The sequence below is a fragment of the Lolium perenne genome, chromosome 3, assembly GCF_019359855.2.
Source record: "Lolium perenne isolate Kyuss_39 chromosome 3, Kyuss_2.0, whole genome shotgun sequence".
NCBI classification, from domain to species: domain Eukaryota; kingdom Viridiplantae; phylum Streptophyta; class Magnoliopsida; order Poales; family Poaceae; genus Lolium; species Lolium perenne.
The window spans coordinates 277,876,103-277,948,191 of NC_067246.2; the positions used below are offsets into that span (position 1 = coordinate 277,876,103).

General features: G+C 43.8%; 2 protein-coding genes across 2 annotated transcripts; one reads left to right on the forward strand and one right to left on the reverse strand.

Annotated features, from left to right (window-relative positions):
- Positions 1 to 45,729: 45,729 nt before the first annotated feature.
- LOC127338694 (uncharacterized) lies at positions 45,730 to 46,430 on the forward strand. Its single transcript, XM_051364714.2, has one exon. The coding sequence runs from the start codon at positions 45,856 to 45,858 to the stop codon at positions 46,276 to 46,278; it is 423 nt and encodes a 140-aa protein (XP_051220674.1). The 5' UTR covers positions 45,730 to 45,855; the 3' UTR covers positions 46,279 to 46,430.
- A 19,877-nt stretch (positions 46,431 to 66,307) lies between these two features.
- Positions 66,308 to 67,434, reverse strand: LOC127338693 (WUSCHEL-related homeobox 9). The gene is made up of 2 exons (XM_051364713.2): positions 66,857 to 67,434; positions 66,308 to 66,767 (listed from the first exon to the last, which is right to left on the reverse strand). The coding sequence occupies exons 1-2, from the start codon at positions 67,248 to 67,250 to the stop codon at positions 66,541 to 66,543; spliced, it is 621 nt and encodes a 206-aa protein (XP_051220673.1). The 5' UTR covers positions 67,251 to 67,434; the 3' UTR covers positions 66,308 to 66,540.
- Positions 67,435 to 72,089: the final 4,655 nt, after the last annotated feature.

The following is a 72,089-nucleotide window of genomic DNA, read 5'->3' on the forward strand; positions in this document are numbered from 1 at the left end:
AAAAAGCGTTACCGTTCTACGCTTTAATAAAGCAGGGGGAGAAATTCCAGTGGAACGAAGAAGCCGATAGAGCTTTCGAGGATCTGAAACGCACAATCTCGACACCACCAATCTTGGTGGCGCCGAAGGAAAAGGAACCTCTCCTGCTGTACATTGCAGCCACACCCCAGGTGGTTAGCACGGTGCTAGTCGTCGAAAGAGAAGAAGAAGGAAAACTCCATGGAGTGCAAAGGCCGGTATATTTCATCAGTGAAGTTTTATCGCCTTCCAAACAGCGGTACCTGTAGTACCAAAAGCTAGCATATGGAGTGATTACAACGGCAAGAAAGTTGCGCCACTATTTTTCGGCACACCCGATAATAGTAGTCAACGAAGCACCTCTTTCAAATATACTGAACAATCCAGAAGCTACAGGACGTGTCTCCCTTTGGGAAATAGAACTTTCCCCTCGGGACATCACGTATGAAAAAAGAAAGGCAATCAAGTCGCAAGTTTCGCCAGATTTCATTGCAGAGTGGATGGAGCTGCAAAACACGGGACCCCCAGATTTGTCGAGAACTTGGACCATGAACTTTGATGGATCCAAGAGAGTAGAAGGAGCTGGCGCAGGAGTGATACTTATATCACCTGAAGGCGATAAATTAAAGTATGTCCTACGGATGACGTTCCCAAACGCATCCAACAATGAAGCTGAATACGAAGCCCTCATACACGGGATGAAGATGGCGAAAGCTTGCGGCGCAACTCGACTAAAAATCTTTGGCGACTCACAATTGGTGGCTCAGCAAGTTATGAACCAATGTGATGCAGTCAATGACAGCATGATAGCATACAAGGAGGTGTACAATGAGCTTGAGAAGCTGTTTGATGGATGCGAGGTAAATCACATCAGTAGGTTGAGCAATGATGAAGCCGACGTTCTCGCAAACATCGGGTCGCAGTGCCTTCCAATCCCGCCAGGTGTATTTTGGGAAGAAATAGCGGAGAGATCCACAAAGCCGAAGAAGGCGCAGAAAAAAGCAAAAGAGGAAAAAACTTCGGCGCCCCTCAGAGAAGCCGTGGATGTCGAAGAAGACCAAGAACTTGTGATGATGGTAGAAGTTCCTTGGATGCAAGCGTACATATCGTATATCCTTAGAAAAGAAATACCCGACGATCCAGTTGTGGCAAGGCGAATTATTCGACGATCCAAAGCTTTCACAGTGGTCAAAGGGGAGTTATACAAGCGAAGTATTTCAGGAGTCCTGCAAAGGTGCGTCACACCCGAAGAAGGAAGGATAATCCTAAAGGATGTGCACGAAGGAATATGTGGTCACCACGCGAGCAGTCGAGCTATTGCGGCCAAGGTTTTTCGGGCAGGATTTTACTGGTTGACAGCAATCGACGATGCAAAAGAGATAGTACGAACCTGCGACGCGTGCCAAAGATTCGCCGCAAAACCTCACTCTCCGGCGGCAGAGCTGATGCCAATACCATTGTCATGGCCCTTTGCCCAATGGGGACTTGATATGGTGGGCAAGTTGCACAAAGCTTCGCCAGGAGGGTATGAGTACCTGTTGGTTGCTGTCGATAAATTCACCAAGTGGGTAGAAGCGAAGCCAATAAACTCACCAGATGCAGCGTCGGCAATAAAGTTCGTGAAAGGCCTCGTTTTTCGGTTTGGAGTGCCGCATAGCATTATCACGGACAACGGCACTAATTTTACAGCTAAGGAGTTCAAGGCATACTGCGCAGAAGTAGGCATCAAATTGCACTTTGCGTCAGTTGGACACCCGCAAACCAATGGCCAAGTCGAAAAAGCCAATGGTATCATCTGCAACGGCATTAAAAAGCGCCTCCTAGGACCGCTTGAAAAGGCTCGACATACTTGGCCAGAAGAATTGCCAAGTGTTTTATGGAGCATCCGAACAACACCAAATACGGCGACACAAGAAACTCCGTTTTTTCTCGTCCACGGAGCCGAAGCAGTACTACCAATCGAAATAGAGCATGATTCTCCAAGAGTAATAGAGTATGACGAGGAAACATCACGAAAAGCTCGGGAGGACGATATGGATGCACTCGATGAAGCTCGAGATGAAGTACTATCACGAGTTACCAAGTACCAGCAGGACCTGAAAAACTACCACAGTCGACGATTGCGGCCCAGATCTTTCCAGGTCGGCGATTTGGTCTTACGGCTTAACCAGCAAAGTACTGAAAAGCTCGAGTCACCATGGTTGGGACCTTACGTCGTCACGGAAGTCATCGACGGAGGAGCATACAGGATCAAGGACAAGAAGACAGGGGTTCCCGAGAAAAACCCCTGGAACGTGGCGCAGCTCAGGCGGTTCTACGCTTAGAGTCGAAATATAGTCCTCCTTTGTAAAAATACAATGTACTGAAACGCTCGCGAGTTTTCAGACGCACTCTTTTCCTTTTCGGGGCACCGAGTGGGGCCGGAAAGGTTTTTAATGAGGCGGGCTCGCGGTGCTGCAATATAATAAAGATAGTGGAGATATACTTCTTATTCTTCGACACGCTCGGGGGCTCAATGCCTTCAAGTTACAAAATATACACAATATAGATAAACTAGACTCACCGAAATATTTTGCCTTGGTACAAGAATACCTCGCTAAATAGAACATCGGGAGCTAACAACTATAAATATAGTGTACTTATCAAAATCCTATTGCTTTGGTTGGAAAACCTCGCAACAAAAATATAGAACTTCGCCACCAAGACACTCGGGGGCTCGTAACCCATCGACAGAAAAAGAATATATCTTCTTGCGACAAGAGAAAAATCTTCGAGATAGCAAAACAGTATAAACTCCAGCCAAAGGCTCGGGGGCTTGATGATCAAAAATAGAAACAATATATATTTACAGAGTTGACAGCTTTACAATATAGATCATGTTTACAAATACACAAAGACGTATCAATGATGAAACTACAGCAAGAAAAAGGAAAAAACCCTCAGCGGATACCTAGCATATGGTCTATGGTTATTCGCTCATTGGAAGGACGAGTACTATGCTCGGCATAGCTACCCTTCACAAAGAACTCAGCATGCATCCGAAGAAGTTCATCCATCATATCTTCGGCTACAGGAGTCACAAGATCATCAATCTTGCCCATGTTTCTCTTCTTCTTTGACATCTTAGCCAGACATTTGGAAACAATTTGATTCATGGGCAATTTTGGATAGCAAATCTTTATCATCATCATAGCAAATCTTGCGCCAGCAGAGAGTTGAGCCCGCACAAAGCCATGGATTCGAGGAGCATCTCGAAATTTTTCCATTAAAGCAGGAAGAGTTTCTGGCATCTTGTTGCGAGGGAACATGGTTCCATAAACTAAAAACAAAGTCTTCGTACAGAAGTCAAGAAAGTCACGGACCTGAGCCGCGCGATCTTGGAATCTGACAATTTGGCGGGTACGCTCAGGAGTAACCCAAAAGTTAGAACCATGTTGTGCAGCCAGTCTGAGCAGAACATTGGCTCGAGCTTCAACACGTTGATCTTCGGCAGAAGTATCCAAAAATGAGCCTGGTACAGCAAATAAATTGTCAAGGAAGGGAAAATAGCAAGAACAACATCCAGCATGGTTATGAACAGGAAACATACCTGTCATGTCCAGGCTGGCGTCAGTCATTAGCTGAAGCATATAATTTTCTCGAGAAGAAGCTTCGGTAGCCTCAGCAACAGCAGCATCCTTTGCAGCAATGGCTTCTTTCGCCTGCTGAAGAGCGATTTTCTCTCTCTCAGATGATTGTCGAGATTGCTCCATCATTGCAAGAGTTTGTTTTTTCATGGATTGAAGTTGTTGGCGAAGTTCTTGCAAATCTGGCGACAAATGTTTACTTGAAAAATCTTCGATACGGGTTTTCTTCGAGAATGAAGAAGCAGGCAAAGTATCGGCATAACAAGGATTGGCGGAGTAGTTATCAAATATCAACTGGAAAAGAAAGTCTCAGGATCAATGATAGTGCAAGATAGAATTTCATTGATCTTCAGAAAATTTACATAGATATTACAGGAGAAGTTCTTCAGAAGGGCTATTGTGAATATTGTCGTCAAAGCTACTATGGCGACAACGGCAAAAGAAACAGGGAAATAAAAAAAAAGGAAAAGGAAGAGGCATTCAACTAGACCTCCGGCTTTGATGAGCTAGGAGTCGAAGATGGCTTGATTCCGAGATAGGCCAGGATTTTCTTCGTGTTGGGCTTTGCCGCCCTGATCAGCGATCGCCATTTTGTGGTCTCCATCTGTTCTGCGTCACCTACTTTCGCCCAGTCGATAGTTTGCTGGCTGTCAGCAACCAAGGCGACAGTACTTTCGACGGCAATCTTCATGTTTTCTTGGCGCATCTTCAGTCCAAGATCTTCTGGTGGATTGAAGTCCTTGGCAAGAGCAAGGAAAGTCTTGGGTTCCGTTTTCTTCGGGAAGAAGTAGGGGAACAGCCGTGACAATCCTGCGTCAGCCTGTTCAATGCCTTCACGAGCTTTGGTTCCATGAAACTCAAGGACAGAGAGTGCGTCGAGAAGAGGATCGTTGTCGGGATCTTCAAGCTCAAATTCTTGGTTTGTTTTACCTGTCACAAAAAATATATGTTGGTTGACAAACAAGTAAAGAAAAGCAAGTCTAAAAAAGATAGAATGGATCGATCAACTTACCGACAAAGCGTCGATTCTGCGAGTTCAAGCGCTTGATGATTGCCTTTTCACGAGTAGCCTGTGCGGCTTTATGCTCGTTCAACGAAGTTTCGGCATCATGAAGCCTTTTCTGCAGATCTTCGACACCAGCAGCTTCTGCCTTAGCCTTCTCAGCTTCTGCTTTCGCTTTGCCAGCATCAAGTTCGGCCTTCTTGCGAGCCGTCTCACTTTGCTCTAATTTCTGAGCAAGCGCTTCGGCAAGTTTGTTGGCCTCTGCAAGTTTTTCTGTCAAAATAGTCAAAAATAGTCAACATATCGATAATACAGGAGCAAGAAGCCATGAACAAAAGCAAGCAGGGAATCATCACCTTTGGTTTTGCTGGCGTATTCGCGATACCCAATGAATTGGGCACCAATGCGAATAAGTTCTTTGATCATGGGCTGTCAAGGAAGGAAAAAGGAAAAAAACATAGGTATGAGAAAAAAAACACGATGGCACAAAGGAGCAAATACAGAAAGGATAGACAATAACAAAAAAGAAATTACGGACTTACATCATCCAAAAGAGGACTCGAGGAGTTACCCAATTGCAGGGTAGGCTCCATGATCGTTTCAACCCTTGTCCTTTTTGGTGAATGGACAAGAGGACTTGCAGGAGGAGTGGGAGCGCCAACATTTTGTTGAGGAGGCGAGGATTCCTCTCCTTCGATTGGCGTCTCCGAAACAACTAGAGTATGTGACGTACTCGTTCGAGCAGCCACATCAAAAGCTGGTACTTCTTCCTCATCATCACTGCGATTAAATGTCGGTAGCATAAAAAGCAAGATAGACAAAAATCTTCGAGTACAAAAATAAAGGGAAATAAAAGATGACTTATGAGCTGATGAGGGCCTCAAGGTATGGATCATAAGCTGCCTTCTGACGTGAAGGAACAGCTTCTTCGGCTTTGGAGGTGCCGGAATCTTCGACATCATCCCTTTTCCTTTTGTTCCTTGGAGAAACAGCAGGAGGAGGAGATTGTGCCGATGCAGTGCCTTCGGAGGCAGCCTCCTTTTCAGAAGATCCCCCAGATTTTTGAGAATCTACGGGTTCATTCACAAAAGAGGGGGCATCTTGGTTGTCGTCGGTGACAACGGCCCTTTCATCGACTTCTCCACCTTCAGGAAGGGGAGGAAGCGAGACAAGATTTGGATGGTTCTATACAAAAAACAGGGGAAGATGTCAAAAAAGGAGTTACAAAAAAGATAGCAAGGCAATAACAAATCAATCGACAAAGGTTACCTTGGGAAGCGCATTGGTGGCGCTATATGGTTTTACACGGCAAGAAGAAGGGACAGGATCTTTTTTGCTGAGGGAGGAGATTTTTCGGACAAGCTTCTCTAAGTCCTTGACCTCTAAATCCGCCGACAACCGATCTGCGTCCTTGTCGCCAGCATACTTCCAGAGAGGGTATTTGCAAGCCTGAAGAGGCTGCACTCTGGTTCTAAGAAAATACGCCGTGATTTGAATACCTGACAGCTCTTTGCCACGAGTATTCTGCAACTCATGGATGCGAGTCATCAGGGCTTCTGTCGATATTTTTTCTTCCTCGGTAGCCTCTGCATCCCAGGAGCGGCGGCGAAGGATTTTCTCGGCACCATCGAAAGGAGGGATGTTGTCTTCAGCACATCCATGGTTCTCCTCCTGAATGTACAACCACTTCTTGCGCCACCCTTGAACTGAGTCAGGGAGTTTGACGTCGAAGTAATCGACTGTGGGGCGAACGGAAATAACAATGCCACCTATATTATAGGCGACATTGGGAGAGCCATTGCGGCGACAAAAGAAAATGCACTTCCATAGCGCCCAGTTAGGCTGGACGCCAAGAAAGGCCTCGCAGAGGGTGATGAAAATGGAAATATGGAGGATAGAATTGGGCGTGAGGTGGTGAAGTTGCAGACCATAAACAAAAAGCAATCCACGGAGGAAAGGATGAATGGGGGCGGAAAGACCGCGGATGAGATGGTCGACGAAACTTACCCGATACCCCATTGGAGGAGTTGGGTAGCTTTCTTCACTAGGGAAGCACAGCGCCTTGGGCTTCTTGCTGATCCCCAGCTTCTTCAAGAGGTTGATGTCCTGGGTGGAAATTTTGGACCTTTCCCACTCCGCGCTTCCCAGATCTACAGCAGCCATTGACGATTCCGGCGTGCTGTGTTTGATCAACCGACGCGGTGGCATTAACAACGGCGCAGGAATGCAGCTTGGAGAAGATGAGCTCAGGGAGTTGTGGGGCGTAGGAGGAAGTTTTGCAGAGTAGAGCAGGAGAACGGCGCGAGCGGAAGTGCTCGAGGAAGAAGAAGGGATCTTATATAGAGGTGCGGCGAAGCGGCGGACCGTTGGATGGAAAAAGTGTGCAGCAGATGATAACCACGGGGAAACAGGGGTAAAAAAGTATTTTAACCTTGGAGAAGTTACAGTACGTGCGCCAAGAAAAGCGGAGGACGTGTGTCCCCCACTTGCACGACGTGTCAAGATAATGGATAAATTGGGCCCGCAAGGCAGCGGGAGAAGACTTCTCGCGATTTTCGGACTCGCAATCATGGCTATCGTCAGCAATAACATCACCTTGGCAGAAGAAAAATTCGACTCGACAGCTTCATAAAAAGGCGACATGGAAAAATATTGGAGAGCCTTTGATCAAATACAAGTTTTTGATCAAATGCTCGGGGGCTACTTTGAAAAAATGAAAAGTTCAAGAAAGACAAAATAGAAATGGCGTGAGCCTATGATCAAATACAAATATTTGTTCATAGCCTCGGGGGCTACTCCCATCGGGAGCGCTGTTCGCGCACCCGAGAAATAATAAAACTTCGGGAGAGAAAGAAAATATAGCAGCATAAGGCGTGGAGCCTACACCCAAAGCACAAGTCCTTGGATGTAGCCTCGGGGGCTACTCCCATCGGGAACGCTGTTCGCGTGCCCGATGAAATTATAAAAAAGAAAGAAAGAACAAGAAGAAGAAAGATAGAAGAGCAAAAGAGTGTATTTTGAGTTATAAATAACTCTGCATATACTCCCATCGGGAGAGCAATATAAGTCATCCGTTGACTCAATAACCTTTCCTTTTTTCGTTAAGCTCAAGTCTGACGAGAGTAATATTCTACAACTAACAACTCATTTATTTTGAGACCGACCCACTTCCTATCTAGGATTTACGAATAAGCACTCGACAATATATTCTCAGAACGCCAAAGTTGCGATCAATTTCTGAATGCCGCAAAATTTTGCGAAGGTAAGACCCCAGATCCGTTCTGTGTGGCGTGGCGCCGTCTCTGACGTCGGTTTGCTACTTTTATCCGTATCAACAGATACGAAGAAAAATCCTAACGGACGCATTAGGTACCCGATAAATATGACTGGGACTCGACAGAATGGTAAGACCTTAAGCGGCACCTGTCGAAGTTTACACCAGTATCCCGAGATCATGTCCAGGGACGTGATCTTGAAGTAGGTTTTTGCGGATTGCCACTAGAGCAGTTAACTAGTACCTGATCCGTCAGATGAACTAGCCCCAACTACCATTATCCCTGTACAATATAGAAATTTATGTGGAGAAATATAGAAAAGTTTTAAGTTGTCAAGTAAAAATAAACAGTGGAGATTTTCCCTGACTCTACGATTCAAGCAAAATCTCGGGGGCTACTGACATAAGCATCCCCAATGGGCCTGCCGAAGATAGTACCCGGGGTTTACTGAAGGCCCACTACCCGAAGAATAAGAAGATTCGGAAGCCCAAGATATTGTTAAGGAAAGCTAGAGTTGTAATAGGAAGCATTATTTGTAATCTTGCGGGATGAGTTAGAAACCTTCCCGGACTCTATAACTTGTACAATACGAATCCCTCGACTCCGCCTCCTATATAAGGGGGAGTCGAGGGACAAAGAAAGCATCGAATCATTGTTTCTCAAACCCTAGTTTCATAATTGTCGAGTACTTTTCGGCTGAAACCTTCGAGATCTACTTGCCCTCTACTTCCAACTAAACCCTAGTCTACAACCCGTAGGCATTGACAAGTTAATACCTTGTCACAAGGTGAATCTGGAAATGCCCTCTGGAGGACATGCTAGAAGATCTCATGGCTGCAGCTAGAGGGAAAAACTAGAGAAAGATGACGGACGTGAGGCGGTAGACAGTTGAAAACTGCACAAATATGTCCCACGTTTGTCTGATGTATTAGAAAAAAGCTGACGCTGAAGTGCTTGGGGATAGTTGATCTTCTGTCATTTGTGCGAGCCAGCCGACGAATGTTCCTAGCACGGCGACATGGGAACCATACAGTATGAGTCCTAGCGATCACGGGGATAGGATGATTCTATCAAATTTAATAATCCCTCATGGTGTAAAGTTCGTTAACAGTGTCGTTGTGGGCTTAGCAGCATTCTGTTTCTGTTCAAGATGATCACTGAACGTGACCAGATGGATGGAAGTCTATGTGTGTCACAATAAATAAGTATGTTTTGTTGGGAATGAAGGTGATGGTGTTGTAGTGGATTCTTTGAAAATATGGACATATCTCAGGTTTGTCCTTTCATGTTTAGGTAGACAAACATTCAAAGCCTGATTATCTTGATGTACTATAGTCCAACAATGAAAATTAAGATATCAGAAGTTTATGGAGTTAACAATTCTTTGGGATGGTTTTTATTTCTTTGCAGTGGTACCACTTATATTCTACTCAAAAAACTTGAAACTGGAAAATGTCACCCATCTGGTTGATCCTAAATGATTGGCAACTTAAAACATACCGAGTGCACTTCTTGTCAGTTTTTGGCGGGAACATGGCAATGAGATGCTTGATCTCGCACCTGACACCATACCCACCGCCAACCAATGCATTGTGCCCAACATCTAGAGGGTGGCTCTTTGGCACGGTGGGACGAGGGGTGCATTTAGTTGGGTATGCAAGGAGAATAAATAGGGTGGCACATTTCATAGAAATCTCGGCTAAACATTTGGATGCATTTATGTTTACACGTGTGGCGTGTGGCATGCTGGATGATATTTTGTCTCCGGTGACTGTGGCAACGCACGGGCATTCACCTAGTAGACATAATATTTGAGTGGCTGTTTTAGAAACAGAAATTGACGGCAAGAGACAATCTGCAATATTTTAATTGATTGCACCCTCAGATGTTCAGATTCTGAATGTGTAACATACTGTTCTGAATGTGCATGATTCCACCTCAGTGAATTAAGCAATTAAGATTACATCCGATAACTTTGGAATATCATAATTATACTCCTCAATCATCGATAAAGGACACGGGGCCGGTGCCCAAAAAATATCTTATAATATTTAGTAATAAAAAAATTAAGTTTGCCTTACCAACTATAGTTCCTTCATCTTATTCTAACTTAAAAATCTACTTCTTTCAAAAAAAAATCCATTAGCAATTTGGTGAAAATGTTTCGTGTTATTTTCACCCTCTTGAACATGCTTTACTTTGGCGCGTTGATACCGACCTTCGCGTCTCAGCTTAGCAAGATATTCACCGGCCTCCCTCTTTGCAACCCTCTCGGCCACACTTAGATAAAATTGTTTCAGCTTCAATATCGAGCTTATCAATCAAAATGAGCAACTTCTCTTTTTCTTTTTGATAAACCCCACTTAATTTTTCCCCATCTTCGTGGAAATTTCCTAAAAGATGTCTAATCTTATGATGCCATCTTTTCACCGGGGTACTACCGGTATGTATAGAATCCGTTATTCTTATACCATGTCATAAAAACCATCACGACGGAAAAAAAGATAGTTCAAATGAAAATATGATTTATTCCCCGCATCAGCAAGATCCTTCGCATCGAGACATCACTCTGACTGTGATGAGTGGATACTTCTGTTCAAACTCAGCAATAGTGAGGATTCTATCCAGCTTCTCATAAGTCAGAGTATCTCTCCTACTTTCTCGGGTGAATTTATGTCCCGAAAGGACTGTCTCCTTCAAATCCGGACTCTCAATAATAGTGTTGAGCAAAAATGGTAATCGCGCATTGAAGTTCACTTTTTTTTATTGTCTACAACTGATATTGAAGTTTCAACCTGACAACATAGGCAAGGACACATGCTCACACATGCGGACCAAGGTCCGCTAAGAAATCCGGCTTTTGTGCATCTAGGATGCCCTATAGACCGCCACAAATGTCCACAGAAAACCATCCCTCTTTTTTTAACATGGAACTTTACACAAAGTCCCCCTTTCTCCACCTTCTTGAAAGTGTTGTCATCTTGATTCCAACAAGAGTTTCTCCCGCACGTCCGTGTGGATTAGACAATATCACAAGTAGTCAAAACCTATGGATAATGTTTAAGAAAAGGTGCATACAAATTCGACCTTCCGGTTTCTGACAGATGAAAAAGTCTAACTTATGCTCATTGACTACCTCATGAATGATGCAGTGCTTAAAAGAATCCCCTAAGCCGTCACTATTCCAAAACAAGTCTTCCATTATGAATTTTTATTTCAATTCTTAATAACTCTAGCACTATGCCAGATACTTAGCTGGTCTACAAATTTTTTGTTAATGACACATTTCCTCTTAGGACCATGGACCACGGAGTACTAAATCCACTTGATCATCATGAGTTGTGAAATCATCTTTTGATAGATAAAACCAAACTATTTTCATTCTCATCATGGTTGCTATTGAAGATTTTATTAAGGATAATAAGATTCTCAGAACTCTCTAAATCCTCAATTAAACAAACTTAACTAGCAACATGTGTTGCAAAATTTCCCAAAGACAGACCTAATGGCAGAGTTGTATCAAAAATCACATTATAAGGAATAGCTAAAATGGAATACTTGGATTGTAGATTAGTACCTGGCATAACGGTGTTGTGACAATGTGCCATATGCATTTCCCACTCCAGCTGCGGCACATCAGCATAAGGTTGTGACCGGGTGCGACTACTTTAATGAACCCCGTACGACTCCGAACACCTCCACCTCAATAGTGGGTGGCCTCACCACATGCCCCACTATAGGAGTTGCCAGAGAACCGTGTCCACAAGACACATTGCACATTGTCGAGGTCCGAACTCAGACATCAGGGAACCGTGACCAGCGAACTCCACGATGAACATGAAAGCACACAAGAACGCACAAGGATTTTAGCCAGGTTCATACCGCCCGAAGACTAACATCTCTAATCGTGCATGTCTGATTGGTATTCGTCTAATTGTGGAAGAACATGGGATTACGACAAAGGAGAAGATCTTGCCGGGATTCCTGGCAAGGATGACCTTCTCCAAAACCTTTGACTATACTATCCTACATCTCTTTTTCTATCTTCTTCCCTGAATCCTCCTATTTTGTTCATCAATTGAGCTAATCTCTTGGATCTCACTCATGCCTTTTCCACCACCTATCCTTCTAGGCCATGGTCCTCCTTTCATAGCACAATGTGATACCATAGTGGCCTATGATGCTCTTCCTTGCCTCTACCTATTAGGATCATCTATTTGGCATAAGAAGCATGCCCATGACTAATTCTCTCTTGATCTCTTGTCGTCCTTTGGTCTTGACTCGCCCTCTATTCTCCACCGGGTTTTGTCTGCACCCTCATATTGGTAGTACCACGCGGTCCCTCTTTGCTACACACGGCGACACGAGACCAGTGTTGAAGACCAAGAAGATGAGATCCTCCTCCAGAGGGAGGAGATGGTATGATGCGAGATTACAAGGAATCTACCGGAGGGGTTGATCTGCATCCTTGCATCTGTCGGTGTCGAAAGGGAAAAATGACGATTTTTTGTGGAGGTTAATGAAGGAGGTAACCGAACGTGGAAGGTGACCCCAAACTTTCCTGCGCAACGCCACCAAGATTTATCCTTCTCTCACAATCTCGCGCCGAGCTCCCGCGTGCACGAAGTTCTTGGTTTTCATCGCGCCGAGCTCCCACACGCATGATTGTTACATTTCTTCCCTGACTCCTAGCACGTCTACATCGTCTACCATGGCAGAGGTAAACAAAATTCTTCTACTCTACTATCTGGCCTAGTGGTAATCTATTTACGTACAACTGTGTAGGGTCGATTTGGACGTTCCTAATGGTAGATCGACTCGCTGCATCTTTCATCATTGTCATTTATGCTTAGATCCTATTGTTGCACAAGAGAGCAATCATGCATACTACATTTCCTTGTCTCACATGCATTCCAATGTTACCACGAGATTAGGAGAGGATGGAAAACCTGGACTATGTCTGCAATTACAATGATGTAGAGGCTAGCCAAATGCTTCAGATGAGAGCAAGATAGCATCCACAGATCAATGGGAGAGCAAGTATCCATGTTTTCTAAAGTTGTGGGTCATAACCAGGAGTTTAGAGTGGTCTATCACACATTTAGGCTATCAATGGACACTATTTCTCGCTACTTTCGATAGTTGTTGTTTGCAGTTGCAGATCTTAGAGGCGAAATGTTCAAGCCACCATCAAGAACACGCGTCCCAAGATGAAGAACATATACAAATGGTGGCCATATTTTAGGGTGAGCACTAATTATGTACTTTTGCGTCATCGATGTTACTTATGTGATAGCAAAGCTTTCCAAAGAACATTCTTCAGCATCCAGGAGAAGGAAGCACTACACCAGACATAATGTTTTGTATTTAAATATGAAGTTCATGTATGTGTCAGCTAGTCGCTAGGGTTCTTCTCATGATGCAAGCATCCTATCAGACAACTTGTCTATGCCTGATGAGATAAAATTTTCAGTTGGTAAATTCTATCTAGGGGATGATGGATATGCATGCCGGTCTAGGATTCTATCACCCTTCAGGTACCATCTCAATGAGTTCAGTTTTAGGAACATACCACAAAATTCCATGGGATCATTCAATCTCATAAACTCAATCCTTAGAGTCAACATCGAGAGGGCATTTGCAGCTTTAAAGAATAGGTTCAAGGTCCTTGACCAAAAATCTGTCCACACTTATAGTCCCAAGTCAAGTTGGTTCTTGCTTCCTACATTATTCACGACTGGATCTTAGCTTGGGGAGGTGATGACTACTTCCCAAAAACCATTGTTCCTGATAAAGTTGAGACAGGCCATGGTGTCGAGCAAGGCGACAACTAAGCCTGGAAGAGCCTGATAATATAAATATGCAACAAGTAAACATGCAGTGAAACAATAAACGAACAGTGCCAGAAAAAGAGCTTCGTTGGCACAAAGGATTGTGATGTAATATTTGGAAACAAGGCCCAGGGATCATACTTTCACCAGTGGCACTCTCAACAATGCAATCATAATTAGATATAAATATAAGCACTTCATCATGCTACTACGAAACACTTTCTTGTTGGATAAAGAACACAAACTCATCGTGCATGGGCTATAAAAGCACACCTCAAGATGCAGCCCCAAATACCATGAACACCCCACGCTGTCACTTTGAGCATTCATAGGAGAAACTAACATTACACAATTCATAAGGGAGCCACACACGGTACATACCGCGATCACGCTGACCCCAAAGTTCATATGATAAAACACTAGAGTAGCACAACAACATCTAGATTACAAATCCCATGATCACATAAAAGATCATATCACGAGAGAGAGAGAAACCACATAGCTACAGGTACGGCCCCTCGGGCCCGAGGGTGAACTACTCCCTCCTCATCATAGGAGGCAGCAACGGCGATGGAGATGGCGGTCGAGTCGATGGCGATGGCTCCGGGGGCACTTCCCCGTCCCGGCAGGGTGCCGGAACAGAGACTTATGTCCCCCTGATGACCCACAAGTATAGGGGATCGCGATAGTCTTCGAGGGAAGTAAAACCCAAATTTATTGATTCGACACAAGGGGAGGTAAAGAATACTTATAAGCCTTAACAACTGAGTTGTCAATTCAGCTGCACCTGGAAAAGCACTAGCAACAGGGGTGATGTGAAAGTAGCAGTAATATGAGAGCAATAATGTGATAACACAGCAGTAATAGCAATATGGGAGCAATGGCACCGGAAAATAGTTGATACTACTTCCAATGACATGTAGAACAGGTATATAATGATGAGAGATGGACCGGGGTTCCCAGCGATCTACACTAGTGGTAACTCTCCAATAACAAGTGACAAGTGTTGGGTGAACAAATTACAGTTGGGCAATTGATAGGAATCAAAGCATTAAGATAGAATATCAGGCTTATTAATTATGTAGGCATGTTTTCCGATTATAGTCGTACGTGCTCGCAATGAGAAACTTGCACAACATCTTTTGTCCTACTAGCCGGTGGCAGCCGGGCCTCAAGGGAATCTACTGGATATTAAGGTACTCCTTTTAATAGAGTACCGGAGCAAAGCATTAACACTCCGTGAAAACATGTGTCCCTCACATCACCGCCATCCCCTCCGGTTGTCCCGATTTCTGTCACTTCGGGGCCTTTGGTTCCGGACAGTGACATGTGCATACAACTTGTAGATACAATCTAAGCAATAAGTATAGAGCTCAAATCTAAGATCATGCCACTCGGGCCCTAGTGACAAGCATTAAGCATAACAAGATTGCAGCAACAATAACTTCACAAACTTTATAGATAGACTAATCATAATGTATCATCCATCGGATCCCAACAAACACAACACCGATTACATCAGATGAATCTCAATCATGTAAGGCAGCTCATGAGACCATTGTATTGAAGTACATGGGGGAGAGTATACCGACATAGCTACTGCTAGAACCCATAGTCCATGGGGGAACTACTCACGGAGCATGGCGGAGGCGGTGGCGTTGATGGAGATGGCTTCCGGGGGCACTTCCCCGTTCCGGCAGGGTGCCGGAACAGAGTTCTGTCCCCCGAATTGGAGTTTCGCGACGGTGGCGGCGCCCCTGGAGTCTTTCTGGAGTTTCATCAATTGGTACTGCGTTTTTAGGTCGAAAGGGATTTTATAGGCGAAGAGGCGGCGCAGGGGGGCACCTGGGGGCGCCTCACCCTAGGCCGGCGCGGCCCGGGTCTGGCCCGCGCCGCCTTGTGGTGTGGTGGCCCCCTGGCCCCTCTCCGACTCTTCTTCGGTGTTCTGGAGCCTTCCGGGAAAAATAGGAGGTTTGGCGTTGATTTCGTCCAATTCCGAGAATATTGCCCGAACAACCTTTCTGGAACCAAAAACAGCAGAAAACAGGAACTGGCACTGTGGCATCTTGTTAATAGGTTAGTTCCGGAAAACGCATAAAAACATTATAAAGTGCAAGCAAAACATGTAAGTATTGTCATAAAACAAGCATGGAACGACAGAAATTATGGATACGTCGGGGACGTATCAACATCCCCAAGCTTAGTTCCTGCTCGTCCCGAGCAGGTAAACGATAAAAAGAATAATTTCTGTAGTGACATGCTACTTACATAACCTTGATCATACTATTACAAAGCATATGAAATGAATGAAGTAACTCAAGGCAATGATCTATAGTTGCTAACAAATAGATAACATATAGCAAAACTTTTCATGAATAGTACTTTCAAGACAAGCATCAAAAGTCTTGCACAAGAGTTAACTCATAAAGCAATAAGTTCTAAGTAAAGGCATCGAAGCAACACAAAGGAAGATATAAGTTTCAGCGGTTGCTTTCAACTTTCAACATGCATATCTCATGGATAATTGTCAACATAAAATAATATGATGAATGCAAATATGCAAGTATGTAAGAATCAATGCACAGTTAACACAAGTGTTTGCTTCTAAGGTGAAAGGAAGTAGGTAAACTGACTCAACATAAAGTAAAAGAATGGCCCTTCGTAGAGGGAAGCATCGATTGCTATATTTGTGCTTGAGCTTTGGTTTTGAAAACATAAAGAGAGCATAAAAGGTAAAATTTTGAGAGGTGTATGTTGTTGTCAACGAATGGTAATGGGTACACTAACTACCTCGCCAACCAGACTTTCAAGAGCGGCTCCCATGAATTATTGCATATTTATTTGGCACTCCTTCCAACCTTTCTTACACAAACCATGGCTAACCGAATCCTCGGGTGCCTGCCAACAATCTCATACCATGAAGGAGTGCCTTTTTATTTTAGTTTTATTATGATGATGACACTCCCCCCAACCTTTGCTTACACAAGCCATGGCTAACCGAATCCTTCGGGTGCCGTCCATCAATCACAAACCATGGAGGAGTGTCTATTTAAGTTAATTAATTTGGGGCCCAGGAATCCCGTTGCCAGCTCTTTTTGCAAAATTATTGGATAAGCGGATGTGCCACTAGTCCATATGAGAGTCCGTCAAAAGTAAATGACAAGGTTGAAAGCTAAACACCACATACTTCCTCATGAGCTATGAAACATTAACACAAATTGAGAAGCATTTTGAATTGTTTAAAGGTAGCACTCAAGCAATTTACTTTGGAATGGCAGGAAATACCACATAGTAGGTAGGTATGGTGGACACAAATGGCATAGTTTTTGGCTCAAGGTTTTGGATGCATGAGAAGCATTCCCTCTCGATACAAGGCTTAGGCTAGCAAGGTTGTTTGAAGCAAACACAAGTATGAACCAGTACAGCAAAACTTACATAAGAACATATCGCAAGCATTATAATACTCTACACTGTCTTCCTTGTTGCTCAAACACTTTTACCAGAAAATATCTAGACCTTAAGAGAGATCAATTACGCAAACCAATTTCAACAAGCTCTACGGTAGTTCTCCACTAATATGTTTAAACTACATGAAAAAAAACTTAATCTACTTGAGAGCTCAAAACAATTGCCAATTGTCAAATTATCCACAACATATGAGGCATTTTCTGTTTCCAACCAAATAATAATAAGTGCTATCGCTTCCAACTTTTATCATTGAACATTAAAAATAAAATGAAGAACAAGTGTTCATATGAAAAAGCGGAGCGTGTCTCTCTCCCAAACAAGGATTGCTAGGATCCGAATTTATTCAAACACAAACAAAAATAAAAGCACACAGACGCTCCAAGTAAAGCACATATGATGTGACCGAATAAAAATATAGTTTCAGGGGAGGAACCTGATAAGTTGATGAAGAAGGGGATGCCTTGGGCATCCCCAAGCTTAGACGCTTGAATCTTCTTAAAATATGCAGGGATGAACCACGGGGGCATCCCCAAGCTTAGACTTTTCACTCTTCTTGATCATATATCATCCTCCTCTCTTGACCCTTGAAAACTTCCTTCACAACAAACTTCTCATAAACTTCATTAGAGGGGTTAGTACTCAAAAAATTTGAATCCACCTTGGTCCTGTAGTGGCACATTGCAAGAACTCAATAAAACATTAGCTACAGCTCTCTATGTCTAGAAAAGCTCGCTTAAAGTCCACAAGAGACAATGCAAAAAACAGAGACAGAATCTGCCAAAACAGAACAGCCAGTAAAGACGAATTTTAATAAAATACTTCCGTTGCTCAAATCAGAAAAATCAAAACTAATGAAAGTTGCGTACATATCTGAGGAACACGCACGTAAATTGGCATATTTTTCTGATTTTCCTGCAGAGAAAACAGCCCAGATTCGTGACAGATAGAAATCTGTTTCTGCGCAGAAATCCAAATCTAGTATCAACCTTCGATTAGAGGCTTCACTTGGCACAACAAAACACAAAACTAAGATAAGGAGAGGTTGCTACAGTAGTAAACAACTTCCAAGACACAAATATAAAATAAAGTACTGTAGCAAAATAACACATGGGTTATCTCCCAAGAAGTTGCTTTCTTTATAGCCATTAAGATGGGCTCAGCAGTTTTAATGATGCACTCGCAAGAAATAGTATTTGAAGCAAAAGAGAGCATCAAGAGGCAAATCCAAAACACATTTAAGTCTAACATGCTTCCTATGCAAAGGAATCTTGTACACAAATAAATTCATGAAGAACAAAGTGACAAGCATAAGAAGATAGAACAAGTGTAACTTCAACAATTTTAGCATATAGAGAGGTGTATTAGTACCATGAAAATTTCTACTACCATATTTTCCTCTCTCATAATAATTTTCAGTAGCTTCATGAACAAACTCAACAATATAACTATCACATGCAGCATGCTTCTCATGATTTCCAAACACATAATTTTTATCAAGTTCAAGATTAGTGGAATAAAAACTTTCAAACTTACTTTTATTAATAATATAACAAGGTAGTTGATCAATCTCAAGAGATATGGGACTCATAGAATAAGTCAAGGACTCTCCAATCCCATTTTCATTAGTAGTACAATTAATAGTATCAAGTAACATAGGACCATCATCTAGAGCTTTATCATAAACATTTGCTAAGCAAAATTCTTTAGTACCATGCGTTTCGACATCAGGCACAAACAAAGCATTATCATAAGATTTATCAAAGTAGCATGGATTATCATAAATAACAGTAGCATAATTATTCTCACAAGTTTTACTCATAGGGAGTATTTCAAGAGAATCCACAGGAACATAACATTCAACCTCTTTCGGTAAGCATGGAGGATAATCAAATAGTGTAAGAGATAAAGAGTTACTCTCATTAGAAGGTTGGCATGGGTAGCTAATCCATTCTTCCCCCTTTTGTTCGTCGCTCTCCTCTTCTTTTTCATCCAATGAGCTTTCAGGTTCATCAATTTCCTCCTCTTTTTCATCCAATGCGCTTTCAGGTTCATCAATTTCTTCTTCCACAGGTTCCTGCAAATTGTGAGTGCATTCTTGTGCATTAATGTGTCTCTCTTTATAATCAAGGATATAAGGATTCCTACTGTAGCATTCTATGCAAGAATTAAGGATAGTAGAGACATAATCTTTAAGGTCCTTACAAATAGCACAAGTTTCATAATTCTCAACCATGAAGGATTCTATCTCGGAGGCTCCCATAAATAAGACAAATTGTTCTACCTCTTCGAACCCATAATGAATATAGCAATTTCGATTATAGCTCTTAATAAAATATTCCTCACTAAAGCCACATTGAAATTTAAGATGTTTAGTATCCTGTTGAGAGCAACAGTTTATATCATGGCGTCTAAGCAAGATTCTAGCAATTGTATTCAATTTTTCTATCATAGCACTCATTACTTTACCAGTTCTTGATTCTCTATAACAATTATAACATTCCATAAGCTCCAAGTAGGTTGTTGGTTCTCCCATAACAACAGTTTTTAATTTTTTGGTTTTTCAAATTTTTATGGATTTTTGGGTATATAGGAAAAGTAAAACAAGACAAAAATAAACTAAGCAAAAGTAAACTACGCAAACTAATACTAGACAGAAATAAACTAAGCACAAATAAACTAAACAAAAGTAAACTAAGCAAAACAAAATAAAATAAAACAGAGAGAGAGGTAGAGTGTACTCCCCAGGTGAACTTATGAGTAGAGCTATGCCTCCCCGGCAACGGCGCCAGAAAACAGTCTTGATGACCCACAAGTATAGGGGATCGCGATAGTCTTCGAGGGAAGTAAAACCCAAATTTATTGATTCGACACAAGGGGAGGTAAAGAATACTTATAAGCCTTAACAACTGAGTTGTCAATTCAGCTGCACCTGGAAAAGCACTAGCAACAGGGGTGATGTGAAAGTAGCAGTAATATGAGAGCAATAGTAATAGTAACACAGCAGCAGTAATAGCAATATGGGAGCAATGGCACCGGAAAATAGTTGATACTACTTCCAATGACATGTAGAACAGGTATATAATGATGAGAGATGGACCGGGGTTCCCAGCGATCTACACTAGTGGTAACTCTCCAATAACAAGTGACAAGTGTTGGGTGAACAAATTACAGTTCGGCAATTCATAGGAATCAAAGCATTAAGATAGAATATCAGGCTTATTAATTATGTAGGCATGTTTTCCGATTATAGTCGTATGTGCTCGCAATGAGAAACTTGCACAACATCTTTTGTCCTACCAGCCGGTGGCAGCCGGGCCTCAAGGGAATCTACTGGATATTAAGGTACTCCTTTTAATAGAGTACCGGAGCAAAGCATTAACACTCCGTGAAAACATGTGTCCCTCACATCACCGCCATCCCCTCCGGTTGTCCCGATTTCTGTCACTTCGGGGCCTTTGGTTCCGGACAGTGACATGTGCATACAACTTGTAGATACAATCTAAGCAATAAGTATAGAGCTCAAATCTAAGATCATGCCACTCGGGCCCTAGTGACAAGCATTAAGCATAACAAGATTGCAGCAACAATAACTTCACAAACTTCATAGATAGACTAATCATAATGTATCATCCATCGGATCCCAACAAACACAACACCGATTACATCAGATGAATCTCAATCATGTAAGGCAGCTCATGAGACCATTGTATTGAAGTACATGGGGGAGAGTATACCGACATAGCTACTGCTAGAACCCGTAGTCCATGGGGGAACTACTCACGGAGCATGGCGGAGGCGGTGGCGTTGATGGAGATGGCTTCCGGGGGCACTTCCCCATTCCGGCAGGGTGCCGGAACAGAGTTCTGTCCCCCGAATTGGAGTTTCGCGATGGTAGCGGCGCCCCTGGAGTCTTTCTGGAGTTTCGTCAATTGGTACTGCGTTTTTAGGTCGAAAGGGATTTTATAGGCGAAGAGGCGGCGCAGGGGGGCACCTGGGGGCGCCTCACCCTAGGCCGGCGCGGCCAGGGTCTGGCCCGCGCCGCCTTGTGGTGTGGTGGCCCCCTGGCCCCTCTCCGACTCTTCTTCGGTGTTCTGGAGCCTTCCGGGAAAAATAGGAGGTTTGGCGTTGATTTCGTCCAATTCCGAGAATATTGCCCGAACAGCCTTTCTGGAACCAAAAACAGCAGAAAACAGAACGGCACTTGTGGCATCTTGTTAATAGGTTAGTTCCGGAAAACGCATAAAAACATTATAAAGTGCAAGCAAAACATGTAAGTATTGTCATAAAACAAGCATGGAACGACAGAAATTATGGATACGTCGGGGACGTATCACCCCCGAAACTTGGTTTCGGCGATGACGAAGGCTACGGAGCTCTTCTTCCACAGAAAAGTTCCGCCCCGTAACTTCTAGGGTCAGGAGCTTCTTATAGGCGAAGAGGCGAGGCGGTGCTCGAGGGGGGAATACATGGGGCAGGGGCGGCCAGGGCCCAGGCCGCGCCTGGCCCATGTATAGCCACCATGTGGCTCTCCCGGCACTCCCCTTCTGGCTCCCGGAGTCTTCTGGTGAATAAGAATGTTGGTGAATTTTCCAGATTTTTTTGAGAACTTTCATTTTTGGATTATTTCTGCAATAAACAGACATAATAAACAGAAACTGACACTCTGATACTTGTTAATAGGTTAGTCCAAATAATGACATAATATGATACAAAGTGCCTATAAAACATGTTGGAATTGGTGCAAAACACGCAAGGAGAATCAAAAACTATAGATACGTTTGCAACATATAAACATCCCCAAGATTAACTCCTGCTCGTCCCGAGTAGGTAAGTGATAACAAAAATAATTTTTAAGGTGACATGCTATCACACAACCAGGATCATGCAATTGTAAAAGCACATAGAGCTGGGATCATAATAACATCAACATGGTAGATATAATATTGCAATGAACTTTGAAATCATGCTGGAGTCATGAAAAGAATCAAACGAAAGAAAATGTATAAAGTGCATGAAAAGTAAAGTGATTGTCTAGAGCATATAAGAAACACAAAGTGGTATTCAGCTTGTCCTTTATAATGAAACAAAACATAAATGCTAGGACACCTTTAAAGTTCAAGAGGGTGACTAAGAAACAAGTAATTTAAGACAAGCATATCATAATTATGAATCAATCAATAAAATCTTGGGACCATGCACATTAAACTAAGAATAACAACTATGCTCTCATAAGATGGTGCATATAGCAAGAAAGTGGAAACTCAACATGGAAGTAAAAGAAAATCTCTCTTTGAGAGGCAGGTGGAATTACTCATGTGCTAGAGCTTTTCATTTTGAAATCATAGAGATATTGAAAATGTAATTTGAGAAGTGCACTCAATTCAACGGTAGATAAAAATATTTCATGCAATTGAAATTCTTCTAAAAATGCTTGTCTCATGCACAATATACTAATAGTACTCACACCTCAGCCTATTTAGTTCGTGTTCCCAAAGATTATCACCGTATACATATGTTTCTACCAAGTGTCACAAAGGGGTACCTCCTTGCTTCCTGTACAAAGGCTCTAGGAGACAATTCCACTTATGATATCTCAGCTTGGAAATATCTCAACCAGAACATCCATACCGGGAAAACAAAGACAACAGACATGGACTACCTCTTTTTTAATGCTTTAAGCATTCAACAACAATATTATCTGATACGTCCATTTTGCATCACAATTTTATATCATAATCTACTGTTATTCATTGATATATTTCATATTTAGAGATGATACTTATGTTATTTCACCTATTTTGCGCGTTTCATGATTATTGGAGAATTACTTACCGGAGTCAGGATTCTTCTGGAAAAAGCACCGTCAGAATACGATATTTCTGAAGATCAACAATTGACGGAGAATACACCGAAAGTCTTATTTCTTCAGAAGAAGGAGCCATCCAAAAGAAGGGACCGAGGAGGGCCGCCATGGCCCCCCCATAGGCTGGCACGGGCTCCACCCTGGCCGCGCCGCCTTGTGGGGAGGGGGCCCACAGCCCCCTTCGGCCGTCTCTCTTTCGCGTACTTCATCTACCCGAAAACCTAAGGTACTGGAGAGAATCGCGAATAGACACGGCCGCCTCTGCGGGGCGGAAAACACCGGAGAGAAAAGATCTCTCCGGCAGGCTGAAATCCACCGGGGAAATTCCCTCCCGGAGGGGGAAATCGTCGCCATCGTCACCGTCATCGAGCAGGACTTCATTGGGATCATCATCACCATCATCTCCACCACCGTCACCATCATCTCCACCGCTGCACCTCGTCACCGCTGTAACATCTAGGGTTGAATCTTGATTATTTCATAGGGGAAACTCTCCCAGTGTTGATTACTCCTTGTTATTGATGCTATTGAGTGAAACCATTGAACCAAGGTTTATGTTCAGATTGTTATTCATCATTATATCACCTCTGATCATGTTCCATATGATGTCTCGTGAGTAGTTCGTTTAGTTCTTGATGACATGGGTGAAGTCTAAATGTTAGTAGTGAACTATGTTGAGTAATATTTAATGGTTTGATATTTAAGTTGTGGTGTTATTCTTCTAGTGGTGTCATGTGAACGTCGACTACATGATACTTCACCTTTATGGGCCTAGGGGAATACATCTTGTATTCGTTTGCTAATTGTGGGGTTGCCGGAGTGACAGCAACCTGAACCCCCGTTGGTATATCGATGCAGGAGGGATAGCAGGATCTCAGAGTTTAAGGCTGTGGTTAGATTTATCTTAATTACTTTCTTATATTTGCGGATTCTTGCAAGGGGTATAATCACAAGTATGTATTAGTCCTAGAAAGGGCGGTGCATTAGCATAGGTTCACCCACACAACACTTATCAAAACAATGAAGATTAATCAACTATATGAAGCGAAAGCACTAGACTAAATTCTCGTGTGTCCTCAAGAACGTTTGGTCATCATAAGTAAACAAACCGGCTTGTCCTTTGTGCTAAAAAGGATTGGGCCACTTGCTGCAATTATTACTCTCGTATTTTATTTACTTGTACTCTATTTATCTGCTATATCAAAACCCCCTGAATACTTGTCTGTGAGCATTTACAGTGAATCCTTCATCGAAACTGCTTGTCAACACCTTCTGATCCTCGTTGGGTTCGACACTCTTATTTATCGAAAGTACTACGATACACCCCCTATACTTGTGGGTCATCAAGACTATTTTCTGGCGCCGTTGCCGGGGAGTGAAGCGCTATTGGTAAGTGGAATTGGTAAGGGAAACTTTTACTGTACGTGCTGATTTTATTTCTGCCTACTGCTATAATTCATTATGGAGAGATCTTCTCTTGAATTCCTATTTGGAAAATCTACTACTACTGCAAAGGTAGTGGATGAGGCGCCAGGTAAGAAAGAGGTTCCATACAAAATACCTATGAAAATTATTGAACGTGTTGTGGAAAAGGTAGTGGATGAGGCGCCAGGTGAACAATGTTTTTGCTATTTTCGGAAAATATGAAAAATTACGAGATCGAAACGGAGAGGAGGAGACGCACGAGGGCGTGCCCCCATAGGCCGGCGTGGGCCCCACCCTGGCCACGCCGCCCTATGAGGACGGCCCCTCGGAGTACCTCACCAACTCTGGTTCGACCTGGTACTTTCCTTCTGTCGTGAAAATTTTAGCTATATAATCCCCTGGACCACTGGAGGTCCGTATATCGTTTTCTCGTCGTGTTTTGTTTCGAGTTGTTTTCTGCCAGGATCTGTTTCAGATCTAGAGCCACCATGTCTTCGTCGGGAGCTCCGAAGGACAGCTTCTTTGAGGACCTCATCAACCCGTACATGAACGAGCTGAAGATGCACCCCAAGGAATTGCTGCTCGTAGATGGAGAGTTGCGGATTAAAGATGTCCGGGGTCCTAAAGGAGAAGGAAGTTTGGAGGACAGGATGTAGAAACTAGAACAAGAGGTCTTCAACTACAAGAAGATGGCTGAGCGTGAAGTGGACATCTTCCACAAAATTGTGTCTGAACTTATTGATGAACACAAGAAAGAGACTGCAAAGCTGTGGGACGATATCCTCTCGCTTCACAACACTACCAACAAACTCCAAGCTCAACTCTATGATGTTCAGAATCAAAACTGTGAGTATGAAAACAAGTTTAAACACATAAGTTATGCTGCTAGTTTCAGGATTCCTGAGACCAAGATGTCATTTGTGGATGGAGAGCCTCTCCCTTGGAAGTCTGATGATGGGAATTCATCATCACCGCCAAAGGAGTAATTCATCATTGGTATTGGCACCCCCTTGGTTTGTTCCAAGCTTGGGGGGAGTGCCGCGGTATCACATCATCACTATCTTTTACCTTTTTACTATCAAGTAGTGTCATATCATGAGTAGGGAAGTTATCATATAAGATGGTTGCAGTGTGGAAGTATCTCTCTTTTAGTTGGTTATCTATGTATCCCTTGGTGTGAGTTATCGTTATGGAATATTAATGAGAAGTTTTATCATTTACATATTGCGCACCTTACTTTAGTTTGCAATCTCTATTATATGATTGATCTTGTTGTTAATATTGGTATCACTTTGGGAGCATTGAGTAAATCTATTTGGTTTTGGCAAACTTAGCATTGGTCAATAGCAACAACACTTCGAGGTTTAAGTAGAAAAGAGGAAATACATGTGGATATGTTATTTCATTATCTTTCTTTCTTGTTAGCTATGAGCTTAGTATTCTGAAGTTAAAATTATTTGTGCTTACAAGGAAGATGCATGATTGTTCCTATCACATGTGTATTTGTTTGTTTCCCTCAACTGTTATGCTTGCTAATCAACCTTGGTAGCCAAAGACCTGTACTGAGAAGGAATGTTTCTCGTGCATCCAAACCTTAACCTAAACCTATGCCACCAGTGTCCACCATAATTACCTACTATGTGATATTTCCCTGCCATTCAAAGTAAATACTTCATGTGCTACCTTTAAACAATTCAAAAGTTATCATCCCTTATTTGTGTCAATGTTTTATAGCTCATGAGGAAGTATGTGGTGATTTATCTTTCAATCTTGTTGGGCAAACTTTCACCAATGGACTAGTGGCTTCATCCACGTATCCAATAATTCTGCAAAAAGAGATGGCAACGGGGTTCCCAGCCCCAATTAATTAACTTTCATTAATATTCTCTTCACATGTTTTGCCCTGATTCATCAGTGAGCAACTTAATTTTGCAATAGACACTCCTCCATGGTATGTGAAATGTTGGAGGGCACCCGAGGATTCGGTTAGCCATGGCTTGTGAAAGCAAAGGTTGGGAGGAGTGTCATCACTAAATAAACTAAAGTACATGTGTAAACAAAAGAGAAGAGGGATGATCTACCTTGCTGGTAGAGATAACGTCCTTCATGGGAGCGGCTCTTTGGAAGTCTGTTTGGCAAGGGGGTTAGAGTACCCACTACCATTCGTTGACAACAACAAACACCTCTCAAACTTTACTTTTATGCTCTCCATATGGTTTCAAAACTTAAAAAGCTCTAGCACATGATTTAATCCCTGCTTCCCTCTGCGAAGGGCCTATCTTTTACTTTATGTTGAGTCAGTTGATGTCTACGGGAGCTTCTATTCTTGTAGACAGTGTTGGGCCTCCAAGAGCAGAGGTTTGTAGAACAGCAGCAAGTTTCCCTTAAGTGGATCACCCAAGGTTTATCGATCTCAGGGAGGAAGAGGTCAAAGATATCCCTCTCAAGCAACCCTGCAACCACAAAGCAAGAAGTCTCTTGTGTCCCCAACACACCTAATAGGTGCACTAGTTCGGCGAAGAGATAGTGAAATACAGGTGGTATAAATAAGTAGTAGCAACGGCACCAGAAAAGTGCTTTGCCCAGGACAGTAAACAAGCAGTAGTAACGATAAAACGGTAAACAAGCGGCGATAGCGATGTATTTAGGAACAAGGCCTAGGGATTAGACTTTCACTAGTGGACACTCTCAACTTTGATCACATAACAGAATAGATAAATGCATACTCTACACCCTCTTGTTGGATGATGAACACCACTAACTGTGTAGGATTACACGAACCCTCAATGCCGGAGTTAACAAGCTCCACAATATTCGATGTTCATATTTAAATAACCTTAGAGTGCATGACAGATCAACACAACTAAACCAAGTACTAACGTAGCATGCACACTGTCACCTTCACGCTACGAAAGGAGGCATAGATCACATCAATACCATCATAGCAATAGTTAACTTCATAATCTACAAGAGATCACAATCATAGCCTACGCCAAGTACTAACACGGGGCACACACTGTCACCATTACACCGTGCAGGAGGATAAAACTACTTTAATAACATCACTAGAGTAGCACATAGATAAATTGTGATACAAAACACATTGCAATCATAAAGAGATATAAATAAGCACTTCACTATGCCATTCATAACAGTGAATAAGTATTCTGTGAAATATAGCCTAAGAGACCCACACGGTGCACACACTGTCACCTTTACACACGTGGGACAAGGAGTCTCCGGAGATCACATAAGTAAAATTCACTTGACTAGCATAACGACATCTAGATTACAAGCATCATCATATGAATCTCAATCATGTAAGGCAGCTCATGAGATTATTGTATTGAAGTACATAGGAGAGAGATGAACCACATAGCTACCGGTACAGCCCCGAGCCTCGATGGAGAACTACTCCCTCCTCATGGGAGACAGCAGCGGTGATGAAGATGGCGGTGGTGATGATGGAGAAGCCTTCCGGGGGCACTTCCCCGTCCCGGCGGCGTGCCGGAACAGAGACTCCTGTCCCCCAGATCTTGGCTTCGCGATGGCGGCGGCTCTGGATGGTTTCTCGTACCGTGGCTTTTCCGTCTCGAGGTTTTAGGTCTGGGACCTTTATATAGGCGAAGAGGCGGTGTCAGAGGGTCGAAGAGGCGGCGAGGAGATAGGGGGGCGCGGGCCACCCCCAGGCCGCGCCGGCCACCCTCCTGGGGCCCCTGTGGCCCAACTCTGGTCCTTCCCGGGTGTTCTGGAAGCTTCGTGGAAAAATAGGATGCTGGGCGTTGATTTCGTCCGATTCCGAGAATATTTCCTTACTAGGATTTCTGAAACCAAAAACAGCAGAAAACAACAACTGGCCCTTCGGCATCTCGTCAATAGGTTAGTTCCAGAAAATGCATAAATATGACATAAAGTGTGCATAAAACATGTAGATATCATCAATAATGTGGCATGGAACATAAGAAATTATCGATACGTCGGAGACGTATCAGCATCCCCAAGCTTAGTTTCTGCTCGTCCCGAGCAGGTAAACGATAAACAAAGATAATTTCTGGAGTGACATGCCATCATAACCTTGATCATAGTATTGTAAAGCATATGTAGTGAATGAAGCGATCAAAACAATGTATATGACATGAGTAAACAAATGAATCATATAGCAAAGACTTTTCATGAATAGTACTTCAAGACAAGCATCAATAAGTCTTGCATAAGAGTTAACTCATAAAGCAATAATTCAAAGTAAAGGTATTGAAGAAACATAAAGGAAGATTAAGTTTCATCGGTTGCTTTCAACTTGTAACATGTATATCTCATGGATATTGTCAACATAGAGTAATATAACAAGTGCAATATGCAAGTATGTAGGAATCAATGCACAGTTCACACAAGTGTTTGCTTCTTGAGGTGGAGAGAGATAGGTGAACTGACTCAACATAAAAGTAAAAGAATGGTCCTTCAAAGAGGAAAGCATCGATTGCTATATTTGTGCTAGAGCTTTGATTTTGAAAACAAGAAACAATTTTGTCAACGGTAGTAATAAAGCATATGTATCATGTAAATTATATCTTACAAGTTGCAAGCCTCATGCATAGTATACTAATAGTGCCCGCACCTTGTCCTAATTAGCTTTGACTACCGGGATTATCGCAATGCACATGTTTTAACCAAGTGTCACAAAGGGGTACCTCTATGCCGCCTGTACAAAGGTCTAAGGAGAAAGCTCGCATTGGATTTCTCGCTATTGATTATTCTCAACTTAGACATCCATACCGGGACAACATAGACAACAGATAATGGACTCCTCTTTTATGCATAAGCATGTAACAACAATTAATTTTCTCATATGAGATTGAGGATATATGTCTGATACGTCTCCGACGTATCGATAATTTCTTATGTTCCATGCCACATTATTGATGATATCTACATGTTTTGTGCACACTTTATGTCATATTCGTGCATTTTCTGGAACTAACCTATTAACAAGATGCCGAAGTGCCGATTCTTTGTTTTCTGCTGTTTTTGGTTTCAGAAATCCTAGTAAGGAAATATTCTCGGAATTGGACGAAATCAACGCCCAGGGTCCTATTTTGCCACGAAGCTTCCAGAAGACCGAAGAGGAGACGAAGTGGGGCCACGAGGTGGCCAAACCACAGGGCGGCGCGGCCCAAGCCCTGGCCGCGCCGACCTATAGTGTGGGCCCCTCGTGACGCCCCTTGACCTGCCCTTCCGCCTACAAATAGCCTTCGTCGCGAAACCCCCAGTACCGAGAGCCACGATACGGAAAACCTTCCAGAGACGCCGCCGCCGCCAATCCCATCTCGGGGGATTCAGGAGATCGCCTCCGGCACCCTGCGGAGAGGGGAATCATCTCCCGGAGGACTCTACGCCGCCATGGTCGCCTCCGGAGTGATGTGTGAGTAGTCTACCCCTGGACTATGGGTCCATAGCAGTAGCTAGATGGTTGTCTTCTCCTCATTGTGCTTAATTGTCGGGTCTTGTGAGCTGCCGAACATGATCAAGATCATCTATCTGTAATTCTATATGTTGTGTTTGTTGGGATCCGATGAATAGAGAATACTATGTTATGTTGATTATCAATTTATATCTATGTGTTGTTTATGATCTTGCATGCTCTCCGTTACTAGTAGATGCTCTGGCCAAGTAGATGCTTGTAACTCCAAGAGGGAGTATTTATGCTCGATAGTGGGTTCATGTCTCCGTGAATCTGGGGGAGTGACAGAAACCTCTAAGATTATGGATGTGTTGTTGCCACTAGGGATAAAACATTGGTGCTATGTTTGAGGATGTAGTTACTGATTACATTACGCGCAATACTTAATGCAATTGTCTGTTGTTAGCAACTTAATACTGGAGGGGGTTCGGATGATAACCTGAAGGTGGACTTTTTAGGCATAGATGCATGCTGGATAGCGGTCTATGTACTTTGTCGTAATGCCCAATTAAATCTCACTATACTCATCATAATATGTATGTGCATGGTCATGCCCTCTCTATTTGTCAATTGCCCAACTGTAATTTGTTCACCCAACATGCTGTTTATCTTATGGGAGAGACACCTCTAGTGAACTGTGGACCCCGGTCCAATTCTCTTTACTGAAATACAATCTCTTGCAATCTTTGTTCTACTGTTTTCTGCAAACAATCATCTTCCACACTATACATCTAATCCTTTGTTACAGCAAGCCGGTGAGATTGACAACCTCGCTGTTTCGTTGGGGCAAAGTACTTGGTTTGTGTTGTGCAGGTTCCACGTTGGCGCCGGAATCCCTGGTGTTGCGCCGCACTACATCTCGCCGCCATCAACCTTCACCGTGCTTCTTGACTCCTACTGGTTCGATAAACTTTGGTTTCTAACTGAGGGAAACTTACTGCTGTACGCATCACACCTTCCACTTGGGGTTCCCAACGATCGCGTGATGTACGCGTGTCAAGCTAAATTTTTGGCGCCGTTGCCGGGGAGATCAAGACACGCTGCAAGGGGAGTCTCCACATCGCAATCTCTTTACTTTGTTTTTGTCTTGCTTAGTTTTATTTACTACTTTGTTTGCTGCACTAAATCAAAAAAAAAAATTAGTTGCTAGTTTTACTTTATTTGCTATCTTGTTTGCTATATCAAAAACACAAAAAAATTAGTTACTTGTTTTACTTTACTTAATATCATGCATGTTTTTATTTCACTAGTTAAGCATAATGGAAAACAACAAAAATCTGAGAGATCTTTATGAACTTTATCTTGAATTAGGACATGATGTGTTTGAAGAGAGAATTAAAAAACCCATGGAACTTTATATGCATGCTAATGGGAATGTTATTACTATGAATGCTTTGAACACCATTGTTGCTAATGCTATGGAAAATTCTAAGCTTGGGGAAGCTGGCTTTGATGAGCATGATCTTTTTAGTCCCCCAAGCATAGAGGAGAAAATTTTCTTTTATGATTACAATATGCCTCCTATATATGATGATAGCCACTTTGTTGAATTTGCTCCCACTACAACTAATAAAATTGATTATGCTTATGTGGAGAGTAATAATTTTATGCATGAGACTCATGATAAGAATGCTTTATGTGATAGTTATATTGTTAAGTTTGCTCATGATGCTACTGAAAGTTATTATGAGAGAGGAAAATATGGTTGTAGAAGTTTTCATGTTACTAAAACACCTCTCTATGTGCTGAAATTTTTGAAGCTACACTCGTTTTATCTTTCTACGCTTGTTGCATTATGCTTCTTGAACTTGTTTATTTACAAGATTCCTCTTCATAGGAAGCATGTTAGACTTAAATGTGTTTTGAATTTGCCCCTTGAAGCTCTCTTTTGCTTCAAATACTATTTCTTGCGAGTGCATCATCAAAACTGCTGAGCCCATCTTAATGGCTATAAAGAAAGAACTTCTTGGCAGATAACCCATGTGTTATTTTACTACAGTACTTTGTTTTTATTTTGTGTCTTGGAAGTTGTTTACTACTGTAGCAACCTCTCCTTATCTTAGTTTAGTGTTTGTTGTGCCAAGTAAAGTCGTTGATAGAAAAGTTCATACTAGATTTGGATTACTGCGCAGAAACAGATTTCTTTGCTGTCATGAATCTGGGCTGTTTTCTCTGTAGGTAACTCAGAAAATTATGCCAATTTACGTGAGTGATCGTCAGATATGTACGCAACTTTCATTCAATTTGAGCATTTTCATTTGAGCAAGTCTGGTGCCTCAATAAAATTCGTCAATACGAACTGTTCTGTTTTGACAGATCGATTCCATTGACTTTCAGTAGCTTTGTGCAATGTCCAGAAGTGTTAATAATGATTATGTCACCTCTGAACATGTATATTTTGATTGTGCACTAACCCTCTAATGAGTTGTTCTAACTTTGGTGTGGAGGAAGTTTTCAAGGATCAAGAGAGGGAGATGATACAACATGATCAAGGAGAGTGAAAGCTCTAAGCTTGGGGATGCCCCGGTGGTTCACCCCTGCATATATTAAGAAGACTCAAGCGTCTAAGCTTGGGGATGCCTTTCCCTTCTTCATCGACAATATTATCAGGTTCCTCCCCTGAAACTATATTTTTATTCCATCACATCTTATGTACTTTGCTTGGAGCATCGGTTTGTTTTTGTTTTTGTTTTGTTTGAATAAAATGGATCCTAGCATTCTTTGTGTGGGAGAGAGACATGCTCCGCTGTAGCATATGGACAAATATGTCCTTAGGCTTTACTCATAATATTCATGGCGAAGTTTCTTCTTCGTTAAATTGTTATATGGTTGGAATTGGAAAATGATACATGTAGTAATTTGCTATAATGTCTTGGATAATGTGATACTTGGCAATTTTTGTGCTCATGTTTAAGCTCTTGCATCATATACTTTGCACCCTTTAATGAAGAAATACATAGAGCATGCTAAAATTTGGTTTGCATATTTGGTCTCTCTAAAGTCTAGATAATTTCTAGTATTGAGTTTGAACAACAAGGAAGACGGTGTAGAGTCTTATAATGTTTACAATATGTCTTTTATGTGAGTTTTGCTGCACCGCTTCATCCTTGTGTTTGTTTCAAATAGCCTTGCTAGCCTAAACCTTGTATCGAGAAGGAATACTTCTCATGCATCCCAAATACTTGAGCCAACCACTATGCCATTTGTGTCCACCATACCTACCTACTACATGGTATTTCTCCGCCATTTCAAAGTAAATTGCTTGAGTGCTACCTTTAAATTTCCATTCTCTACCTTTACAATATATAGCTCATGGGACAAATAGCTTAAAAATTATTGTGGTATTGAATATGTACTTATGCACTTTATCTCTTATTAAGTTGCTCGTTGTGCGATAACCATGTTCACTGGGGACGCCATCAACTACTCTTTGTTGAATTTCATGTGAGTTGCTATGCATGTTCGTCTTGTCTGAAGTAAGAGCGATCTACCACCTTATGGTTAGAGCATGCATATTGTTAGAGAAGAACATTGGGCCGCTAACTAAAGCCATGATCCATGGTGGAAGTTTCAGTTTTGGACATACATCCTCAATCTCATATGAGAAAATTAATTGTTGCTACATGCTTATGCATAAAAGAGGAGTCCATTATCTGTTGTCTATGTTGTCCCGGTATGGATGTCTAAGTTGAGAATAATCAATAGCGAGAAATCCGATGCGAGCTTTCTCCTTAGACCTTTGTACAGGCGGCATAGAGGTACCCCTTTGTGACACTTGGTTAAAACATGTGCATTGCGATGATCCCGGTAGTCCAAGCTAATTAGGACAAGGTGCGGGCACTATTAGTATACTATGCATGAGGCTTGCAACTTGTAAGATATAATTTACATGATACATATGCTTTATTACTACCGTTGACAAAATTGTTTCTTGTTTTCAAAATCAAAGCTCTAGCACAAATATAGCAATCGATGCTTTCCTCTTTGAAGGACCATTCTTTTACTTTTATTGTTGAGTCAGTTCACCTATTTCTCTCCACCTCAAGAAGCAAACACTTGTGTGAACTGTGCATTGATTCCTACATATTTGCATATTGCACTTGTTATATTACTCTATGTTGACAATATCCATGAGATATACATGTTACAAGTTGAAAGCAACCGCTGAAACTTCATCTTCCTTTGTGTTGCTTCAATGCTTCTACTATGAATTATTACTTTATGAGTTAACTCTTATGCAAGACTTATTGATGCCTGTCTTGAAGTACTATTCATGAAAAGTCTTTGCTATATGATTCACTTGTTTACTCATGTCATATACATTGTTTTGATCGCTGCATTCACTACATATGCTTTACAAATAGTATGATCAAGGTTATGATGGCATGTCACTCCAGAAATTATCTTTGTTTATCGTTTACCTGCTCGGGACGAGCAGAAACTAAGCTTGGGGATGCTGATACGTCTCCGACGTATCGATAATTTCTTATGTTCCATGCCACATTATTGATGATATCTACATGTTTTGTGCATACTTTATGTCATATTCGTGCATTTTCTGGAACTAACCTATTAACAAGATGCCGAAGTGCCAGTTGCTATTTTCTGCTGTTTTTGGTTTCAGAAATCCTAGTAAGGAAATATTCTCGGAATTGGACGAAATCAACGCCCAGGGTCCTATTTTGCCACGAAGCTTCCAGAAGACCGAAGAGGAGACGAAGTGGGGCCACGAGGTGGCCAAACCATAGGGCGGCGCGGCCCAAGCCCTGGCCGCGCCGACCTATAGTGTGGGCCTCGTGACGCCCTTGACCTGCCCTTCCGCCTACAAATAGCCTTCGTCGCGAAACCCCCAGTACCGAGAGCCACGATACGGAAAACCTTCCAGAGACGCCGCCGCCGCCAATCCCATCTCGGGGGATTCAGGAGATCGCCTCCGGCACCCTGCCGGAGAGGGGAATCATCTCCCGGAGGACTCTACGCCGCCATGGTCGCCTCCGGAGTGATGTGTGAGTAGTCTACCCCTGGACTATGGGTCCATAGCAGTAGCTAGATGGTTGTCTTCTCCTCATTGTGCTTAATTGTCGGGTCTTGTGAGCTGCCGAACATGATCAAGATCATCTATCTGTAATTCTATATGTTGTGTTTGTTGGGATCCGATGAATAGAGAATACTATGTTATGTTGATTATCAATTTATATCTATGTGTTGTTTATGATCTTGCATGCTCTCCGTTACTAGTAGATGCTCTGGCCAAGTAGATGCTTGTAACTCCAAGAGGGAGTATTTATGCTCGATAGTGGGTTCATGTCTCCGTGAATCTGGGGGAGTGACAGAAACCTCTAAGATTATGGATGTGTTGTTGCCACTAGGGATAAAACATTGGTGCTATGTTCGAGGATGTAGTTACTGATTACATTACGCGCAATACTTAATGCAATTGTCTGTTGTTAGCAACTTAATACTGGAGGGGGTTCGGATGATAACCTGAAGGTGGACTTTTTAGGCATAGATGCATGCTGGATAGCGGTCTATGTACTTTGTCGTAATGCCCAATTAAATCTCACTATACTCATCATAATATGTATGTGCATGGTCATGCCCTCTCTATTTGTCAATTGCCCAACTGTAATTTGTTCACCCAACATGCTGTTTATCTTATGGGAGAGACACCTCTAGTGAACTGTGGACCCCGGTCCAATTCTCTTTACTGAAATATAATCTACTGCAATACTGTTCTACTGTTTTCTGCAAACAATCATCTTCCACACTATACATCTAATCCTTTGTTACAGCAAGCCGGTGAGATTGACAACCTCGCTGTTTCGTTGGGGCAAAGTACTTGGTTTGTGTTGTGCAGGTTCCACATTGGCGCCGGAATCCCTGGTGTTGCGCCGCACTACATCTCGCCGCCATCAACCTTCAACGTGCTTCTTGGCTCCTACTGGTTCGATAAACCTTGGTTTCTAACTGAGGGAAACTTACTGCTGTACGCATCACACCTTCCACTTGGGGTTCCCAACGGTCGCGTGCTGTACGCGTGTCAATGTCCAAAACTGAAACTTCCACCATGGATCATGGCTTTAGTTAGCGGCCCAATGTTCTTCTCTAACAATATGCACGCTCTAACCATAAGGTGGTAGATCACCCTTACTTCAGACAAGACGAACATGCATAGCAACTCACATGATATTCAACAATGAGTAGTTGATGGCGTCCCCAGGAACATGGTTATCGCACAACGAGCAACTTAATAAGAGATAAAGTGCATAAGTACATATTCAATACCACAATAGTTTTTAAGCTATTTGTCCCATGAGCTATATATTGTAAAGGTGAAGAATGGAAATTTAAAGGTAGCACTCAAGCAATTTACTTTGGAATGGCGGAGAAATACCATGTAGTAGGTAGGTATGGTGGACACAAATGGCATAGTGGTTGGCTCAAGTATTTTGGATGCATGAGAAGTATTCCCTCTCGATACAAGGTTTAGGCTAGCAAGGCTATTTGAAACAAACACAAGGATGAAGCGGTGCAGCAAAACTCACATAAAAGACATATTGTAAACATTATAAGACTCTACACCGTCTTCCTTGTTGTTCAAACTCAATACTAGAAATTATCTAGACCTTAGAGAGACCAAATATGCAAACCAAATTTTAGCATGCTCCATGTATTTCTTCATTAATAGGTGCAAAGTATATGATGCAAGAGCTTAAACATGAGCACAACAATTGCCAAGTATCACATTATCCAAGACATTTTACCAATTACTACATGTATCATTTTCCGATTCCAACCATATAACAATTAACGAAGCAGTTTCAACCTTCGCCATGAAAATTAAAAGTAAAGCTAAGAACACATGTGTTCATATGAACCAGTGGAGCGTGTCTCTCTCCCACACAATCATTTATTCAAACAAAAACAAAAACAAAAACAAGAAACATACAGACGCTCCAAGTAAAGTACATAAGATGTGACCGAATAAAAATATAGTTTCAAGAGAAGGAACCTGATAATTTGTCGATGAAGAAGGGAATGCCTTGGGCATCCCCAAGCTTAGATGCTTGAGTCTTCTTGAAATATGCAGGGATGAACCACCGGGGCATCCCCAAGCTTAGACTTTTCACTCATCTTGATCATAGTATATCATCCTCCTCTCTTGACCCTTGAAAACTTCCTCCACACCAAACTCGAAACAAACTCATTAGAGGGTTAGTGCATAATCAAAAACTCACATGTTCAGAGGTGACACAATCATTCTTAACACTTCTGGATATTGCTTAAAGCTACTAGAAGTTAATGGAACAAAGAAATCCATCCCACATAGCAAAAGAGGCAATGCGAAATAAAAGGCAGAATCTGTCAAAACAGAACAGTCCGTAAAGACAAATTTTATTGAGGCACCAGACTTGCTCAAATGAAAATGCTCAAATTTAATGAAAGTTGCGTACATATCTGAGGATCACTCACGTAAATTAACATAATTTTCTGAGTTACCTACAGAGAATTTTGCCCAGATTCGTGACAGCAAAGAAATCTGTTTCTGCGCAGTAATCCAAATCTAGTATCAACCTTACTATCAAAGACTTTACTTGGCACAACAATGCAATAAAATAAGATAAGGAGAGGTTGCTACAGTAGTAACAACTTCTAAAACACAAATATAAAACAAAATTACTGTAGCAAAATAAACACATGGGTTATCTCCCAAGAAGTTCTTTCTTTTTAGCCATTAAGATGGGCTCAGCAGTTTTAATGATGCACTCCCAAGAAATAAGAGTTGAGGAAAAAGAGAGCATCAAGAAGCAAATTCAAAACACATTTAAGTCTAACATGCTTCCTATGAAAAGGAATCTTGTAAATAAACAAGTTCATGAAGAGCAAAGTAACAAGCATAGGAAGATAAAACAAGTGTAGCTTCAAAAATTTCAGCACATAGAGAGGTGTTTTAGTAACATGAAAATTTCTACAACCATATTTTCCTCTCTCATAATAACTTTCAGTAGCATCATGAGCAAACTCAACAATATAACTATCACATAAAGCATTCTTATCATGAGTCTCATGCATAAAATTATTACTCTCCACATAAGCATAATCAATTTTATTAGTTGTAGTGGGAGCAAATTCAACAAAGTAACTATCATTATTATTCTCATCATCAAATATAGGAGGCATAGTATAATCATCATAAAATGTACTCTCCATAGTAGGTGGCACCAAAAGGCTACTATCATTATAATCATCATAAATAGGAGGTAAAGTATCATCAAAGTAAATTTTCTCCTCAATGCTTGGGGGACTAAAAAGATCATGCTCATCAAAACCAGCTTCCCCAAGCTTAGAATTTTCCATAGCATTAGCAACAATAGTGTTCAAAGCATTTATATTAATAACATTCCCATTAGCATGCATATAAAGTTCCATGGGTTTTTTAATTCTCTCTTCAAACACATCATGTCCTAATTCAAGATAAAGTTCATAAAGATCTCTCATATTTTTGTTGTTTCCCATTATGCCAAACTAGTGTAAACAAGAAACAAAAAGATGCAATTGCAGGATCTAAAGGAAATAGCTTCGAGCACACACACAATGGCGCTGGAAAATCATTACCTGGAACCGGAGTATGAGTGCCTTTTACCTTTCCTCCCCGGCAACGGCGCCAGAAAATAGCTTGATGTCTACGGGAGCTTCTATTCTTGTAGACAGTGTTGGGCCTCCAAGAGCAGAGGTTTGTAGAACAGCAGCAAGTTTCCCTTAAGTGGATCACCCAAGGTTTATCGATCTCAGGGAGGAAGAGGTCAAAGATATCCCTCTCAAGCAACCCTGCAACCACAAAGCAAGAAGTCTCTTGTGTCCCCAACACACCTAATAGGTGCACTAGTTCGGCGAAGAGATAGTGAAATACAGGTGGTATAAATAAGTAGTAGCAACGGCACCAGAAATTGCTTTGCCCAGGACGATAAACAAACAGTAGTAACGCAGCAGTAGTAACGCAAAGAAACAAAGAAACAAGCAGCGATAGCGATATTTAGGAACAAGGCCTAGGGATTAGACTTTCACTAGTGGACACTCTCAACTTTGATCACATAACAGAATAGATAAATGCATACTCTACACCCTCTTGTTGGATGATGAACACCACTAACTGTGTAGGATTACACGAACCCTCAATGCCGGAGTTAACAAGCTCCACAATATTCGATGTTCATATTTAAATAACCTTAGAGTGCATGACAGATCAACACAACTAAACCAAGTACTAACGTAGCATGCACACTGTCACCTTCACGCTACGAAAGGAGGCATAGATCACATCAATACCATCATAGCAATAGTTAACTTCATAATCTACAAGAGATCACAATCATAGCCTACGGCAAGTACTAACACGGGGCACACACTGTCACCATTACACCGTGCAGGAGGATAAAACTACTTTAATAACATCACTAGAGTAGCACATAGATAAATTGTGATACAAAACACATTGCAATCATAAAGAGATATAAATAAGCACTTCACTATGCCATTCATAACAGTGAATAAGTATTCTGTGAAATATAGCCTAAGAGACCCACACGGTGCACACACTGTCACCTTTACACACGTGGGACAAGGAGTCTCCGGAGATCACATAAGTAAAATTCACTTGACTAGCATAACGACATCTAGATTACAAGCATCATCATATGAATCTCAATCATGTAAGGCAGCTCATGAGATTATTGTATTGAAGTACATAGGAGAGAGATGAACCACATAGCTACCGGTACAGCCCCGAGCCTCGATGGAGAACTACTCCCTCCTCATGGGAGACAGCAGCGGTGATGAAGATGGCGGTGGTGATGATGGAGAAGCCTTCCGGGGGCACTTCCCCGTCCCGGCGGCGTGCCGGAACAGAGACTCCTGTCCCCCAGATCTTGGCTTCGCGATGGCGGCGGCTCTGGATGGTTTCTCGTACCGTGGCTTTTCCGTCTCGAGGTTTTAGGTCTGGGACCTTTATATAGGCGAAGAGGCGGCGTCAGAGGGTCGAAGAGGCGGCGAGGAGATAGGGGGGTGCGGGCCACCCCCAGGCCACGCCGGCCACCCTCCTGGGGCCCCTGTGGCCCAACTCTGGTCCTTCCCGGGTGTTCTGGAAGCTTCGTGGAAAAATAGGATGCTGGGCGTTGATTTCGTCCGATTCCGAGAATATTTCCTTACTAGGATTTCTGAAACCAAAAACAGCAGAAAACAGCAACTGGCCCTTCGGCATCTCGTCAATAGGTTAGTTCCAGAAAATGCATAAATATGACATAAAGTGTGCATAAAACATGTAGATATCATCAATAATGTGGCATGGAACATAAGAAATTATCGATACGTCGGAGACGTATCATCAGTAAACCTATTTCCCTCTATCTTAAGCAAGCAATTGAGTTGTTGTGATCCAACCATTTATATTGTGATCTACTTAATCATGCCTTTTATTCTTCCTTGTTTAGTACAAGTTTTATCCGAATGAATATAGCTTTGAAGGTTACCAATGATTATGAGGAGATTATTATGATTGAGTATGCAAGTTTTGCCATATAAGCTTTAATATAAGAGCTCTGCTCGACAGATAAAGTACAATCTGTTAATTGTTCGTTGACCAAGAACGAAGTTTTCCATCACCAATTATGATTCCCTATGCACCTTTATTTGTGATTTCCCTCTACTTGTTTCAAGTTGAATTATGCGAGGAAGTTGTTCACTGGAATGTCTTGTGTGAATTAATGTGATGCTTCTTGTCCGTATTTTATTTATCGACTCTTCACTCCATAAACATGTGGTCTTGTTTACTCAGTTCAGTTTCGCTTGGGGACAAGCGAAGTCTAAGCTTGGGGGAGTTGATACGTCCATTTTGCATCACTATTTTATATCATAATCTACTATTATTCATTGATATATTTCATATTTAGAGATGATACTTATGTTATTTCACCTATTTTGCATGTTTCATGATTATTGGAGAATTACTCACCGGAGTCAGGATTCTGCTGGAAAAAGCACCGTCAGAATACGATATTTCTGAAGATCAACAATTGACGGAGAATACACCGAAAGTCTTATTTCTCCAGAAGAAGGAGCCAGCCAAAAGGAGGGACCGAGGAGGGCCGCCATGGGCCCCCCATAGGCCGGTGCGGGCTCCACCCTGGCCGCGCCGCCTTGTGGGGAGGGGGCCCACACCCCCTTCGGCCATCTCTCTTTCGCGTACTTCATCTACCCGAAAACCTAAGATACTGGAGAGAATCGCGAATAGACACAGCCGCCTCTGCGGGGCGGAAAACACAAGAGAGAAAAGAGCTCTCCGGCAGGCTGAAATCCGCCGGGGAAATTCCCTCCCGGAGGGGGAAATCGTCATCATCGTCACCGTCATCGAGCTGGACTTCATTGGGATCATCATCACCATCATCTCCACCACCGTCACCGTCATCTCCACCGCTGCACCTCGTCACCGCTGTAACATCTAGGGTTGAATCTTGATTATTTCATAGGGGAAACTCTCCCAGTGTTGATTACTCCTTGTTATTGATGCTATTGAGTGAAACCATTGAACCAAGGTTTATGTTCAGATTGTTATTCATCATCATATCACCTCTGATCATGTTCCATATGATGTCTCGTGAGTAGTTCGTTTAGTTCTTGAGGACATGGGTGAAGTCTAAATGTTAGTAGTGAACTATGTTGAGTAATATTTAATGGTTTGATATTTAAGTTGTGGTGTTATTCTTCTAGTGGTGTCATGTGAACGTCGACTACATGATACTTCACCTTTATGGGCCTAGGGGAATACATCTTGTATTCGTTTGCTAATTGTGGGGTTGCCGGAGTGACAGCAACCTGAACCCCCGTTGGTATATCGATGCAGGAGGGATAGCAGGATCTCAGAGTTTAAGGCTGTGGTTAGATTTATCTTAATTACTTTCTTGTATTTGCGGATGCTTGCAAGGGGTATAATCACAAGTATGTATTAGTCCTAGGAAGGGCGGTGCATTAGCATAGGTTCACCCACACAACACTTATCAAAACAATGAAGATTAATCAACTATATGAAGCGAAAGCACTAGACTAAATTCCCGTGTGTCCTCAAGAACGTTTGGTCATCATAAGTAAACAAACCGGCTTGTCCTTTGTGCTAAAAAGGATTGGGCCACTTGCTGCAATTATTACTCTCGCATTTTACTTACTTGTACTCTATTTATCTGCTATATCAAAACCCCCTGAATACTTGTCTGTGAGCATTTACAGTGAATCCTTCATCGAAACTGCTTGTCAACACCTTCTGCTCCTCGTTGGGTTCGACCCTCTTATTTATCGAAAGTACTACGATACACCCCCTATACTTGTGGGTCATCATTATCTCGCATGAGATTGAGGCGTTTTAGTCCAGCTGAAACTTCCACCATGTAAGCATGGCTTTCGTTAGCGGCCCAATGTTCTTTTCTAACAATTATGTATAAAGCAACTCATGGAAAATTTACCACATTTACTTCAGCCAAGATGAGTATGCATATTAACTCACATGATAATCAACAAAAGGATATGATGAAGGCGTCCTCATATCAGCATGGTTACCGTCACAACAAGCGTTATAATAATTAAAATCACAATTTACCATGAGCAAAAAGTTACACAAAACGGATAGTGATTTGAAATTTTAAAGGTAGCACATAAGTAAACACTTGCGGAGTGGCAATGAAATACCACAAAATAGGTAGATATGGTGGATACACCTGGAACAACTTGGTTTATGGTGGTTGGATGCACGAGTAGAGCACATACTCAGTAAACATGGAGGCTAGTAAAAAGATTGGATGCGACCGTCTAAGAGAGCAATAATGGCCATAAGCATGCATAGCGACAAAACGAATTTATCAAACCATAAAATGATATCACAAGTTAAAAACTAAATGATCATAGAGGCAAAATTGACTATTTGATAGTCACAACATGGTGCAAGCATGCGCGAAGTCGACCCAATTGAAACATTTGCTGGGGCACTATAAAATGCTTTCTATACTAAAAACAATGCATGAAACTTTTAATGGCGCAATAAACACTCTCAGCTATTTGAAACTATTCACGATACTCAGATAATTGGTAAGCTCGCAAAAACATCTAACATGTCATGCTAAAATAAATTCCACGATAATCACATAATTGGAAGAAAAAGGAACTTCTCCACCTCGTTGCTGCTAGCTGCTTTCATGCTATCGCTGAAATGCTAGCTTGCTGAACGACATTTGAATATTCTCTCCAACATGGTATAAATAAAAAAAAACAAATTGATGGACTATGCGGCAGTTGCCCAACGCTAAAAAAACAATTAGGATAAATCTCACAAGACCAACCTAATGGAAGAAATGAAAATCATTCTTAGTAATTTTGAAGCTTGGAAAGTGAACCATGTGAGGCGCTTAAAGATGCTTGGAAGGAAAATCATGCCCATTGCTTCATAAATTAGCAGTAACCAAACAGGTACAAAGTATTCACAATACTTTAGAATACTGCGAAATGTCAAAACCGAAGTATCTACTGCCTACACGATAAAATACTTCAGTATTTGAATACTTTAGCTTTTAAAATACTTTGCTACCAAACTAAGCCTTATTGATATAGGTTGCGTTTTTTCTCACAAAAAAATGCAACTAGCAATCCGTTTTCCACATGAGTTGCACATTTGGTATTTGCAACTATAGTCAGTTTTATGCTACAAGTTGCACTTCTCTAAAAAAGATGTGCAATTCACAATTTGCCTTTTCTTTTCAAAATGAGTTGGATGTTCTCTAAGAATTTTTCATTACCAGCCAATTTTCGATATACGTTGTATTTTTCTCAAGAAATGTGGGGAACTCAAACATGAATTGTTACCGATTTTTCGGTCGATTGAGACCCTGCCACTCCCACTGTGCTGGTGCATGCTTGGAAAAGAGTTGGTGGGTGGCTTGTTCTGTATCGACATTCCCAGATTCGTTCAAAAAACAGTCATGCCGTTTCCCAAGAAATACACATGCAGTCTTTCCAATTTCACAAGGGAGCAATCATACAAACATGAATTCATCGGGCAACGGCGCCCGGTCCAGTCCAGTCCAGTCAAAGCGTAGGGATGAGATTCTCCAAACGACAAGAAAAACCACACCTCCCATTCTCCAAGGGCGACCCGTCACACCATGAAACCTGTACCAAGACAACTCAGCCGGAACAATCGGTATCCGAAGAAGCGATGAATACGAAGACGAAGGGAGGGAGAAAGGAAGAAAGCAAAAGACGAGTGCATGCAGAGCCAGAGGAGCTGCCGGCACGCCGCCGTACTGCAGCTCTGCAGCGATCTGTCTGCTCAAGCTCGCACACAGACACGGCAGGCCCGCCCTGCCTGCCTGCCCATCGATCGGCGGCGATGCATGCAGCGTCCCGTTTCCCCAGGAAAACGTTGCGCAATGATTGGTGCCCGCGGCGGCCATGCCACGGCCACACACGTCGCGTCCCATGTCGCCGTGCCTCGAACGGCGCGCACGCCGCCCCGGCCCCCACCCTGTCGCTCGCGGAGAGCACCGCAGAGTGTGTTCCGGCCGCCTCGTCCTGTCAATTCCATGTTCCCCCAGCCGCGCGCGCCGTCGTCTTGTGTTCGCGCTCCCGCTGTTGCGCGGCGGCGTCTTTCGCCGAGCCGGGGGTCCGGCCTGCCGGGCCTCAAAAGAGCCGCCCAGTCCAATGTTCCATCGTTGCGTCGACCACGTCCTTTTCGCCCTTTCCCTTTTCTCTCCCCATTCAGGGCACCTCTGCGAGATCTGCTTGCTTGCTTGAGTTTTTGACGAAAGAGACCACCTGCGCGAGTGAATTGTCAAAAAGGACCACCTCCGAAAATTATTGTCAAAAAGGACCACCTGCGTCATGGCGGCACGCGTGCCAAGCGACACGTGTCGCCTGCCGCCACAGCCGGAGGCGGCAGGGCCTGCCGCCACAGCCAACGGCGGCATGTCCACATTGTCCTGATCTATGAATAGTAGCCCGTTTTAATTTTTTAAAAAATATCTCCAAAAATTCAAAAAAAATACCTACATGTAGCTAACTCTATGCACTACAATCGTGCAAAAATTCACTGTAAAATACGTTGTATTTTGGGCTCAGCAAAAAAGACAAATTCAACAAATTTTATAGCTAATGTGCACTGTTCATTGATCATTGTGGACATGCCGCCATGGGCAACGGCGGCAGGCCCTGCCGCCTCCGCCTGTGGCGGCAGGTGACACGTGTCACCTGGCACGCGTGCCGCCACGACGTATGTGGTCTTTTTTGACAATAATTTTCGAAGGTGGTCCTTTTTGACAATTCACTCGCGCAGGTGGTCTCTTTTGTCAAAAACTCTGCTTGCTTGCATCGCCCGCTTCCACGCCAGATATCCTCCGACGATCCGGCCACCACCACCGTCGTCCTCGCTAGACAACAAGAATATACTGCGCCGGTGCGCCCCACACACATCTCTCTCCCTCTCTCTCATGTTTCCTCTCCGTTAAAGCTGCAAGCTAGCCTCGGCGGTTCCGCCGGTGGTCATACTCAACGATTTGGAAGAGCTGATGCGTACACTTCTCATCGAGTTGCGTGATCTAGTACTGCCATTTTGGTGGTCAATTGGACCAAACTTTTCTTTCACTAGCTTACCTCTTTTTCTTTACCCGCGCTGTGCCTTTCATGCTCTTGTCACAAACTTGGAGTACCGGTCTGCTTTTCCTTTGAGCAGAGCGATACCCTGCCTGCCCCGTATAAAACCAGCCGAGCCTAGGCCACCCTGGGCAGATACGTAGTAGACACTGAACAACCCGCCATCTTCGGCTAGCTAGGCAAGGCATCATCTCACGACAACCCATGAGGAAGGGCAGCGAGTGCACGAGAATCAGCCCGGAGATCACCACCAGCGGCGGCAACCCCATGTTCTCCCGCCAAGCGAGCAGGTCCGACCACCACGGCCGGACGGCGCAGTCGTCCGGCCGGGACACGCCGAGGCAAGCGCGCGGCGGCTGCCGCCTCCTGAGGAGCGCGCGGTGGACTGCCGCGAGGCTCTGCCGGCGCGCGAAGGTGAGCGTCGTCACGGCGTTCCGGTCGGCGCCGAGCAGAAAAGCAGGTTCTCCCGGTTCCAGTGCCGCTTCGCGCTCGCCGGAATGCACGCCGGCAAGGAACAGCAGCAGGCGGCAGTCCGGTCCGGTGGTCGTCGTCGACGACTCCCACAAGAGCGAGGCGGTGGAGGAATGCATCAGGTTCATGAACTCCTCGTCCAGGAAGTACCGGTAGTACTGTTTTGTGGTTCGATCTACACCCTGTGTGCGCGGATGCTAGCGTCCTCCCTTGTAATTTCTCCCCATTTTGGCCTTTCATCTATGTGCGCATCTGATCTCATGTGCTTGTGGAAAATCATACGTACGGCAGCCTGCTTCTTTGCTCTTTGCGTGCTCTGAAATCTCTCGTTTTTACGTTTGTGCTTGTCAATATTCGTCACCTTATCCGAGCGCTGCCATCGACATAAGCTTTCTGTGATATTTTCAAATTCCGGAGATCGTGCTGTTAATTTTGAATCGCACTATGAGCAATCACTATTTTTTAAAACGTGTTAGCAAAAGATTTGCCTCCATCCATTAGTTAAGAATGAGTGTCATGATATGATAAGTTTCAAAGTTCAAGAACAATAAAAAGGATTTCTCTCCCAAAATTACACGACCCAAATGCTTTGCTCCCGCGGCGAACCAAAGCCTAAGCTCCGTTTTACCACCTCCATCCGAAAGCTAAAGACTTGTATTATTTTAAAAAGTCAAACTATGTAAAGTTTAACTTAGATTTTACAAAAATTATTAACATGCAAAATACAAAATTAATATCATTAAATAAATAATAAAATATATTTCGTATGGTATCTACAAAATATTATATTTGTTGATAGATTGTTCTAAAAGTTTAGTCAAACTTTACTTGATTTGACTTTTCAAAAAAAAAATCTTAAGCTTTAGGATGAAGGTAGTAATGGATGGAAGTAGAATTGGTGGTGGAGCAGATTTGTTGTTGTACACTCAATTTTTTTTTGCTTCTTTCAAACCATCCAACTTATGAGCATGATGATGAAGGCCATAGTTTTTAGGCTTGAAGAAGTCACCAAAGTGACTATTTGATGATGAATGCCACATGAAGGAGGCCATGGAATACACTACATCTTTTGTTTTTTTATAAAAGAACACAGCACTTTATTGACCAGGTAGAATTAATATAAAGAGTCTTCCGGATACAATCCGGTGCAAAATCATAAATGAAGCCTAGGCTACAAACATCACAAATTCTAGCAGGAATGTGCGCCACCTCGTTGAGAAAACGTCTAACATGTCGAAAGGAGAGCGGGGGGAAGGTCGCCAGCCGACACTTCATGGCCATCACCATTATGCACACCTCCTTTATTCTTTTTATAGGATGTTTTAGCAACTTAAATTTCTATGGAAATGGAAAACTCTGGCATCCACATCAATGGATGCATACAACATTTGATTATATTATTAAAGCATGTCTTACATAACAGTTCATGAATCACAAAGAGTTGGTACATGCTACATGAGCCATCGAAAGAACCTTTGAACCCGTCGCCTTGGTATCAACATGCTAGTCGTCTACCCGCAATAAAACATGTTAGTTTTCTATCAAATGCTTTAGCAGCTTAATTGACTTTCCAAAAAAAAAAAATACAACACGAAATGACTATTATGAGTCGACTCGCAATTAACTTCTTTCTCATTCATAGTTGTAACTCATGTTGGAACTGATGACTTGAGTACGAATAACGAAATAATCCGACGGTATATTTCTCTTAGTTTTAACCGATGTTACAATTCATGACTAGCACATATCGAAGCATTTTTCGCAGCTGCAACTGATTTGTAAGTACTCCCTCCATACTGGTTTACTGCGTAATTACGCATTTCGAGAAAAAAAAATTGACTGCAAATTTAGTTAATAAAATATAAGATATATGCCATATAAATTATACCATTGGATTCATATCCAAAAAAAAGTTTCCAGTAGTATAAATTTTGTGATATATATATCATATTTTGTTGATCAATTTTTTTTCTCGAAATACTTTATACTGCCCCATGGTCGAGGAAATTTACGGGAGACAAGATCTTTTTCTTTAAGTTAAGATATCATTTTTTTTTCTTACGATAGCTACTGAGGCAGCACTGCAGCAGGGTACCTCTTCGTACAAACACTGTAGTCAGGCAAAAAAAAGAGAGGCGGAAGCTCTAGTCGAGTAATCTGTACGCCACCGATGGTTTGTACATTTCGTCCTCTACAAGTTCACGAAAAAAAAGGTGCAGCGGAAAGCATGCTCAAGTGCCCGAGCGATAAATCTTCTGACCAACCATTTGAGACGTGTCTGAACTGTGAAAAGCTGGTTAGAGGAAAACAACATGGTGTGAGATTAGAGGCAACACCTTCAGTTCGACGGGCAACTGATTCCATGCCACACGTAACAAATTAATAAGAAGCTTTTCCTATCAAGTCCCGTAAACTTAAGAGACACAACATAGCATTCGCGATGACCATATTCATATCAATTGCCAAAAGAAGAAATCGAACGAAACGATTCCAACTATTCCAGATATGTGATTGCCAGCGGCTGGGTCAATCCCCCTTGCAGAGCTAAGTGTAGTCCGTGTCAGAAGAAAACAGAACGAGGTGGCGCATGTGCCTTGCACACCACGGAAGACGGGCCAAACTTTCTGCTTTTGACGTTTCATGTCTCCAACTTGCATTAAGGGCATCTCCAAGCGTTGAGCCGTCCGTTTTAAGTAGTTTGGGTGGTCGCGCGGACACACGAATAGCGTCCCACGTCCGCTTGTTCATTTGGAACACACGCTGCGCCCAACGCAGCGACCACCCTTTGCCCATTTAACCTATTTCTTTTGAAAATAGGCCATTTAGCCACACATATTTATAAATAATATCTAAAAATATAAAATAATAATAAATAATATAGAATAATATCAAATAAAATGCAGCATGGTCAAGAAACGAAATGTGCCATAGTTTGAACTCAATTTGTGCGCTCGAGGATTCCCTTCTGCATCTTCTCGAACCAAGTTCTCTTCACCTCATTTATGGTGGTCAAGTCGGCGTTCATGATCATGTTGTCCGCGGCTTGCCGTTTCAGCTCAATTTCCTTCTCCTTCAACTCCACCTCTTTGGCCCTTGCCGTTGCAATGAGGGCATCTCCAACGGGGCGACGCATATCGGACGCCCAAAAGTGGTCGCGAGCGTCCGTTTGCGTGCCCCACGGACATATTTTGTCCGCGCGTCCGTTTGCATCTGAGTGTGCTCCCAACGGGGCGATCTATTTTTAGATTTGCAACATATTTAGAAAAAAGCATAGACAGTAGAACATTCAAACTATACAAAGTAACTTGTATTGCATAAGTGACTTTGCGGGTGTCTGTCTCTCCCACCATAGTGAAGATTCAATCTACTCTTTCTATTGACAACACTAGTATCACCGTTGTGGTTCATGTTCGTAGGTAGATTGGATCTCACTTGAAAACCCTAAACACGTAAAATATGCAAACCAAATTAGAGGCGTCTAACTTATTTTTGCAGGGTTTGGTGATGTGATATGGCCATGATATGATGATGAATATGTATGAGATGATCATTATTGTATTGTGGCAATCGGTAGGAGCCTTATGGTTGTCTTTATATTTCATGTTGAGGTATTATTTCAAAGTAGTTGTAATAATTGCTACATGGGAGAACAACCATGAAGACGGCGCCATTGACCTTGACGCTACGCCGACGATGATGGAGATCATGCCCGTTGATGATGGAGATCATGTTCGTGCTTTGGAGATGAAGATCAAAGGCGCAAAGACTAAAGGGTCATATCATATCACATATGAATTGCATGTGATGTTAATCCTTTTATGCATCTTGTATTGCTTAGATCGCGACGGTAGCATTATAAGATGATCCCTCTCACTAAATATCAAGATAATAAAGTGTTCATCCTTATTATGCACCGTTGCTAAGACTTGTCGTTTCGAAGCATCACGTGATGATCGGGTGTGATAGATTCTACATGTGCATACAACGGGTGCAAGCAAGTTTTGCACACGCGGATACTAAGGTTGCCTTGACGAGCCTAGCATGTACAGACATGGTCTCGGAACATGGGATACCGAAAGGTAGAGCATGAGTCATATGAATGATATGATAAACACTTTGAGTGTTTACCATTGAAGCTACATCTTTTCTCGTGTAGATCGGACTTGGTGTAGTGGATTTGGTTCGTGTGATCACTAAGACAATACGAGGGATGTTGTTTTGAGTGGGAGTTCACCTAGTTAATTTAATAATTAATAGTAAACTCTAATTTATCCTGAACAAAGTCTAAATTTTATTTGAATTAAATTTTGTAGAATTGGCATCCATTTTTCTACTTTACGCTAGGCTTGTAATTGAGATAGAAATACTGTTAAATCTGATAAGTAACTTTACGGACTGGTACTGTATTGTTAAGGAATCAAGAAATGATTAAGTCTTATAGCAAACTTTTGGTAATCCTCAAATTGCTGATTCGAAAAGCAATGGTTTCAATTAGTATCTAAAATTATCCTGTCTCTGTAAAACTTGATGTTCACATCCGTTTGAAAAGTAAGGAGCTGAAAAGTTTGTTTTTCAGAAATAAGAAAGGTATGAGATATATGTGATATCTAAGACCTTATTACAAGATAATAGAATATAATTTAGTGAGACTACATAAACTCATAAACGCTAGGCGTCCCGATCCTCCAACTAGTTGGGCACTAACATTATTCGCATATCCATTTAAGCCATTGTAGCTTCATCATGAAGTTGTCATGATTTGATGGGTAAAATTATGAGTGAAATTGTTCATTACATTAAAAAGTTACTAATAGTGAAATCCGGAACACTTGTCATGTGATGATCAACTTCAAAGTGCGAACCTCAAGGTTATTAGTATTTGACCAACAAGCCTAGAAGTTATTGATGTTGAAGTGTTTTCAGAAATATGAGGAAAGTCGAAAGAGAAACTACAAAAGGATTTTGGCAGAAAGAAAGAAAAGACTAGAAAGTCTAGCTCAGGTGTATATAGATGATATACATGTTATGAATGTATTCTTTGATTGGTCACACAATGGAATTCTTGGGTATAAGTACCATATTGGTTGGTATGAGATGTCATACAACACAACGCAATACAAGAATACAATGGACTAAGTGACTGATAAGGAATGTGGTAATAATGCACGTCTGGACAAAATAAAGTGTTATTATGTTCGTCGTTGGCATTCTACCTAGCCCTTCAGATATATAATAAAGAACTTAATAATTTTTATTTAGCTCTGGTCAAATAAAAACAATGAGTTGTTCAAAGTTATGACCGTACTCCATATACGATGGATAAGTTATAAATGTTAATGGTGAAACACACATGCATAACACTGACGCTAAAATGTCATAAGGCAAATTATTTGAATTCCACCTATTAGTGGAACCGCCATTTAGGTCATGTTAGAAAGGAACGCATGAAGGAACTCCATGCAAATGGATTTTCGGAGTCTTTTGATTTTTGAATCGTTTGGCGCTTGCAAATCTCTTCTAAAGAGAATGACTGAAATACCGTTCATAGGCCAAGAGTTGAACGGGAAACTATCTTAGTGGAAACATACTGGTAGAACCAGCGCGTCTACCAGGTCTTGGGCGGAGATTGTAGGGGAAGGAGGGGATGGCCTGCGAGCGGAGGCGAGGGCGCCGGCGGCAGGGCGCCGTCGCGCGGCGTGGGGGAGAGGCGGCGCACACGCAGGGAGGCGGCTAGGGTTTGGGACTCCGACTCCTGAGGGAGTCGGCAACAAAAGATTGTTTATTGCTTGATTGATATTGTCTATTACAACTTGTATTTATAAGAGAAACTGCAAAACCCTAATCTGCTAACTGGGCTAAGCCCCTAACTAAGCCTGGCCGGTTGGGCCAGTGGGCCCCCTCCGGCGGTAGACCAGGCCGGTCATAACATCTCTCCCCGCCTGCGCAAACAGCTCGTCCTCGAGCTGGTAGTCTGGGTAATGCTGCTGGAACGCCTCGCGTGGTTCCCAAGTCGCCTCTTCCTCGGAAAGGCCCTCCCACTGCACCAACAAGTGCCAAACATCATGACGTAGCTGAGCGCGGAGCACCTTGGCTGGGCTGGGCAGCAGACGACCCTCTGTCGTCGGCGGGAGTGGTGGAGTGGCCACCGGCGGAGCACCGCGATAGGGCTTCAGCAGTCCCACGTGGAAGACGTCATGAATGCGGGCTCCCTCAGGCAACTGAAGTCGGTACGCCAAGGTCCCAATCCGCTCGACGATGACGAAGGGCCCCGCATAGCGCGGACCAAGTTTGCGCTTGGCACTCGGGTCGAGGGACTGGTGAGAGCGGTGCAACAGGCGAAGCCACACCCAGTCACCCACCGCGTACTCAACCTCGCGGTGACGCCCGTCATAGTAGTGCTTGGCGACCTGTTGAGCCTGGACAAGACGCTGCCGCACCTCGGCCAGCATCTCATCGCGGGCGCGGATGAGCTCGCCAGCTGCCTCCATCCGCGCCGTCGCCGGGTCCACCGGCAGAATAGGTGGTGGTGGCCAACCGTAGACCACCTTGAATGGCGTAGCGCGCATGGCGGAGTGGTAGGAGGTGTTGTAGCAGTACTCCGCCCATGCAAGCCAATCCACCCAAGCGCGAGGACGATCACCTGTAACACAACGCAAATACATGGCGATCACCTTATTGACCACCTCGGACTGGCCGTCCGTCTGAGGGTGGAACGCCGTGCTGAACCGGAGTTGGACCCCGACCATGCGGAAGAGGTCCCGTCACACGTGCCCCGTGAACACCGGATCCTGGTCACAGACGATGGACGAGGGAAACCCGTGTAGGCGGACGATACCGTCGAAGAAGGCGCGGGCCACGGACGATGCCGTGTAGGGATGGCCAAGCGCGATGAAGTGGGCGTACTTGGAGAAGCGGTCAACCACCGTGAGGATGACAGACTTGCCGCCCACCTTCGGAAGGCCCTCGATGAAGTCCATGGAGATGTCGGCCCACACCTGCGAAGGAACGTCAAGCGGCTGCAAGACACCAGCTGGGCGCAAAGTCTCCATCTTGTTGCGCTGGCACGTCTCACGAACGCACCCAATCCTGGACCATGGCCCGATCGCCAGGGATGTAGAAGTCCGCGCGCAGACGGTGGAGGGTCTTCTGGACACCCTCATGACCCGCGGAATGCGCCAAGAGCAGCACCTGATGGCGGAGGTCCTCGTGGTCGGGAGAGAACACGCGGCGCCCGTGGAGGAGAAGGCCATCGATGAAGCGCCAGGGGTCGTCCAGCTCGCCCGTGTCGAGCTGCTGCCGCAGAAGCTGGGCGTCCGGTGCGGACACAGTCGCCTGGCGGATGCAGTCGAAGAGGGCGAAGGAGGGCCCCGAGCGGATGCATAGCAGGCGTCCGTCCGAGACTCCCTCAGCAGCGTCGGGATCAGCGTTGCGGCGGGACAAGGCATCGGCCACCGTGTTGAGGCGCCCGGACGATACTCCACCATGAAGTCGAAGCCAAACAGCTTGCTGATCCACTGGTGCTGGGGCACCGTCGACAGCCGCTGGTCCAAGAGGAACTTAAGGCTGTAATGGTCCGTACGTACGCGGAACGAGCGCCCCCCATAGGTAGGGACACCAGTGGCGGACGGCCTGAACCAAGCCAATGAGTTCCTGCTCGTACGCCGCAAGCTTGAGGTGGCGTGCAGCAAACGGCCGGCTGAAGTAGGCGAGCGGCCCATCGCCCTGGTGAAGGACGGCGCCGAACCCCGCCCCAGAGGCGTCGGAGTCGACGATGAACGGCTTGTCGAAGTCCGGCATCTGGAGGACGGGGCCCGTCGTCAGGGCCCCCTTGAGGGCCTCGAAAGCAGCGGTAGCCTCGTCATCGCAAGCGAAGGCCTCGTGCCGCAGCAGGCGCGTGAGTGGCGAGGCGATGAGGCCAAAATCTCGGATGAACTTCCGGTAGTAGCCGGCGAGGCCCAGGAACCCGCGTAGGGCGCGTGGTGAACGCGGCGTCGGCCAGGCGGCTACGGCCGCCACCTTGTCCGCATCCATCGCCACCCCGTCGGCGGAGATGACGTGACCGAGATAGGCAACCGAGGTCGTCGCAAACGAGCACTTCGAGCGCTTAAGGTGAAGTCGATGCGCTCGAAGCTCGTTGAAGACGATGGCGATATGCTGCAGGTGCTCCGCCCATGATGTGCTATAGATCAAAATATCATCGAAAAAAACCAGCACAAAACGGCGTAAGTATGGGCGAAGTACGTCGTTCATCAGGGCCTGGAACGTCGCGGGCGCGTTGGTGAGGCCAAAAGGCATCACCACGAACTCGAAGTGGCCATGGTGTGTCCGGAACACCGTCTTGGCGATGTCCTCCGGGTGCATGCGCACCTGATGATAGCCTGAGCGGAGGTCGAGCTTGGTGAAGAACCGCGCCCCGTGGAGCTCGTCAAACAACTCATCGACCACCGGGATCGGGAACTTGTCCTTGAGCATGAGGGCGTTGAGGGCGCGGTAGTCGATGCAGAAACGCCACGTGCCATCCGACTTGCGCACAAACAGCACCGGCGTGGAGAACGGGGACGTGGAGATCCTGAGGATGCCCGCCGCCAGCATGAGCGCACACTGGCGCTCCAGCTCGTCCTTCTGCAGCTGGGGGTAGCGGTATGGGCGTACTGCCATTGGCGCCGACCCCGGGAGCAGGTGGATGCGATGGTCACACGCTCGTGGGGGCGGCAGGCCCTGCGGCTCCTCGAAGATGGCACCGTGCTGCTGCAGGAGGTGCGTCAGTAGGGGGTGCTCGGCGTCGTCGGCCCCGGAGACGAGGTGAAGCTGCGGAGCAGAGGAGGCGCCCCCGAGACCCTCCCAGCGAATGTGGCGCCCCTGGCGCCAGAAGGTCATCGTCAGGGCGTCGAAGTCCCAAAGGATGGGACCGAGCGTCTGCAGAAAGTCGACGCCAAGGATGAAGTCGAAGTAGCCCAAGTCGATGCCGGCGCACGTGATGACGAAGTGCTCGTCGCCGATGGTGAGGGGTACGTGCTGGGCCACCCCATGGCAATGGAGGCGGTCACCGTTGGCCACGGTCACGCGAAGGTTATATCCACCCGTCGGCTGTAGCGCGAGGCGGCGCATAGTGGCGCCGGGGAGAAAGTTATGCGTAGACCCCGTGTCCAGCAGCGCCACCAGAGGCTCGCCCTGGATAGTGACCGGGAGCAGCATCGTCCGCTCGTGGCGAATGCCGGCGAGCGCGTGTAGAGAGACGACGAAGGTTGTGGCAGCCGCGTCTGTCGGCTCGGCCGTCTCGGACGCGGCGGCAACCGTCCCGGTCGTCGGGTCACCCTCCTCCACGTCGACGGTCTCCAGGTAGAAGAGGCGGGTGCACACGTGGCCGGGCGTATATGGGTCGTCGCAGTTGAAGCAGAGCCCAAGGCGGCGGCGTTCGAGCTGCTCTGCCGGGGTGAGACGGCGGAACGTGCGCGTAGCCGCGGGGGCGGGCCCGGTCGGTCCAGGTGGGGCGGGGCGGGTGGCCGCCGCGGCCGTAGGAGGAGGCCGGGCGGCGCGGGTGCCGCGGGGCAGGGGCGCCTGCTGAACCGCCTGGGCGCGCTGCTCATACGCGCGCGCGTAGTGCATCGCCGTCTGGAGGTCCTGCGGGGCCTGGAGCTCGACGTCCACGCGGATGTGGTCCGGAAGGCCGCCAATGAAGAGCTTGGCGCGCTGTTGTCCCGTCACGCCGGGCGCATGGCATGCGAGGGCCTGGAAGCGGTCGGCGAAGTCCTGCACCGTAGTGGTGAACGCCAAACGCCCAAGTTCCGCCAAGCGGCTGCCACGGATCGGGGGGCCGAAGCGGAGAAGGCAGAGCTCACGGAACCGGTCCCATGGGGGCATGCCACCCTCGTCCTGCTCCAGGGAGTAGTACCACGTCTGGGCGGCGCCGCGGAGGTGGTACAAGGCGAGCCACGTCCGGTCCGGCCGGTGCGCTGTCCCGAAGAATCGCTCGCACCGGGTTGGAGCCGGGCTGAGGGGATCCTCGACGCCGTCATACGTGGCGAACTCCAGCTTGGCGTAGCGTGGGGGAGCGAGGCCAGTGGCGCCCTGGGCGGGGTACTCCGCGACCAGCGGAGGGCTCGGCGAAGCGTGCGTGCGGCGGGTCCGGGAAGGACGGACGCGGAGGGTCCCCGGCGGCCGTGTAGACGGGGGACGGCGCCGGTGCAGCCGAGTAGATGGGCGGGGGCTCCGTCGCGGTCACCCACGACGGGAGCCGGGAGGGTGACGGCGGGGAATGTACCCGCTGGATGGGCATGCCCTGGGGCAGCGAGGCGGGGCCCGCGCGGGGGCCGGCTGCCATGGCGCCCACGGCGGCGGCGGCGAGGCCGAGGCCGAGGGCGGAACAGGCACGCCGTGGCCGGGTAGGGCGGCCGACGTGGCCGGGTAGGCGGCGCGGGCGGCGGTATGGGCGGCGTGGTCATCCCTGCGTACCGATCAAGTACGAGCGGATGCCCGGACGGCGGTGGCGAGGTCGCGGATGGCCGTCGAGAGCCGTTGCTGCGAGAGGAGGGGGCGGCGTCGGCGGCATCCGCTGGGCGCCGCGTCGCCCGTGGAGGGCGGCGGCAGGTGCGCGGCGGCGGAGGAGGCCGGCGGCATCTCGGAGGCGGCGGCGGTGGTGGAGGTGGGCTGGCCCGAAGATATGATCGCAACTGAGGTCTCTGATACCAAATTGGTAGAACCAGCGCGTCTACCAGGTCTCGGGCGGAGATTGTAGGGGAAGGAGGGGATGGCCTGCGAGCGGAGGCGAGGGCGCCGTCGCGCGGCGTGGGGGAGAGGCGGCGCACACGCAGGGAGGCGGCTAGGGTTTGGGACTCTGACTCCTGAGGGAGTCGGCAACAAAAGATTGTTTATTGCTTGATTGATATTGTCTATTACAACTTGTATTTATAAGAGAAACTGCAAAACCCTAATCTGCTAACTGGGCTAAGCCCCTAACTAAGCCTGGCCGGTTGGGCCAGTGGGCCCCCTCCGGCGGTAGACCAGGCCGGTCATAACACATACATGATGATGTATGTGGTTCACTGGACATAATTGTGTGCGGGAGATTCTTCTACTTCATGAAAACTTCCAACAATGAATTGAGTATATATATGTGGATATATTTATTCGATAAGGAAGAAGTTTGAAACATTTGAATAGATTCAAATAAATTTCAGCATGAAGTGGAAATCATCGTAATAGAAAAGTCAATGATTGGATCATGGTGAAAATATTTGAATTACGAGTTTTAGCGAACATCTAAGAGAGTTATGAAATTATTCTACAACTCACGTTTCTTAGAGTATCATAGTGATGATGGAGTATCCGAGAGATATATCCAAACCTTGTTGGATTAATGATGAGATAAAATAAAATGACACTATTATATCTTTGTGGATTATGCTTTAGAGACTACCTCTTTTACACTAAATAGAGCATCATCATAATCCGTTGAAATGACACCATACGAGTTATGACATGGGTATAAACCCTAATAGTCTTTTCTTAAATTTTGGTATGCGTAGCAGAAGGAAATGAGTTTACAACCAAAATCGGATGAATGTCTTTGTTCACTATGAAGTCAAAGACAAAAGTGTTTGTCGATGTTTCTTATTTCCAAGAAATTGTTTCTAGCGAAGTATTTGACTAGGAGGACAATAGAACTTGATAAGGTTGATAAACCTGAGCATGATGATCAGAGTAGCGCATCATCAGAAATGGTTCTAGAAGCGGCCACGATGATCATGGCTCCCATGTCTACAAAGTGTTATAGTCATGGAGATCGAAGTACCTATTGAACCTTGTAGGTATGGTTTACTTTGTGATCAAATAAATGATTTGTGAACAAAGGAATTTTGAACAATGATAAATCAACTACATACAAAGAAGCTATGATGGGCCCTGACTCCGTTAAAATGGCTAAGAGCCATGAAATCCAGGATAGTATCTACAATCAAGCTTGGAGCTTGATAAACCTTTTTTGAAGGAATAAATACTTTTTGAAAGTAAATAGATCTATAAAATTTACAGATTTGGATATTATATCCTTGAAGAAGCTCAAATTGACAAAAGATTGTTTGTGCCAAAGTTCAAAGAGTTGGCTGCGATAAGATTAAGATCTTCAGCAGCGATGCCTATAGTCTATGCGGATTGTTCTAGTAATCGCTACATATTTCTTTTATGAGATATGCTAGTAGGATGGAAAAATACATTACTTAACAGAAGTGTGTATTACTGAGAGTTTTTGCTAGTCTGTGGAATACTAAAAAGGTATACAAACTTCACTGGATGAAGTGAGTATCACGGAGTTGGAATCTTCACCGGATGAAATGATCAAAGAGTTATGATTTCATCAGAAATGATGAAGATGCTTGCATTTGAAAGAAATTAAGTGGGAACGCTGAGACATAGTTATAATATTATATGTGGATGACATATCATTGATTATAAATGATGTAATTATATACTTGATGTGATTAAAATGTTTCATTGAGAATTAACTTCAATGAAAAGATATGGACTGAAACATATTTAGTGTCAAGATCTATGAAGATAGATTGAAACACATGATAAGTTTAAGTTAAAGTACATAGAATGAATATTGAAGTAGTTCAATATAAAAATATTAAGAATGTGTTCTTTTCCATTTGAAGGTTTAACAAGACTCGAGTGTATTTGACACTCGATGAGTAAAAACACATGAGTGATTTTAGATCACGAATAATATGTACGAAATCAGATTTCCTGTGCTCTAAAGTGTTAAGAGCATATACCAGAATGATTCATGTAATGATCATTTGACAACAGTAAGAATATCCCTGAGTGCTTTAGAAGAACTAAGGATATATATATATATAGTTTTGTATGGGTAATGACAAACAAATCACTGTAAGGTGTTGCACCGATATTAGTTTGATCACATATAAAAAATAATTCAATTTCAATTAGGCTAAGTGTTGTTTAAAAGGTAGCACAATGAGCTAGAAGAAGTCTATGCTAGATTTAGATGAGTTCTAAATATTGTGACAGATTCTACAAACGAAGGCAGAGTATGTCATTGTTTTGACAATGACTGAGGAGTTTTAAGTCGAGGAGTTCTTTGAGAACTTAGTGTAGTTCCGATAGTGTCAGAATTTTAAATGTGTGACAATATTAGTGACATATTGCAGACCGCGGAATTAAGGTTCCACCAGAAGACTGAACATATATGATTAATGCCGACTCATTTGGAAAATGAGTGATGCGTTGAGACGCAAATGAATTGCAAAATACATATGTTTCTGAGCGTGTCAGATTCGTTGACTGAAACCTCTCGTGTGAGCAAAACATGATAAGCACCAGAAGGCCAAGGTGTTATATCTTTACAAATGTAAACTAGATTATTGACTCTAGTGCAAGTGGGAGACTGTTGGAGATATGCCCGAGAGGCAATAATAAAATAGTTATTGTTATATCTTAGTGTTCATGATAAATGTTTACACTTCATGCTATAATTGTATTAGCCGGAAACATTAATACATGTGTATTGTGTAAACAACCAGAGTCCCTAGTAAGCCTCTCATTTAACTAGCTTGTTGATTAATAGATGATCATGGTTTCCTGATCATGAACATAGGATGTTATTAATAACAAGATCATATCATTAGGTGAATGGCGTGATGGACACACCCATAGTAAGCATAGCATGAGATCAAGCCATTAAGTTCAACTTGCTATAAGCTTTCGATACATTGTTACCTAGTCCTTCGACCATGAGATCATGTAAATCACCTACACCGGAAGGATGCTTTGATTACATCAAACGCCATTGTGTAAATGGGTGGTTATAAAGATGGGATTAAGTATTCGGAAAGTGTGAGTTGAGGCACATGGATCAAGAGTGGGATTTGTCCATCCCGATGACGGATAGATATACTCTGGGCCCTCTCGGTGGAATGACATCCAATTAGCTTGCAAGCATGTGACTGGTTCACAAGGGATATCATATCACTGTACGAGTAAAGAGTACTTATCGGTAACGAGGTTGAACTAGGTATGGAGATACCGACGATCAAACCTCGGATAAGTAAAATATCGCGAGACAAAGGGAATTGTTATTTTATGTAAATGGTTCTTTCGATCACGAAGTCATCGTTGAATATGTGGGAGCTATTATGGATCTCCGGGACCCACTATTAGTTATTTATCGGAGAGGAGTCTTGATCATGTCCGCATAGTTCTCAAACCGTAGGGTGACACACTTAAGGTTTGATGTCGTTTTAAGTAGATATGGAATATGGAATGGAGTTCGAATGTTGTTCAGAGTCTCGGACGGGATCTAGGACATCACGAGGAGTTCCGGAATGGTCCGGAGAATAAGATTCATATATAGGAAGTGACATTCCAAGTTGGGAATGGTCCGGTGAATTTATGGAAGGTTGTAGAAATTTCTAGAATCATCCGAAATTAATCACTATGGAAGGAGGAGTCCCGAAGGGACTCCACCAACCCTAGCCAATCCACCAAGTGGGAAGGTGGAGTCCATGGTGGACTCCACCTAGTTGGCTGGCCATGAAGCAAGGAAAGGGAGCAATCCCACTTGACCTAGGTTTCACCAATATGGAAGTTTTTGAGTTGGACTCTTATTCGGATTTTGGGCAAACCCTATGGGGTTCCACCTATATAATGAGGGGGAGAGGGAGGGGAATGGCTACACCACTTGGCCGCACCACCAAGGGGCTCCCTGGCCGGCTCCCCAAGCCCCCTCTCTCCCAAACCCTAGCTACTCGCTTATCCTTCTTCTCCCGCAGTGCTTACGACGAAGCCCTGTCGGAGATCTCCACCACCACCGTCACCACGCCGTCATGCTGGCGGGATTACGAGGAGGATCTACTACATCCGCTGCCCGCTGGAACGGGGAGAAGGACGTCGTCATCAACACCGAACGTGTGACCGAGTACGTGTAGGGATTCGTTGCATAGAAAACAAAAAAATTCCTACCGCGAGAACGCAATCCAAGCCAAGATGCAATCTAGAAGACGGGAGCAACGAGGGGATGAACGAGACTCACCCTTGAAGATTTCCAAAGCCTACAACATGAGGCTCTTGTTGCTGCGGCAGACGATCACTTGCCGCTTTCAAAAGCGCGTAGAAGATTTTGACGATGCCACAATCGGGCAGCACCTCCGTACTCGGTCACATGTTCGGTGTTGATGAAGACGACGTCCTTCTCCCCGTTCCAGCGGGCATCGGAAGTAGTAGCTCCTCCTTGAATCCGGCAGCATGACGGCGTGGTGGCGGCAGCGATGGAGATCTCCGGCGGAGCTTCGCTAAGCGTTGCGGGAGAGGTGGAGGAGTGGGGCGGCTAGGGTTTGGGAGAGGAGGTGGCCGGCCTCCAAGGGGTGCGGCCAAGGTGGTGGCTTTGGTGTGGCCGGCCCCCTCCCCTTGCCCCTCATTATATAGGTGGAACCCCCAAGTGTTGGACTACAAGTCTTCGAATAAGACCCCAACCCAAAACCTTCCATGTGTAGGGAAACCTACCCAAGGTGGGATTCCCACCTCAAGTGGGACTCCCACCCTTCCATGAGGGGGGGTGGCCACCCCCCTTGGTGGAGTCCACCTGGGACTCCACCCCTCTAGGGTTGGCCGGCCATGGGAGGTGGAGTCCCTCCGGGACTCCGTCTTCCAAAGTGATTTCTTCCGGACTTTTCTAGAACCTTCTATAACCTTCCATAAATGCACCAGATCATTTTCAAACTTATAAAATGACTTCCTATATATGAATCTTATTCTCCGGACCATTTCGGAACTCCTCGTGATGTCCAGGATCCCATCCGAGAATCCGAACAAAACTTCGAACTCCATTCCATATTCAAGTTCTACTAATACGACATCAAACCTTAAGTGTGTCACCCTACGGTTCGCGAACTATGTAGACATGGTTGAGAACTCTCTCCGACAAATAACCAATAGCGTGATCTGGAGATCCATAATGGCTCCCACATATTCAACGATGACTTAGTGATCGAATGAACCATTCACATACGATACCGATTCCCTTTGTCACGCGATATTTTCCTTGTCCGAGGTTTGATCATCGGTATCTCTCTATACCTTGTTCAACCTCGTCTCCTGACAAGTACTCTTTACTCGTACCGTGGTATGTGGTCTCTTATGAACCATTCATATGCTTGCAAGCTATTTAGACGACATTTCACCGAGAGGGCCCAGAGTATATCTATCCGTCATCGGGATGGACAAATCCCACTGTTGATCCATATGCCTCAACTCATACTTTCCGGATACTTAATCCCACCTTTATAACCACCCATTTACGCAGTGACGTTTGATGTAATCAAAGTACCTTTCCGGTATAAGTGATTTACATGATCTCATGGTCGAAAGGACTAGGTAACTATGTATCGAAAGCTTATAGCAAATAACTTAATGACGTGATCTTATGCCACGCTTAATTGGGTGTGTCCATTACATCATTCATATAATGACATAACCTTGTTATTAATAACATCCAATGTTCATGATCATGAAACTATGATCATCTATTAATCAACAAGCTAGTTAAGAGGCTTACTAGTGACTCATTGTTGTTTACATAACACACATGTATCAATGTTTCGGTTAATACAATTATAGCATGGTATATAAACATTTATCATAAACACAAAGATATATAATAACCACTTTTATTATTGCCTCTTGGGCATATCTCCAACAGTACGGAGGTGCTGCCCGACTATGGCACCGTCAAGATCTTCTACGCGCTTTTGAAAACGACAAGTGATCGAGTACATCAACCACGAGATCTAATCTCGTAGGCTTTGGAATCTTCGAGGGTTAGTCTCACATTCATCTCGTTGCTACCATCTACTAGATTAGATCTTGACTTGTTATTAGTTCTTGCGGTAGGAATTTTTTTGTTTTCTATACTACGAATCGCATCACATACATTTTGGGAAAAGGTACTTCTCAAAATATTAAATATAAGAAAATTTTCTTTTGGGCTTTATGGGGCGGCCCAAACCGGCCCTTGAATATATGAGTACATGGGGACCCCTCTTATGTGCCCTTCCATGTAGGGAGCTCATCTTGGCTTCTCAAATTCTAAATAATATTTTAACAAGTATCAAATTTACAGTTGCTCTTTACAAATTAATACAATAGAAAAAATACGTGTTACAGAGATGAACTTTTCACGTGTATCAAAGTTTTTCCTCGCATGTTTGAAAATAAATGTTCATGTGTTATAGAAAAAGTGTTCTTATATGTGTGATATAAGTAATATTCATGTGTATCATAAAATAAATGTTCATGAATACTAGAAAAGGTTCATGTATTAACCAAAATGGGCAACTGAAGAAATAAGACAATAAAATGGAAATATAACTAAAAAGAAGTAAAAGTACAAAAAAATAATGGAATATGCAACTACAAAATAAATAAAGAAATGTGAAAATAAAACTCCCTTGGATCCATAATAATTGTCATAAAATGTAATGTCAAATAAAGCTCCAACACTTTATAGGGATGGGAGGGAGTACAAAAGGTTTTTTAAAGGGGGTAGAAAAGAATTGGAGTTATAGCGAAATGGAAAAGAAGAAAATATTAAAAGGCCCATATAGTCGCGGGTTCAGTAAAAAAAACAAAGTTGCGGGTTTGTGCGGACGGCCCATAGAGCAGGCTGTAGCCTTTAGGGTATGTTCGGCCATAGATATCCTTTTGGACTCAGGGGTTCTTAGTGGAATCCTATTCATCACCCGCGGGTGTTGGGTACAAACCATCGCCTGCGTGGTGGTGAGTTAGGGCCGTGGCCCATCAACAGGCAGGGAGTAGGGTTTTTCCTGTTTTTGACGAGTTTTTTTTCTAGTTTTTCTTGGGTTTCGGTTTTCTTTCGATATATCTTTGATTTTTTTTTGTTTTTTTCTTTCTAACAAATTTTAAAGTCAAGCAAATTTTAAACTACAACAAATTTCAAATTTGAGCAAATTTTCAAAGAATTTTTTTAATCTAAGCAATTTTCAAATTTGAGCAAAATTTGAATCGGGGCAATTTTTAAACTAAGCAAATTTCGAATCTGGGCAAATTTGAAAACTATGAAATTTTCGAATATGAGAAATTTTCAATTTTGAGCAAATTTCAAATCTCTTTTTTTAAAAATTTATGAAATTTTGAAACAACCCAACTAATGGGCCAAGCCCATTAACGGCCCCCCTTAGCGAACCATCGCTAAGGGGTGATGGTTAGCACCTTCCCTTCTTACTCGCTAGTCCTATACACTGACCAGGTTGGTGCTTACCAGGAAACGCACACCCTGGTCGGGTATTGGGCCCGGCCCATTTAGCTTTTCGTTTTCGTTTTCGTTCTCTATTTCTTTTTTTCTATTTATTTGTTTTTCTGTTTTCTTGTTTTCCAAGTTTTTCATGTTTTCCTTTTATTTATTTTATGTTTAAATTCTAAAAAAATTGTAAATTTGAGGACTACAAAATTAGAAAAAACCAAATTCTAAAATTATTGAATTTTTTTCAAATTCGAAAATTGTTCAAGTATAAAAAAATGTACAAATTCGAAATTTTTTCAAATATGAAATTTATTCAATTCGATTTTTTTCAAATATAAAGATGGTCCAAATTCAAAAAATTTCCAACTTTTAAAATTTGTTCAAAGTTTTAAAAAATTCAAATTTCTTCATATATAAAAATAAATAATTCGAACATAATGTTTTTAAAATTTTAGAAAATATACAAATTTAAAATATGTTCATTTTAAAAAAACGTTTGAAATTTAAAAAAACTGGGTAAAAAAATTATATTCGAAATTTTTTAGATTTTTTTTTTTATCTTTGAAAGATGAAAAGAAACCGGAGAAGAGGAAAAAAAGGAAAAGCAGGACGTGTCTGGGCCGGCCCAACACCCACCCTGGGGTGTGCGGCACGCGGTCGGTGTATAGCACATTTCCTTCTTACTGGTTCTATAGCCCAATGTTTGGAGCGTTTAACAAGAATGATGGGCCGTGGGTTAGGTTTTGAATACCAGTTGTGTTTATGTACTTTTCCGCTGAAAAAACACCATCATTAATTTTCGATTTAAGATACTCCGGCAATCTGATACAAATATAATGATCTGTACACGGCAGTCAAGTGATTGCATGTACATTGATTTTTGACATCTCATACGCGGGTTTTCATTAAATCTACTCTTTAATAAATACGATTTTTTAAAGCTGTGGTACTCTATTTGTAGTGATGTTTAGCTGGGAAACTCTTTACAGAGATCTGGTCATCTTGCCATTTTGTGTGTGAATGGAGCCTAACTTAAGTCTTGGCTTGCTTTTGGCACCAACTAATTAACCTGACATTCTGCAGAATGTATGCAGTGGTTCTGCAAGTTTGGCACATCGAATGTTTGCCATACATTTCAGTTCATGCAGGGTGTGCACGTTCTTGATCCACGTTAGTCAGTGTGTGAAAGACTGAGAGTCAACAAACAAGACGGCATGGATCAGATGGCCGGAAAGTTAGCTGCAAAGTTTGAAACTCTAGGTCCAACGACAAGCCCCCAAAACAGCTGATCAGACGGCAACTTCCTAGAGGGAAGCATACGCGGTTGACTCTCACATGCACTGAGCGAGTCAGAATTCTTTTCTGAAAAAGGCCACGGACAAGAAGTACGTACTCCCGGTACGACAGTCTAATGGATAAATATAAGGTGGGGCTTATATAGGACGACATTTTGAATTCAATGTACTATGTCAAATCATGTGTTCATACTGCATCTTTTCACCTACTGCCTTGGGTTTGAATTGCAACCAAGTTTTTTTTAAAAATGTTACTACCTACTTCCATCAATGGACATATATATGAGAAATGTCGTTCTACCATGCACGGTAGATAGTGTGTTCATCATCCTCTCATTTTTCTGTTTCAATCAGTGTGTTTTTTTTACGAAACGTGAGGAAACAATGAAATCGTAAAGCAGGACATCAGTGGATTAGACATGCACGATTAATTCGCGGCTCTCACATATATATATTTTCGATAGTAGGTTTCTATGGTTTGATTGGGCAAAGATACATTGACAGTAGGTCGATCTCCATGAAAAATACAGGAATAGTAATATAATATTAAGGTCAATTTGTAAACCATGCAGCACGAATGAAGTAGAGTAGTAAACACAAGAAACATCACATCTCATGATGAAAAGGGTGTGGAAATCTGATTTGCATGTTCTTTTTCTAATCTCGTCAGATTCTGCTGGAGACCACGTACCCTACGGTCATGCCGTATCCCATGGCATACACCTTTTAACGTGGATAGCTAAAATCACATAGAGAGACTAGGTAATGATGCCTTCGTGTGTGACATGGTCAGGTACAAGCAGCTAGCGCTAACTCGAGCTACATGCAGGCGTTCGTCGATCTAGCTAGCTAGATACCGAAGCTGCAGAGCCTGAGCTCCAGCGGCGGATCCCGTCCGGTGGCCACGTCGAAGAAGGAGATCTCCCTGCACTGCTGCTCGCCACCCCTGACGTACCGGACCCTGTCCGCCTCCAGGTCGTAGGCCTTGAGCGGGAACAGCTCCAGCGTCTCCACCTCCCTCGTCATCGTCGGCCGCTCCCACATCGTCTCCTGCTCCACCACGTCCCTCACATAGCCTGCATGCACGAACAGAAATCAGCACATGAATGATCTAGGGAGTAGTGGAGTAGAAGGAAGTATGAACAAAGACGACGTGGATGCTTACATGCCATGATCCGTTGATGGTGGTTGTAGCTCCTGGTCTCGCGCTTGCTCTCGGGAGGCTGGAGCACGAGGTCCGCCGGCTCGGCGTCGCGGACGGCGGCGCGAAGGCCGCTTATCTCTTCCTCGTTGCTGCTGCTCTCGGGGGAGCTGGACGCGACCCGGCGGCGTTTCTTGTGGTGGTGGCGCTCCCGGGCCTTGTGGTTCTGGAACCAGTAGAAGACGTTCTTGCTCTCCACCTTGCCGAAGGCGCTGAGGTGGGTGGAGATCCGCTGGATCTGCTCCGTGCTCGGCGTCCGCAGCCCCGCCCGGAACAGCTCCGTCAGCACCTTCACTTGCTCCGCCGTCGGGTTCCACCGCCCGCACTTGACGCCTACCCGTCCGCTCAGCGCCTCCATCGACGACACTACCTCTCTCTACCTATGCGAGCTACACAGTTCGGCCGATCGCTTGGGTGTATCACGATTGATCGAGCAGCTCGGTCTATCCAACAGCTACAGCTTCAAAATGCTCTCTATGTATGATCTGACTTCCACTTCGCGGTAGCTGTGGTTTCTGGTTCTGATCTTGTTTCTTCCGGGATCTTCTTCTGGTCAGAAGCAATGCTGAAATCAATAGATGCGCAGAGAGGGCCCTTATATAATTGGGCAGGGCCAGCTACGGCCGAGGCGGTGGTCGTGGCAGTGGCGGATTCGAAGGTCTCAGTGCGTAGTTTCTTTCCTTTGTTTTTTCTCCAACACACACAGCAAGGGATGGAGGAGACATGCGCAAAAGCGGCCACTGTTTTGCAAAACGCTAGTATTAGCCTGTCTCGTGCACCGTGCCCGACATCCTTAAGCCCGAAATTAACAATGAGGCCTTGGTCGCCCGTGCATGCAGATCTAAGCGCCATCGTGTCGCGTAGCATCATGTCTTAGAATGCATGAGATCGATCAGCCCCTGCTCGATCGATTTTGGGGTTCATTATTCCATAGAGATCTCTGGCTCCTTGCATAGGTCGCGACTGGTCGAAGAGAATCGTGGTGAGGACCAGGCTCATCATGCATGGACAATCTCGTTTTGGAGTTCGCTCGTCTGCTCTAGGATAACCCAATCGAAGTGCCGGCCTGTGCATACAATAAAGCATAGGATATAGTTCTTCATAGCTGATGAACAAGTTAAATAGCAACAAGACAGATTTGCATTTTTCTCATGGCAAAGTAAGTCACCTGCCACTATGGCGGATGCCAATTTCCCAAATTTACTTCATCTATTTTACTCCAGTATTTTACGATGCACTTGGACGTTACTTAATTATTTGGTAGCTGTGCGCGCGCGTGGAGATTTGCTATATGTGGTTGTAGTCAAACCTGTCAGGTGTACGTGCTTGGCAAATTCAAGGTGTGAGTGTGATCGGCCATGAAATTCAAATGAGATGTCAGGGCAGTAACATGCTACATATCCCGGTTTCTCTGTTTTAGACAAACAGCAACACACCGCGATGACCGATCCATCTATAGTCTCGATCGTCAGTACTACCGGCCGTCCAATTTTCAGTGCCTCCCACGTGTCCACAGTCTCACAAAAATAACTCCAAAATAAATTTTCTACCTAACCATGATATCTGCGTATATGTAGATCAAATTTGATTGGATATGAGATTATGCAACTTCGTGTGGACCACATTCTCGAGCTACTGCAGACCATGCATGCAATCTTTCAATTTTGTTTTCTGATTTATTAAAAAATATTGGGACTAAGCTAGGTTTCACAAAACCGCACGCAAAGTAAATATTATCAGAAAGTCATAACTTTTGGTACGTTGTTTCAGAGGATTGAAATTTAACGACTTAGTTAGGGCATATGTACAATGGGGAGTGCTTAGAAAGATGCTTAGCAATATAAACCAATTTTTGACTAAGCACGACCCTTATTTACACTAGACAGATGCCTAACTAAGCCCCTATACAAATAAGCACTAGTGCTTAATAAAAAAACTTGGTTTATTTTTAAGCAGCTCACTAATAACAACCTTGCATTGTACATGGCCTTAGCTGACGCCCTTTCAGACAATCTAGGCCGGACAATTAGGTGTGAGGTGGAAGAGGAGGTTCTTCTCTCAGATTGTTTCCTACACTCTGGACCTAGATAGACTTGAAAAGGATTTTTTTTTTCAATATTTTGCGACTTTCAGCCAAAATCTATACAAAAGATACAAAAGAAATAAACTTTATAATTTTAGTAATTCAAGTAACATGTAGCGAGCAATTAATCTTCGAATGTTTGAGTTGCTTAGTCGGTTCGATTTTTTCTGTCTTTTCTTAACTTTCAACCAAACTTTGTTAAAAAAATCATGTTCTTACAAATTTTGGAAAACACCAAGTAGTTTAATCCAAGATAATTGATGGGTAGAATTAATATCATTTTGCCATATTTATATAAAAAATAGTTTACGACTTTTGTCTAAAAGTTACACAAACTTCCAAATGGCTAGGTGAAATGAGCTCAAAGTATTTCTAGTTTTCTCATTCCATCTATATAAACTAATGAAAGATTTTTGAAAATAGAAGAGCTCAAATTTTCAGGTTTACTCACTAAGTGTAGTTCTAATTACGTTTTAAAAATTTACCATTAAAAAAATAAGTTTTGATTTCAAGTCCCATCGAAAAAAGTTATGTTTTGTTCAAGCCTGGTTACAAAAAGTAACTTGATGAAGAAATTTCTGAGCTATTCGATTCAAGTACGACCCTGGTCTGGTATGACAAAAAGGGAAATAAATTGCCCCATTTGCCACATGGCATTTTACTTATGGCCTAGATTCTCATAAATGGTGTTAATTCATTAAATGTGATATTTGGATTTTATTAGAAAATATATAAGTTGTGATTTTAACTAGAAGAAGTTGTGAGTGAGCACAATGCCATGTACACCCCCACTATCTTTAAATTCTTATTTTGACACTCAATCAACATTAAAAAAAGGTTGTGTAGTACAAGATTATAATATGTCATGAAAAATATTCAAAGGGAAAACTTATCGTATGTGACCTACAAAAAAATAATAAGTTGAAGCAAATATAAAATTATTGGAATGTTATCTTTTTTGTTTTTCGCAAATAGCACACCCTATTAACCTTTAAATTCAAAAATCTATATAACTATTCTAGTTCCTCCGATCTACAATAAGTTTCTTTTATTTAGGGCAAAGTTATACTAAGGTGTATTAAATCAATGACACTTATTATCTATTGGACGACATATTTTTTTCAATATTTTTTACACCAGAGATGTGTAAAATGATTGAGGGTTTAGGTGCAGGGGTGTAAACGGATCAGATATTGCTATTTCCATATCCTTTACCACAATTGTTTCGAGAATTTAGATCGGAGCGGATAATGATCGGGTGCAGATTCGAATGTGGATTCTCTCGGATTGCGGATATGGAGTGGATTTGGTGCAGACTCGGATCATAAACGGATAAGTGAAAAAATATCATGTAAAATTAGGATTTTATTTCTTTTGTATAAAAAAACGTGAGGAGAGTGTGTGCGACTAGACTGTAGCCATATATGTACACATGTTAGTACAACACAACAATTTACGTGATGACACAACATCATAATAATCCAAAGACAGCTGGACACATTAATAATGAGCAACAATAATAGTGCAAATGTGCAATATTGATACTAGGATGACACCGCGAGAGGAGGTAGCATGATTGTTGAGCCGATCTTTGTCTGGTAATTTGGAGTTGGACTAATTTTATTGGATAATCCCCCTTGAGGACCTTAGATAACCCGCAAAAAACCTGGATAATCCATATCCACCGGATATTATTAATATTATATCCGCTACAGTATATGTCGGATACCGCTAGATCAATATCCAGATCTGCATCCATATCCAACGAATTCATAAAAGTGTTTATCATATCCTGAAAAATGGATTTGGATTCGGATCTGGAGCGGAAATTATCTGTACCATTTACACCCCTATGCTATGCTTAGAAAAAATCCATCAAGCTAATTTTCTTTGACCGATTATGTCTTTTTTGTGTGTGAAGCCCTAACCCTAATAGTTTTGGTTCTGTGATTTTTACTGGATTTTTAACGACAATCACAGACCGCACCAACTAGACACGCCCAATCATACCAAGACATGCATACAAGTTGATGCAAAACGCAGGCACCGTACGTGCATGACACTCGATTCAGCTGAATTCCTGTCCGCTAGCTTTGCATGCACACACTCACATCAGCAAGGAAAAGGGTGGTAGGGTTCATCCAAAACCGTACACACGGCACCACATAATTAAGGCAAACAGGCAGTACGTACGTGCCCTCGGGAAATCAAGGCCAGGGCTTGCACTCGATCCTGTTTCGCGTGACTCGCCGTCGATCGATCCGGCTTGTTCGGGAGTGCCTTCATCCACCACCACCGATCTATCGAACGCCGGCCCGTTGATGAAAACTTTCCGGCGACCTCCTGAAAAGTTGAGGAAGATGTCACACTTTTGGGGCGTCCTCCGGCCAGCAGATACCAATTATATTCCGGCAGGGCCGGGCAGCCGGAATGAGATCACGAGCGGCCGCTCCGGAAAGCGACGGCAAGGCCACCAAGTTCCCTTTGCTTTGCCGCGTTTTTTAGGCTTCCCCAATGCCGTTTGAATAATGGCTCCCACCGGATTGCGATCGATGTGCTCGCGCCCGTTGCATCGCCGGCCGGTCGTTGCTGGCGTCGGTCGTGGCGCCGGACGCTCGTCCGCTGCCGGCTTTCCGGCCTTTGGGCGTTCCCGAGCGCGTCGTGCACGGGAAATCCGTGCTGCGTGCGAGCCAATTCCCGAGGCGATCGATCGATCCCAGCGGGTCTCTCAATTCGCCTCCGATCTTTCGGCCCTTCGGCTATAGCTTTGGGAGATCGCCTGAGACCAGGCGTGGTCCACCGCTACTCTCTGCTAGGGCTAAAGACGTGGTATGCCGAGGCCGAGCCGGCATGCCGGGATTAGTTTTAGCTCGGTTCTCTCGTAATCTCCATCAGAAAAACGTCTTCCATAATCCTCCCTCGCGTGACGAATTGATTGGATTGGCTTCCTCAAGCTTGGTCGATCTAGTCTCGACGTCGACGTGCATATGCATGTGCGTCTTTTCGCGGCGAAAGTGATTGACGAGGGCTGCATGGGAAGATCCATTCCATCATGCGCAGGTGTGTGAGGGTTTGCATGCATGGACAGGCTCGAGGAGTTAAAGCTAGCGCCCA

Coding starts and splice junctions, on each gene's coding strand:
- LOC127338694 (XM_051364714.2), top strand. CDS start 45,856: ATGAGGAAGGGCAGCGAGTGCACGAGAATCAGCCCGGAGATCACCACC.
- LOC127338693 (XM_051364713.2), bottom strand. CDS start 67,250: ATGGAGGCGCTGAGCGGACGGGTAGGCGTCAAGTGCGGGCGGTGGAAC. Junction 66,768..66,856: donor CCATCAACGGATCATGGCAT/GTAAGCATCCAC, acceptor TCGTGCATGCAG/GCTATGTGAGGGACGTGGTG.